The following is a 71,795-nucleotide window of genomic DNA, read 5'->3' as shown; positions in this document are numbered from 1 at the left end:
TTTTTTTTATCACAACGCCTAAATGTGAAACAAAACAAACTGTAATTACTTTTTTGCATCAGTGCATTAGACTTATTTTTTTTTATAGCAAGTTTTATTTTATTTTATGTTATTAATTATTTTTAAAAATGATGGACCGTAAATGATCTTCATGCTCAGTCAAGCATGTGCGACAACTGATTAGAAAGTTATTCATTGCCTGAATCATTGCCTGATTTGCGGTGATGTCGGTATTACCTCAATTATCGATTTAGGGGGCGCCTCAATTCTGTCAGATTTCCGGATTTTACCTTACACACCTCTTGCTTGACAAAATCCTATAAAAAGCCTGGTGTAATCAGGTCAGGTGATCTTGTCGGCCAGCGAAAAACGGTGTTGCTTGATTATATGTAATTTTTTTTAAATTTTCGTTAGAACTCCGCAAAAACCATCTTACTGGAATCAAACGCTATTAAATGGATACGTCTTTGGGCCAGTTTGACATCTTTAGATAAAACTAACTAACTCCAAGTTGCTCTAATAAGTTTCTTATCGAAACTCTTGGTACTCTCGATGTTAAGGTCTTTTTGTGATACTTCCAGTTTCAGCCAAAATGTTTACCAAAACCATAAAGTTCCATCTACTCGGGGGCGTGCCGCCAAAATCCCTCTGATTTTCCTCTGGACGGAAATGATAGAGTACAATTAATGGTACCGCTGCACTATCCACCAAGCATTCATTTTTTAAAAATTTAAATAATAACCTGCATAATAAAAAAGTATGTCGATTACGCAAACAGATACAATTTACGGTTTCTTTTTCCAGTATGACTCGTGCGCCACCCTGTAACCGGGAAGAATAAATTGAAATTTAGTACAGAGTGTCACAGTGTGAGAGCCCTCTGTGATTCAAAAATTTTATAAAAGTGTGCGTGACCGATCCCCTAAAAGTTTTATATACAGTTCTCACATGCTAAAAATTTTCTGGTAACATTTTCCTCTAACTCCTCCTCATACAGTGCAAAATAGGTGAAATATAAATATAAAGGCCATGTTGAAAAATACTAACAGCTAGTCTAATTACGATACAATTTCCATCTAGTTTCTTAACTTTAGAGGAAATGAATTAAACACAAGTAAAGGTATGAAAATAAAGCCCCCACAAATAATTCCCTAAAGGCCATGAGGTGAAGTCCTCTCAATATAGCGATTTTCGGTTTTTCAGTTCACTTTATGACGTATGTATACATACATATTTTTCAGTATATATAATATTTTAATGAAATAAATATTATATAATATTTTGTAACCACAACATGGTGTAGCTTTAATATGAATAAAAAGGGGTTATACCCTGGTAAGCCAATAGTAAAGTTTTAGGTTTAGGTAATTAGGTTTTTCAATAGCAGAAAATTATTCAGATATTTAACACTATTAACCAGGCAAGATTTCTATTAGAAAAAAAATTCATAAATTTGCTCTGACGGAATCCTCAAACCACTCAAAATAAGTGATGCACCAAATTCGCTTGAGTACATGAAGAATATATAGTATGTATGTATGTATGTAGGTGTAAAGTTAGTATTTTGTACTATCAGAAGCTATGCACAAATATACGAGCAATTTCAATTATATTGGGAGATAGCTTAAAGCTAAGCGCAACTCAACCGATTTAAAATCCATGGTTACGTATTATTACGTACAGCCATTGCTGCATACTATATACTATATAACTGCAGGAAGCATACAAAGCAAAACATACTCAATTCCAGAATGCATAATTGTAATCGCCTCACTCATACCTATCTACGCTCGTACTCGTACTTCAGTACTTCAATTCGTACTCAGTAACGCATACAAGTATATAGGTATTAATATATTTATACCCTGAACAGGGTGTAGTATATTAAGTTTGTCACGAAGTTTGTAGGCGACCCTATAAAATGTATATAAAATGAGCAGTGTGACGAATTGGTCAAAATCGACGATATCCAAACGCTATAGCTGACATAAAAACTGATCGATCAAAATGGAATCTTTGTATTGACAACTCATTTATTTGACAAAATCTGGCACAGATTACTTTCGAAGGCAGAGCCACAGTCTCCGTAAAAACTTTTCTGAACAGACCACTTTGACATATAGCTATCATACAATCTGACCGATCAAAATCGAGAAAAGATCCTTTTATGTTACGTTGGTGAAGGGTATTACAGCTTCGCCGTAAACGAAGTTAACAAATTTTTCCTGTTTTCTTATTGCTTAGCAACAACTGCACTTAAAATAAAGTATTGTACTCGTAAGCTATGCATTTTTTATGTAAGATACGCTCTTGATTGTTGAAAAATATCATATCTGTTCTTCTATTTTCACATTTGCAGTGATGAAACACTTGAAGCGCTTAGCGATGCACAAATTGTGGCACCCGCTGCTCAAACCGTCGACCTACACTCGGCGGATCATCGCAATTCGTACTTGTACGTCTTTGACTATCAGACGAGATATGGGGATTATCCTCAGGTAAGTTTGATGCTCCAATCATGGTCACGGCTCTTAAGCATAGCACACATATCTATATATAATGAAATGTGTGCAAGTATTTAGGTAAAATTCGCTCATTATTTTGAACGGCTCGTGAAGTTCTCTCAAAGGTTTAATTTTGGACCCATAAAAATATTTCCTATATTTAAAAGCGTGTGTAAATAATTTCGGTATTAACTAGCTATATATATGTAGACTGCAACTACATTCAAATAAGGAACTCAGTTGATACACTAGTTTTGAGATAATTAGATTGGATTGCCGTGCCAATTAGAAGCCCTTATGTACGATAGATTGGTTTGTTGCTTCAATTACATCTTTTGCAAAATTTTAAGATTTCCGATATATATTTTTGCATATATCTGAAATTATGAAAATGAAAACAAATGAAAATTATAACTTTATTTGCATAACGGTCATTTGTAGACTATGTGAAGTATAGCATTCTTCACCTCTCCAAGTAAGTTTAAGAAAAAAAATTACTAGCACACTATTACAGACTGCTAGCAAAAAATATGATTTAAGCAGCAAGTTCTTCCGGCAGCAATAATATTCAATCACCAGACCATCAAAAGAGAATTGTGTATTTGAACAACTTGAAAAGCAAATTTGAGAACAACGTGCGATGTGTGCCTCTCGAGTGAACTTTTAGTGACTACATGCGTACAAGCATGTAACTATTAATAACTATTCAATACCGTTGCAAATAAATAAAGTCGAATATGAAGCTTTTTCTCGATCGAAATTTTTGTGTTAAGCCTTGCATTCATGAAAACATTTTAAAATTCTCAGTTTCAACCGCAAATCTGTCCGCATTTTGTCACTTTGCTGATTGAAAAGCAATTTTAGTTACGATAACATAACAGTATACGAAGGATGACATAACCAGCTAATTCTGGGAATTACAATCGTTCCTTTCGTTAGGTATCTGCTACAGAAATTCATAACTGCCGCATTGCTAAGATTTGTTTACATTCAACTGATTGCAGATTGCAGTTTATATATGTTCCTTTAACCCATATACCAATGTACATATGAATTTATATGGATTTATGCTATGCAAGCATTTGAACTGCGACGCTACTTCAATGCACACATGCGCATATGCGCATATGCAAGTAGTGCGAGCATGCAGACCAGTCAATGCAGCAAACGTTCAAACAACTTATGTAGGCAATTATCTGCAATACTAAGTGCTTCGGAAGCGGCTCAAGGCAAGCCAAGTGCACTACGCCTTATGCCCATACACAACTGCTGCTCTACAACGCCCAACATAAGTTAGAGTTGAAGTGAGGTAATGCGAGCTTTTCCTACGCCAAACCCACTAAGAGACATCAAGTGATCTAAAGCGAGAGCATTTGCCTACAACACATACATATATGTATATGTACACACTCCTACTTACTTTCCAAAGCAATCGAATGCGCTGAAGAGTGCTAAGCGTTGATGAAAACTCTTTGAAAGCTTTCAATACCTGTGCTACTGTTCTAGGAAAATATTTCGGCATAAGTGCATAGTGTATGATTTCAAGGGCGATACATGAAATAGTTCTTATTATGTAATGTGTTTTACAGAATTTCACTCGCGTAATAAATTTAAGATAGAATAGCAAGCCTTAATAAGGCTTCGCTGAGTTTTGTGGGAAAGATGAGTTTTGGATTTTAACTGAATTGCTTTATTGTCGTTTTTAAATAATAATCACTCAACGATTAGCCTCCTATCGCTCAACTGGCGTGTGGGCGCATTTCAGATACGTACGAAATTAGCCGAGTCATGAAAGGCACGAGAGTTGTTAAGGATCGAGATCCAAAACTTCTCAGCTACAGAACAAACTTTAACAATAACCCAACTTCAGCAGTCTCGGTAAGGCGCTCACTCAATAGGTAGCTTATAACCACCGCTTCAATAAACAAATAAAACATTTAAGAAGATAAATTTGAAAAAGATATATTTACATATATAACGAAAGCACATTTTGTTAAATGTACCTATTATTTCTAGAAACTTCGATGTATGTCTATCGATTGTCTTTATTCTTCTTTTGTTTTCAGCGCCAAGGCTGCATTCATGGCGAGGACTTACCCTACCTCTTCGGCGCACCTTTAGTGGGTGGTTTCAGTCATTTCACACGAAATTACACCAAAACTGAAATCAATCTGTCGGAAGTTGTAATGCTGTACTGGTCGAACTTCGTGCGTACTGGGTGAGTAATAAAACCATAAAATGAAGAGGTTATTAAACCCCAACGCATGACCTTGACCTTATCAACACATACATTGATAGGAAAAGATAACCTAGAAAACTTTCTATTGCAATTCACCTAATTTTCATCCTTGGGTCATCCAGAAATCGTATGTATAAACAAAATGTTTTAATTTCCTTTCTTCGCAGAAATCCGAATGAACAAATGGAAGGCGAACATCCCGGTAGTCGACAGGAGCGAAGTCGATACAAAACGATTGAATGGACCGCTTACGAGAGTGTGCATAAAAAGTATCTCAATTTCGGTAAGTGGTTCCAGCCAAGCTATACATATATACAAATAGTAAGATCATTTATTAACGCCATTTATAATATTACTCAATATTTATATAAGCACTTTTACTTAGCTCAAACCATATCAATCTACATCTTTCCAGACACAAAACCAAAACTCAAGAATCACTATCGCGCTCATCGCTTATCCTTCTGGTTGAATCTCATTCCCGATCTCCACAAGCCAGGCGGTGACAATGTGCCCGCCGCACATCACCAACTGCTGGATGATACCGATGATGATGTCGACAATAATATCGCCAGTGACGGTTCCGTTAAGCCACTCAACCCACCCTATTCGCCGCATGCCGGCAGCGCGGCGCTTGGCAATTTCACATTATTTACTAATCAAGTATTCTCACTGCTGAATCTGTCGTCACCCTCATCGGCGCGTAATGGCTCACGTTATGGCGGCAAAATGTATGGCGCTGACGACAATGGGGAAGCGCATGCCGCCGGTAGTGGTTCGCCACCGGATGGCCAAGACGGTTTTGCTGCCTACTCCACCGCACTGAGCGTCACAATTGCAATTGGCTGCTCACTGCTCATCCTGAACGTGCTTATCTTTGCTGGCGTTTACTATCAACGTGACAAGACGCGCCTGAGTGAGCCGCGCGCGCAAACGAAACTGAAGCGACAAGAAAACGGTCAAATGCCGAATAACATATGCGGCGATCTCGAAACCTTAACGATACACACGAAAAACGACCCGGCGACGATACTTTCGCATCACCACGCATTGCAACACCAGCACCAGCTGCCACCTCCCGAATTCGCAGACATACCACATCGTGCGCCGCCGCCACCAAAACATTTAAAAACGCTCCAAGATGCGAGCGGCAACATAAATATGGGTGGCGCGCTCAGTGCGCCGGGCAGCGCGGCAAGCGGTGGTGGCATGGTAGGCGGTGCCATGGGCAGCAGCGGCAGCGGCGGCAATGCTGCTGGTGTTGGGGGTCTGGGTAGCGCCGGCGGGCAAGGTAGTAGTGCACCCAGTGGCAGCGGAGGCGGTGGCAGCATGATGGGTCTAATGCCACCACCGCACGCATTGCAAGTCATGGGCAATCAATGTGGCACGCTTACTAAAAAGAGTTGCATGAAACAAACACAACAGCAGCAACAACAGCAACAGCTAGTTGTTACACATCAGCAGCATTTGCAGAATCATCATAATCAAAGCATGACGACGGCTTTAATGGGTGGCGGCGGTGGCGCTGTTGGTCCTCCGCCACCTTCGGTGTCCAGCGCACAAGCGCACACGCACGCAAATGTGCAACAACAGCAACAGCAGCAGCAACAACATCATCAGCAAGCACAACTACAACAAATCCAACAGCATCCACTAATGGATGAGTTGCGAGTGTGACATTAATTAACAGTGCGTTTCAAATGTGATCTCTAGCGGTGATTAAATGATTGTGATGTGAAATGAAGTGGAAACGGGCGCCACACAATGCCACATAGCTCGATTAAAGTGTGTGTGTGCCGCTTTGTGTATTTATGAGTGTGTGGATGTGTGATTTTGAGCGTGTAGTGGATATGCGTGAGTTTAATCGTGTGCGGCGTCCTTGGTGATAACGCCCATTACCTATTCTCTCTGTGGGCGTCTGTACGCCATTGCATTTAGTAGCAAACCAAAACGGGATTACATGACGTAGGCGCATTTTGTTAATTATATATTTAGTAGTATTAGTATTAGATATAGAACCATTCTTGAAGGTATACATATATACTAAGCACGAGGAAACAGTTATATTAAGTCGTGGTGCTAGGCACAAAACCCAAATATTATTTCAAAACATGTTCTAACTGTAGCCATAATTAGTAGGCAATTTTAAAACTGAAATTTCGATTGTCATAAAAAATTGAAGTTCAACAATCAAATATTTTGTACATAGTGAAACTAAAGTTATAAAACTCGAAAGGGTGTAAACTGATGCATTATTAGCCAGAATTATAGTTATGAAGCTGGTTTTCCAACCTTTTTAGAATCGTATATGATTTTGTTACATTTAATAATAATATTTCGTTTTGATATGAATTCTGTTGTACATAAATTTTAAAATTTTCCAAATTACTGAAGTAATGACTTTGAAGCTAAAAGTAAGCAAATAACCCACAGTGCTGAGCTGCCAACGTATCCAGATGTCACTAAAGAGCCACTTAAAAAACATCTATTCTCATGTACTCGTATACTATATCTCTAGAAGCTATCAAGTTAATATTTTGGCCCCTAGTTTGAAAACTTTCTGGTCTTAAACTTTATAGTCCCAAACACTTTATAGTCATTGAGAAAAATGCAAGCTATTTCATATTTAGGATTTTATTTCTGCCTTGAACGATGGTTTCGTAAAATTCTTCTGTGTTTAGGTGCTGTTTAAATACAACTTGTCACTCGAGCATCCATCTAATTGTTCATCGTATGGTTATAGACTCCACGCACTCGTTGCATTTTCGTTATCACCGGAAGTCTTCAATAGTTTATAGATATTTTTAGTTTTTGTGAGGTTCAAGGCATTAATATCTATGAAAAATGATGCAGAAGAAACATTTGAGAGAAGAAAAATTTTCTCGGGCTCATCAAACTCTGCGATTTGGAAACTGTAATCGGCGGCACACTTATTACCAGCTAAACGATAGAAAAGTAATTCCTACAGGACCTCCTTATTGGCTGCAATATAAGTTGCTTACTGTTATAAATCGGTAAATATATTCACTTTGCAGCATGGAATATGTGAGTACCCCTACTTTTTATAAATTTTTCCTTAAATCTTTCAATTTGATATAAGATTCTTACTGAAGAAGTCTACCTACTCATATCAGCACTTTTCCAAAGTATCTCTAAGTTCGGGAAATACAACATTGCTGGGGTTTTGTATTCAAAGTAAAAATTGCAATCACCTTATATTCTAACTTTATCCAACTTGATAAAATGAAACATTTAAAGTTCCAACATATTTAACAAAAAGGCTCTGCTACAATTGGCAATAGCTTTATACTGCAAAAATATCTGATATACCGTAGTATCTTCAGTTGAGTCCTGCCTGTACAAATAACAAACTGATTGCTATCTTCCACAAAAGCGGGGAAAACCTTATAAAAATATGTGTGGAAACTTCCTTCTTCCATCTTCTCTTAATATGTACTCCTAATTGCTTAGGCAAAGCATGTCCGATGTTCATTTATATTGGATGTCAAATGTCACCCTTTAAGTATCGGAACACCATCTGACCTGAAATTCTATGTACATAACGAGAATTCAGCAATTTTAGACATTAATACAACCGTGATTACTTCCAGTAATGAGTGATATTATCCTTAGCAATGTAGCCGCAAGGAATGAGACAGCAATTCATATGAACACACAAGCTTTGGCTACCAAAGTCTTTAAATCTTCTAAACACTAAACAAATTATATTTATTGTGGATATTTTGTCTGAAGATTAATTAATATTACCCTTTTTATTCAAATTTCATTTTTCTGTGTAGTCACAGTCGTGAGCACACCTGCGAAGGAGTGGCGTTAATAAATAAAGATATTTTGTATGAAAAAAGTATCCATTATTGATTTTTGAAAATCAGTTCTTGCTTTAACAATATCGAGGGATCTGAAAGTGTGAATATGACAGCATTTAATGCCCTCAACTTAGGCGCCCTTGCATTCCTGGTTTACTCTACCAGCCTGCTGCTAACACGAATTATGTTAAGCATTTATTTATTTATTATAAATTCTTTAAGTCTTATAAGTAAATAACACTTTGGTTCCCTACTAGACACTGATATAACAAATTTAAAGTAGCTTTCCGTATTTGTGTAAATTATTCTTCCAAAGACTGATTAAGTGTGTATATAATAATTACCGTTAGTGTGCATCTAATACAAAATTAGTGTGTATATGTGCGCATAAGTAGGTTTGTATGAACTAATAAGTGTGAAGTAGATATTTTAAATGCATGTAAATAAGCAAAGGTAGCCGTAGTACTAAAACAAAATGAACGTTGTTAGAAAATTTTCACACAAACCAAATGTAGACTAATGAACTGAATGCAGAATTTTTCTTATTGCAATGCGGAGACGATCGGAGATAGATTTTGTTTTGAAACCTAAGTTCCAGTAGTTTAATAGTTTACTATCTTCGTGAACCTAAAAAAGGTGAATAAAATTAGTTATTCGCTTTTGTTTCTTTTGTAAGAGATATAAACTCTAAAAAATTACTAAAATTTTCGACAACCAATAATGAAAATATATTTTCATTAAACTCTATTTTTTTTTTACTTTTTAGAGTTTCTATTTCTTACAATCAACCAAAATCACTTATGACTAATCTTATTCACCTTTTTAGATTCAAGAAGATATTAAACTATGAAACTATTAGAACTTAAGTTTCCGCTTATTATTTAGAAAACATAAAGATTCTTTAAACCTTCTGATATGTTAAGTATGTTTGTGTGCGTGTGCAGGATATGTAAAGTTATTAACTTACAGGAATAGTTAGTTCAGTTTTGAGTAAGTTTGGCGTAAGTAAGCAAATGTGTAATCTACAAAAACTTTGTAAGCAGCTTACTGAAAATCGAAGATTAAAAAGAAATATATAGACACTATATATATAGTATAAACAACCATAGCAAATAACTACCTAGGGTAACTAAATCATAACGTGTATAAAAATTAAAAATATATATATAAATATATATAATTTAGTTGTAAGAAGTAAACAAGCAAGCAACAACAAGACTACATTGTAAGTGAAGCGATAAGTAGGAAATAAATAATTTGAATATTTACTAACTATTTTTAAGTATTAGTGCGTATAAGAATGTGTAGCATAAAAGTACGCAATAAGTACTTAACCTATAAAAATCTGTGACACAATTGTATTTTTAGTGCTGCAGTTAAAGCAGTAATTACTTGTCAACACCAGCAACAACGCTGGCAACCGTGTTTAAAAGCTATAAAATGACAACCTGTGCAATATATATAGAAAACTAGTTAAGCATGGAAAAATTGTGGTAATATAAGTATGTTATAATTGTATGATGGTGAGCGTACGAAATTTAAAATGCGTAAAAAGTAAGGGATTAATAATGGATAATAAAAGGCAGAATTAATATTATAAACGAATGGTCTACTTTATTCTCGAAAGTGCAACATGGTGAGTTTTCAAGCGTTTTTTAATAGTTATTCATTCCACATGCTGAATATTGAGTGTTTTTTTTTCACGCTAAGCGCAGATCATATTGTAATGCGAACATTCTTTGGCCACAAATGAGTTTGTTTGGTGTGTCAACTTTTTGTCGTGGGTATTCGACTTAAATGACAGAGAAAAATCCAACTGTAAATATATTACATTACTGTAAACACTGATAATAAAAAAACTAGGTTCTATTATAAGCTTCAAATAAAGTCTCAGTTCTACAGAACTAAGACCGATTGAGTTCATTTTTCTTCAGTTGCTCTTCCCAACATTATTTGTGGAATTTCGATTTACACCAATATCCGTAATGCTTTTAAATTTATAATATTATAACGGGTTCAGAACACTAGAAAGAACTGATGTTTTTACGCACTTTTCACAAATGTTAATGAAAGTTATTCGGAAAACAATTAAATGCCTGCAATCAGCAATAATTGATGAGTTTATGATAGGAAATCTCTGTTCTACCACATGTTTTTTTAACCAATAGAGTTTGACCCTGTTTTTAACAAATTGTCCAGCTCAGAAAGTTTCTTCTTCAGCAAGATACCAAAACAATCTGTTCATTTGCGACGGAACAACCTTGACTATGTTATTAGTTCATTATTATTGTGCCGAAATTAAGCAATATTTTCACAACACACAATTTTGAAAATTTCGCCCTTAATTTCACCATTAATTTCTCGCTTTTACAAGCACACTGAGAGTAAATTATTAATTTCAATAATTTATTAACAACACAACTTTCAAAACCTGGCTTTAACAATAACCATCACACACTAAAATATAGTCAACACAAGAACACTTAAATATTCTTGTGCGAAATGACGAAGATTAATAATAATTAATTAAGTTATAAATGATTTTGTTTGCTTCACTTATTAGCGGCCGTAGCAAATATTAATCACGAGCTCAACATCTTTTTGACTGAAAACTGTAAACTAATTCCAATAGGAGTTTCTCCTAAGGATAATACTGCCTCTGAAACAGCTTCGCAGGGCTAATTAAGTGTTTCCAACGCTAACTCCCATTTATGTATTAGAGAAATATTGTGGCGTAGAAGCTACGCTTCACATTTCAAAATGGAAATTAGCTTCTGCAAACTAATTAAAGTGCTCATAAATATTTTATTAATCGATGCTCTTTTTGGGCGGGCTGTGACAACAGCTGCATGTTGGCATAATTAAACTAATGTTTTTCTCCTGCATTTTAATCGAAATTCTGAATTAATTTAACGAAGTTGCTATACGTGGATGTGGTGGTGGCGTATGAGCAACTTTTTGCTTTCAGTCGAGCTACCTAAAATTGATTACCTGTTTTTATTAGCAGTGAATAAATGCAGGTTGCTGTGCAGACTTCGTGACTAATCACATAAAATAGAAAAATTAAAATTTTAACGAAATACGCTACTTCTAAGTCATTGTGTGACAGCATGTGTCATTGGCCAAGTCGTACTGTGATCATTATTGGGGTATTAGTGTTTTGGAAACAGAAGATAGTCACATAGTCACAAGCAAATAATATTTAACTATATTTTTTTTCTATCTTAATATTTATGTTATTCTTTATGTTTGTCCATATCATTATCTTTATTATATCTAACAGAATATATGGTTGTATATCTCTCTATTCCTATCTTTATTTTTATCCACGAGTATACTTCTATCTCTACATGAACAACTTATTTACATTTATTATTATTCACAATTTCTCATAACTAAAATGTTTAATTGTGAATTATTACAGTCTAGGGTTGGATATACCTGCGATTTCCGTATACATCTGTTAAGACACTACTGTAATCTAAAAATGATAGCGCTTGTATATATGTAAGTATGTAGGTAAAATAATATGCATATATTTGTATCTGAGTAATTTCTTGCTCATTTTGGAAGTAAAACTCATAAAACTTTTTCAATTCCACTTAAAAATCTTCTCCTCTGCGCCTCATTCATGTATGCCTCAGCGCTTACTTAACAGACAGAAGTTTCCAAACAAGCAACGCACACTTGCAAAGTTTACAATAAAAATTCAATTATACGCCATTTCAACATAAAAATGACAAAGGCAATTTCATACGTATAATTTTATACATATGTATGTACATATATAGGGTGTTCCTACAAGTATAGAGGTAAACCCAGAGCAGATATTGCAATAAAAGGGTAAATGTTGGGTTACTCCTATTAGAAAAAAGCGTTTGAATGCAGAAATATTTAGTATGAAAATGGAAATGCGTCTGTCAAGTCAGATTTATATACGTATTTGCTCGGCTTGAAGTACTTCTTCTACAACTTAATTTTTTATTATTATATGTCAAGACTCCAGTGGCACTATTCGGTGAAAAGAGAGTAAAAACTTACTCTAACACCTGCCTTTTTAATTACAAACCAGTTTGAATTGGCCTACTTGAAGGTATTATCATATACTTGTATATAACGCCGAAAGCTATACCTTGCAGAGAAATAGAGAACGGAAGAAAAATTGTTGCCAAAAATTGCTAGAAAAGTTTTCTGGGCCGAGCGTCGTTTTTCGTTACAAAAATTAGAATTGGTTTTTGACAAAAAAAAAAAATGTAATAAACCACTACAACAGTTGCTGGGTTAAAAAGACTAAATGTAAGTATTTTTTTCACTTGCCTCTTGTTTGTATACATCGTGGATGATTAGCCACACTGTTGGCTCTTCAGTCGCACGGTAATGAAATTAACTCAAAACTTTTTCCATTATTGTAGTGAACACAGTGAGAATATTCATAACAACATACATATACTCATTATAAAGCAGAAAATAATTGAATGCAAATGAAAATACCTATTTAGCTTAGGAGCTGAAAGAAGAAGAAACAAGAAAAAATGTTAAAAACCGATTGTACGCTTCACAAATACCTAAGATTCCTTACAAGAACTTGATCTTGATTGTTCAGTTTGTATGGCAGCTATATGCCATAGTGGTTCGATGGTAGCTTCTTGAGGTGAAAAGAAGGTTTTCAGAAACTCAGATCGATGTCTGAAAAACTCAAGGACTAGTTACTGTCATAAAATTGAAAGCTGAATTTTGACCATTTCATCTGCTTCAAAGTAAACCCCTCTAGCGGCAAGAAACTTATGCCAACGAATTTTCCAGGCACCATAGCACATGGAAAAATTCTCCTTCCTGATGGCCATCAGAATCTTCTTCGATTCAGCTTTTAGACCCTCAATAGAGTCGGAGTGGTCATGTGAATTTGTTGAATAGCCAGAAGTGACACGAGGGTAAATCTGGCGAATGTGGTGGTTGCGGCACGATATTAAATGAAAATGTGGCGAAATGATCACGAATAACCAATGCAGTATGAGATGGTTCATTATCGCAATTCTTTGTTCAATAAATTCAGATGTAGTAAAAATCGAAGAACTCACTTTTAGAGCCTTAAAAACGACCCGTATCTCAAATACAAACAGACGACGTTTTTTTTTTAGGTATTATAAACATCGTGGCAAACTTAGTATAACAACTAATAGCTTAATTTAACATATATTTATTGAACTATCGCTTAGATGTACATATATATATACATATATTTTACATAGTGTCCAGATAGAAGATAAAGCCTCAAGGCAGGCTTAGAAAGCTATGTTATTATTACTCTTCTAACGGCAATGCAGATATCAATTGTTTGAGACACCAAGAGATCTGCCACGGTTTTACGAGAAGCTTTCCTAACATTTCAACCCTTTGTATCGATAGTTCATTATCGCTCTCTAAGGAGTATTTTCTCTTGTTATTGTTTGTCGTTATACTATCGACTTTCCTGGAAAAATGTTTCTCTAAAAAATTGCTTAAAAAAATTTGTTTAGTGCTGTCGACCGAGCAATAGACCCCAATTGCTATGTGAGTTAACTTTTAACTCCGAAAATTTGGTTGATGAGTATAAAAATCGTCTTAGTGGTGGTAATGGCCCAGATAAACTTTTCATTTTAAAAACCATCAGCTTATATGCTAACATTCTCTTTGAGATGTAAGTTCGCACATCGATTCGTACATTACCGCACCAACTTAAATTAGAGCCGCCCGCAAAAATGAAATCAGCCGAAAGTGTTAAAAAGTTAAGCAATTTGCATTAAAATTACGTGATAAAACAAAAAAGTCAAATGAAAAAGTTGTTCTGGTAAATCGAACATTCCTTCCCAATACCAAGCATGTGCGTTTGTATGTGTGTATATCCAGTACAGAGATAACGTGTAAAAAAAGAGGAGAAATGATTTGCGGTCTTCAAATATCTCCCTTACCGCAAATGTGGACTTCCGTTATACACATGTGTGTGTAAAGGGATATACTTCGTATGGAAGTGAGAATAACTGCGAATGTGCATGTCTCCATCGACGTGTGTGTTGTAATTTTATTGCTTTTAAATTTTGGAAGCAGCAATACATATAGAAATTCACACCAAACAATCACCGACGCGCACATACATATATGTGTTCATATTTATACATACACATATATGCGTGTTTGTACTCTTGTATTTAGCATAGCGGAAGCAGAGCTAGTAATGGCTGCGGCAATGACAAAAACAACACAATTTTCGAAAAAACACATTTCTTTCACCAAACTAGTCAAGTGCATGTACACATATGTGTGAGTGTGTATTTGTGATATACAAAATTCGAAAAGCATTAGCAGCGCTGCTAGTAGCGTATGTGTGAGTGTCTGCTTTGTGTGTCGTCAGTGTGGGGAGCGAAATAAAAATCCATTGAAAATAGATTTATTATGCAAATATCGAAAGCATAAGTGAATTGCAATCCGCCCTCCCACCAAACTGCTTATTCAAATGTTTTTTTTGTTTAAGTCGCTATGCTATTATGGCCAACCAGCGCAGAATATGTAGAACAGCATATACGTTTGGAAAACTGTGTAAGTAAAAAGGATTTAAAAACACACAATGTGTATATATACCACATATATAGGTGGCATGTGTGTAGCAAATGGTGTTAGTATGTGCATATGTGCAGAAAGACAAATAGTGACAGAGTTTAGTTTGCAGATTCCCTTTAAGTCTTGAAATCCTTTAAAATCGTAAACATTCTTAGATTCAAACGCAAAACGATATGCCACTTGGAATAAGCATATTTCGGCTATTTTAAATTTCTACCAGAAAACGGTGTAACTTGTACACCATAATTGAAAATTTCTGATACAATATAAACGAAATTAAAAATTTATATCAGAGTCTGATGAAAAACATGTTAAATGGTATAACAGACCTAGTTCATTTACCTATAGTAATTATACTGTAATTAAAATTTTCTATAAATTCGTACTTCAAATCAAATTAATTCTTATTTAACATGTTTTCTGTACATTCTCCTTGTAATGGAATCTATAAAACTTCTATCTGTAAGTTTCTTTTATTCATTATATAAAAACTAATCACTTAGGTTATTTTAAGTTAAACTGTTATTAAACTTTGCGATACCAAATGGAGTTCTGATCCTAGGTCCAAGAGAAGTCATTCTTTATAATGCCAGCGCTTGACCCGAATTTTAATATACTCTTAAATAATTAATAAGAAATATAAATCACGTTTTTTAAAGTTTTCCTTAATAATTATTTGAGAAAAGTCGGCAAATAGAAATATGTGCCCATATCAGCACTTATCATAGCTTAATTATTATATTACTCATACGCCACTGCGAACTTTCGACTTATATGCTAAGTAGCTCAGTTCTGCCGATCAAGCTATAAAAGCTAGCTGCACTATAATTTATGTTTAAATTGACGAAAACAAATGGAGTTGCCATATTTCCGATATTCTTGGTCTAGATAAATTGTATGAATACCAAATATTCGATACACATAATCTATGCGCTACCTCACTAAGTAATACTTCCAAGCTCCATTGATACTAGCATTTATGTTAAACTAATAACGATAACGAAGTAAATACATATATGATGATTCAATTAGTTGTCAAGATGTGTATATGGAATTTGATTTGCACATAAATGATAAAACAAAAATAAGTTAAGAGGAATTTTTTCCACAGACACACAAAGTGTTTCAACAACTTTTAAATTGACAGAAAATTGCTGGCGGACACCAACACATATATGCAGCTTTGTTTAACTCACGTTCTTTAGAATGCACTGTATACATGGTGTATGGTCACATAACATATGTGGTCAACTTTGCTCGAGAAATTCATCATTTACAACTTAGCTGCTGCTGTTAAAACTAATGAATTGTGGTAGAGAGCAGCCACAATCATTTTCGAACGATGTAAGATTTTTTTTACATATCACAGAAAGAAAGAACTAAAATTGAAAACAAACCCATACAAATTTGTTTCTCTACATTTGGTGTAGCTTAGAAGCGACAAAATAGTGACAATTTTCTGGAGATTCGATAGTGAAGGAGGCAAACTTTTTTCGATTTAGAGAAATCGAATGACATGCCAATGCAACTCTAGTTCGTAACGGAGCCAATGAGTTGAGTTGAAACTTTGAAATAAAACGGAAACCGAATAATAGATTAAACAATTTGCCATCAAATGCTTCTCATCGCAAATGAAAGAAGGAATAATTGAAAAAATGCTAAGCCGCGTATTAAAGTACGAATAAATAAATAAGTAAAAAACAGATGAGAAAAAAACAACAAAAAACACAAAACTAAAGGTTTCGAAAAGTTCGTCAACTGCAACGTCGAAAAGTTTAGTGCTCTGCTCAATTAAAAACCGCAAACCAACTCTAATTATTTGGCATTATCTGAGCGCATGTGGTCTGCTATGAAAAAATGGGATTATCGCTACTTGTTCATTGGCAGAAACTGCACGTCGCAGCATAGAAAAGCACAGCTTAAAAGTTTTGCGGCTAACAAACATACACTTGATGTGTTTGCGTTGCTTTCATTGCAGTGAAACTTTATCTAATGGAAAAATGTTCAGGTTTAGGCCAGCTGAAATCTGCTGTTGACAATTGCTGATGACACATATCACAGCCAAATTCCGACAACACGTTAATATTATCTGCAGAGTTTAAGCCTTTACCTTTTAAATGTAGGGCAACATAGAAATGTTGTTAAAATTTTAGTTGTGCTTATACATAATATATCAACTCTAAATATTTCTGTAACAAAAAAACTATAAGCTTTTTACGAGCATTTGCTAGTATATTAACTTTCACTGGCAAAGTAGTGTTTTTGGTATATATAAAATTAGGAAAGTAGGTAGGTATAGTATGCATAAAAAAAGCTTTACTAATTACTTACTTACTTACTTTACTATTTCAGTATGGTAAAATGTTGTATAATGCACATGAGGGTTGTTAGTAAAGGCTGAAGCTAATGCAATCAGAGAGAGGAAGGAACATTTATGCACTAAAATTATGAAACAAATTTATAGTCAACGCGTGCTGTATGACGACTTTAATTGGTTAATGCAGCAAACTACATAGTTATTTTATATAAATGCAAAATAACAAGCAATAAAATTTATATTGCAGGAGACATGCAATCTGTTAACGTAACTGCCTTTTTCAAGTATTGCTCTAAATTGCAATGATGGCACTTTTTCCGAATTCTCGAATTCACATGCACATCAGTTTGTCACCTGACTCCGTTTGAATCTATTTAAATTGGCAAAAGATTTCAACTGTCTACAAATTGAAGCATCCACATGCCAAACTATTGTGAGAGTGCTGATTTGTGAAAGCAAGAATAGTGATGATGTGAAGTGTGTGAAAAGGCGTAAATGCCAAAGTTGTTGCAAAAGTGAAATCTCGTTCAGGTTGCACATGTCGACACTGACGTTTTCTTCGCTTTTACCCAAACTGAGATGACACAGAAGCAAGCATGTCTGAAATTTCCCGAAAACGAAATGTTGCTGAAGTTTTGCTGCACTGCAAACCAGACATCGTGCAATATCACGTACGCAGGCCTTGGTGCCGGCAAGCAAACATGTATAACTGGTATATTCGTATATGCGTACGGACAATGCTCAAGCTTGTCAATTAAATGTTAATACCATATTCGTGGTATACACACGTGCATATGAGAAGCTTCAGGAGCACACAAAATTTGCAAGTCAACAGACACACTGGTGTGTATATATTTTCTACCGAAAGTTAAGCTGTCTGAAGGCCGCAAATAAACGGTAACTATTGTCGGCTGGTGTCAAATTACCTTACTAGCATTGGAAAGAAAAATGGTTATTACTCCTTATGACACTTGCAGGAACCAGAGTTTTGCTATAACTGATATCACAACCCTCTTTGGGTTCTTTCGACGTTTTCTAAATAATGTGCGAAAATGATCATGGTTCAACTGTGATGAAGCTCAGCAAATGGTCGCAAAGCCAGGATCGAAAGCTTATGCTGAGTGTTGGAAAGGAATCATCCACTATGAGCTGCTCCAGTCTGGTCGAACGATTGATTATACTTTTTACTGTCAACAAATGATGAGTGTGAAGCAATCAATCGAAAAAAAACCAGAATTGATCAACAGAAAGGGCTTCGTCTTCCACCAGGACAACGCTAGACCACACACATCTTGGATGACTCGGTAAACACTGGGAGATATTGGCTGGGAAGTTTTGATGCATCCGAGGTATTGCCCTGACCTTGCACCATCGGACTTTCATTTGTTTCGGTCAATGCAGAACTCCCATAGTGGAGTGAAGTTGGTTTCAAGAGAAACCTGTGAGAATTACTTGTTGCAGTTTTTCGCCGGTCGACCAAAATGGTATATATTTGGTTCGTTAAAGTTCATTATAAATATAAAAAATAAGTAGAAGTTTGATTAGAAATACGAAACGACTTGTTCGACAACCCTATATCTACCAGAAAACATCAAACTTAAATAACTACTAACCGAAACACTCTTTCAATTTGTAATTGGTGTTTTCTAAAATAACAATTTAGATTATAGGCTTAATTAGTTTCAAAAATATATTTTGCACACATACATACAACAATTTCAACTCATCTAACATAGTATAACCCTATATCTACCTCGATTAGTTCTAGATGCTCAAAAGTATTATACTCTGTAGCAACATGTTGCAAGAATATACACACTGTCATTAATTGCTTTAATAAATTGTTATAACTCGATTACGAAAATTTGCTAATCAAGTTACTACAATTGATATTTTTTCCATGTCATGCTAAATTTTCAGCGTTAAATAATTGTATTGCCATACAATTCGCAATATGGCATCTGTTGCATAGTCTACAAAGTTGTGTTAAAACAAGTTGCAAGAAAGTTGAAAAACTTTTCAGTTTATCGAGAATTGGTCACTTTGAACTCCGACTATTGCCAGTTCGTGCGACGCCGAAGTGAACAACTGTAACTTTCCATTGCGAAACTGGGTAACTTTGCATGCGTTCACCCAAACTGGACATACACACGTACATGATTCGATGATGCGCAAGCATGCAAATTTGCAATACATATGAGTATGTATGATATAACTTTACTCTTTGATTTGATTTTCGTGAAAAATGTGTGTCTCTTTCTAACTCTTTGGGGTTTTCTAAGGCTTTGAAGTGCAAGAGCGTTCTTAAGCTTTGCGAAACTTTCTGCTTTGAGAATATTGTTGCCAGGTTGGACAGTATAAACAAATATAGCTACGAGAAACGGAATTTAAGACTCCAAATTATCCTTAATAGAACACATAATTTCCAGCTAACAAAATTTAAAACATCATGACTATAACGTTCCCATACTGATTGCTTTAGCAAATCCACGTGTGAAAATTGCACAAAAATATCTCATTGCAAATATGGGTGCGCAATGCATGGCAGTTGGTCTAACAAAACACACTAATTGCTTCAACTTATCAAAGCAATTTAATCTCTACAATTTGCACAGTTGCACACGCATGCAAACAAGGCAGTGCGGAGAAAGGCGGAAATTTAAAGAGAGGTTTGGAAAATGTGGACAACCACCTTGTGTAGGCGTTCAAGATGGTAAAGGCAAGCTAACAATATGAATATAATTTAAAATTTTGTTAGGCAAACTCATTTGTGTATAAAAAATATATGCAAATAAAAATTCGTTGTATTGAAATGGATTTATGTATGCACATATATATATGCTTATATAAGTATTTAATATATATGCATGATAGCATTTGCCAAACCAAAATGTATGTGTTGCTGCACTTTTAAATACGTAGGAGTCAACTTAGAGATTGTCGTCTCTATTTTGTTTTGTATACAAGTTGTTCAATAAGAATAAGGCGAGTGAGGCCTAGGCGCACGAATTTACGCTAGGAAACTCTGTAGATAACAAATACTTACTGGGTATCTAGATTTGTATATTGTATTCTCTCTCTTGGGAGAGATATTGACGAGGGTCGATTTTAAGGCGACGCTTTCTAGCTTATCACAAGCAAAAGCTAAACCAAAAATTCGATCGTTGACGACTTCTAGATCTCAAAACCCAAATCTGTGCGCAAATTTTTATGGAATATTGGATACCATTTTGGTCTGCTGTTTTTATACCTAAGCTTACTTCCAAGTTCATAATATAATGAATATGTCACTGAAACCAAAATATATTCTTCACATTATATAACCAAGCGAAAAAAATAAAGATATATCCGAAACAAATCCAATACGTTGCAAAATTTTTCAAAGCGTGCATACATTTATCAGTTCCCTAATAGACAACCAATTAAAGGAGCTTCATTTCAAAAAAGTACACAAAAATATATTTACCGCAAAGTGAAAGTAAACAATAATATGAATCGATTAACAAATATTTTATTTAATTACGTTGAGTAGATGGCATAATTGTTAGTGCAAACACCAAATGTAATTAAATTATATTTTTAAATGTTGGTTAATAAATTAAATGAAAGCTCTCAGTAAAATCATAAGTATGTAGTAAACAAACAAGGAAGACCCAGTTGAGACAGTCGAATGTTATGTGCGTATAAGAAATGGCTTGTGAATTTCTAAAAATTTGGATAACATAATTCTATTCTTTTGTCGAAACTGAACATTATACAAATCCAAAAAGCATGGATTCAGTGGTTTCAGATTTATATATATATATATATATGTATATATATTTCATTAAAAAAACAAATAACAAAATAAAACAAAACTTAATTAATAAAATAAAATAAATAAAGCAAACAAAATTAATAAAATAAAGAAGGAAAATATATACACTTTATTGGTACATGGATAGATGATGGTGATGGTAACATAGCATAACACAGTACAATATTTTTCACACTAACACTGTGGTGTTCAGTTCCAATGGTTATACTATGAACATCCTCTTCTTCTTTCATTTTCTGAGCTGTAATACAGTAACTGCACATAAACGCATATATGTATAAATTCATATATTATCGTTCATTTACTTATATCCAGCTTCCTCGTGCACACTTTATAGTAAATACCGAGAAATTGCCAGCTGCGAACAATTAAGTTGATTAAAGTCATTGAAACGAATGAGCAACAAAATTCATATTCGGTTCGAAAGATGTGCGTTGGTATTATCGATTAATATACAATTTGCATATTATAATATTTGTATTTCATCCGAACATGTTTGCATAAATATTTATGTATAAACACGTGTGCATATTCCATTTAATCCGCCATAGCAGGTTGCGACATCCTCATTTCTTTGCCTTTTCACAAAGCCCGCTGACAACAATGATGACAGCTGTCACGCTCCTTAGCCGTGCGCCAATGACAAAATACCCGCCGCACCTACACCGCGACAGTATAAAGGACGACCAGTGCGCCTCGCAAGTCCATATATACATACACAGTCATGCCCAAATTCACATATACATACATATAGACTTTTATTATATACAGATATATGTGCACTAACTTACCGCAACCACAATTTTCTTTTCATTTTTTCATTGGGTAGTGAGCATGAAAAATTGCAACACACGAACGCCTGAACAAATGATTCGCAGTTATTTTTTGCTTATTTTTTTTTTTTTTGGTGTTGTAGACCGCTTAGGTGTATGTTCAAACAACCGCATTGTTAGCTAAGAATAACTAACTGAAAATATTTGGACAGTATGCTTGGCACACAAATCTTGAGTTATCCTGGGAATTTCTCTTGGAAAATTTCGAGCATTCCATTTTAGTTAAGCCTTTTGTTTTCTGTGCGCTATTTGCGTCATAAATGAGTTGCAACAAATTTTTAATAATAAACAATTAGATATTGAGGATACGTATTAAACAGCTGCAGAAGTTCACTTACAGCGTATTTAAAGTCGTTCGTTCGCTTAACATAACACTGCAATGTTTTATTCTCAACGAGGGTGTGAACACATTTCTTGTCCTATTTTCCATACATGCGCATGCTGTGCCTTTAACAGTAAGTGCATGATGCACTCGTTGTGCATTAGCTACCCAATAAAGACAATGTTTAACATTGCATTGCCTTTCAAGCAACAAAACGAATGAAACGAACAATATAAGTTTTGTTAGATCTTTTGCCTTCCCTGCCATTCAAGTTCACTGCTTACGTTGCTGTAAACAATATCATATACTGTTAATGCAATATCTCATTGATTCGATGATATCAACTGCATTTGTACAGCAGTAAAACACTTATGCAAGGTAAAAATATATAATTAAAGTGAAATATAAAACTGGTGATTGGCGTAAAAAAATTAATACAATAAATTGTTGCAAAAATATACCCAGGGATGAGGCATCATTCACGTACTCGTATTCATTGAAACTTTGAGATAGAAAACAAAAAAACATTTTTTAACGAATGCTACTTACCCAGCGTGATATTCTATTATTATTAGTTTTTTTAAATTTTTTTCTTAAAAAGCACTCTCATAAATAGCCCACAATATTAGCTCTACCGATTTGTAATATTTTTTAAATGGGTTTTAGCTGAATCTTCTATCTGAAATCCTAGAAAGTGGGGCAATTAAATGTAATGAGCTATTTCCAACTGGTGCCTAATTGAGTGAAATCCTACTTTATTGGCCACTAGTGACGACATAATATTTCACCCAAATGTCATAAAAGCCAACTTATATGTTTCTACATAGAGGTGCGTGAAACTTTGACTATTCATATGCTTATAAAGGTCAAATTTGCACTGAAACGGAATTTCTTAGAATTCGACGTGCTCATTAAAATTGTAGTTTGCATTCTAGAACGGCCGTATGTCAAAGGATATTGAGCTCTGCTTACTGCCTGCCTATTATCCATCCTCCAGAAATTCTAATGTCGACGGCAGCAGAAATCATTGTATCTTCATCTGATGAAGCTTGTACCCTCATATATCATCATTTGGCCGGGCTCGACGACATACTACACAACTAATTAGTTGAGGCTCTTACGCCACAATACTACACACAAACATATGCGTAAATATGTATAGCGATGTGTTTCATCAACAACAGCGGCAATGCAGCCTGTGCACGTGTGTGCGCTTGTGTGCGCTTGTGTGCGCTGGTAATAAATAGTTCAAGATGAGACACAACAAAAGGTAGTGGCTGCTGTGTAGTATCTTGCATTCGTAGCCTAACTACCGCCTTAACGGTCTTTTGTTAGCTTCTGCATCAAGTGTTTATTACTCCCTGCCATTATGTGTACGACTTTGCCTTTTGTTATTGTATGACGATCGTTGTTGGCCATAAACAAAATATATGTGATGTATTTGAAGTAGTTTTGTTGTTGTACACCATTGAATAGTTGTTGCAATAATGATGAAGCTTACCCACACAAAAGCGGTTTCGTTGACTAGCAGCAGCCAGTGGAGGAAAGGCGTTCGTCTACTATACATATGTACATATATATCTATGAAAATAAGACCAGGCAGAATCTAATGTAGAGACAGTTCAAAATTTAAGGCCGTGTGGCATACTTTGTAAATCCTAAAAATATATTATTAACTTAAGATCTTATATATGTATATATAAAGTATGTTCCTTTTATTCCAGCAAGAAACACAAAGTAAATAGTAATTTCAGATAGTAACGCAACCCAAAAAATACTTACTAGAGGATGCTAGCTTCTAATCCTACGATAGTGGTGAGAATATCACAACCAAACTTTTTCGAAAGAACACTTTCATCTGCGCTCGCACTGAAACCACAGACTCTAGTTAAGAAAGCTTTAATTAAGAACCTTAAAACATCGTTTTTTCTAGAAAACGTAAATATCCAGATTTTCCATGTCCTTCCACTTTTTAATTCAATAGGCGAAACAATAGAGAGAGAATAAATAAGGAAGAAAATACCATTGAAAAGGCACCTAGCAACCCAAAATTTCGCTGAAAATAAGAGCATTAAGAAGGTACAAAGTTCAATAAGTTCAGTGACTTTGTTCTCTCTTTATGTTTCAGACAAAAACATGCGTTGAACAGTTCCAAGTTATATATCCAATCAACTGCGGGGAATAAGTTTGCTCATCTATCGTCTCCGTTATAAAGCTAATTGCTCCATTGAATATAATTTGTGACATAGCTGGATTAGAACTCCCTAAAGAACTTATACCGTGAATAATAATTACATATTGTAGGAATATTGAAAACAAATTATGGTTCCAATATTGGGTTGGGTTGGAAACATTGCTGGAACCTCGCTTAATAATAATATCAGAGAAAAATACCAGCAATTTTCAAGACTTTCAAAATCCGCTAAAAGTTTAAAACAATGGACTATGGGTAACGTACTTTCGGTTATATCAGAAACATCTACATGGTTTGATGCATGGTAAACCACATATTAAAGTTTTAAACAGTTCCGTTTAAGATTTCTCTGCAGGTTTTAAAGTCCAGCACAGCACACATTTGGATGATAAGCTAACTTTATTTCTTGCTGGGTGTGCAAAAGACAATACATTCACATATATGTATGTGTATCAACGTTTAAATAGTGTGTGTTTGTGGCTTTCCGTCCTTTTGTGGCGCTAATTTAAATTTATTGACGCCAAATACTTTACCAAACTATGCCTGTTTCGTTGTCATTTTGCTGCTCTGCCGCAACTTCGCCAGCTCGCGTCGAGGGAAAGCGAGGCAAACGCGTGATGTCGCTGCAACAAAGTGGGTTAAATGTGACAACAACAGCAGTGCCGTAGTACAGGCTAAAGGTTAAAGACTGCATGCAAACACACATGCCGCTCAAGCTGCTGCGCCCGAGATGAAAACCAAAAAAGCAGCGAAATATATTGCATTTGCCTGACTGCAACGAAAATGTTGCGCTGCAGCAGCAGCAGCAGTAAATGGTGCAGCTATTAAGGCAGAAAAATGAATTGCTGCCCATGCCTGCTAGTTAAGGTTAGCTACTGTAAGTGCTAGGTGGGCGTACCGGCAACCGACTGTGGTAGCGTTAGTGGTAATGCACGTAAACAAATTTGGCGGGACGAAAGGAAACTGCGAAGAATTTCCATATAGCCACAGCTAGAGCACTAACGGGTGCGGAATGCCAGAGTGGCAAATGGGTGCTATGTAGCGCCTGAAAGTAGGCTGAAAGGAGTGTAATGAAACAGATATGGCAAGATAGTGTGCTATTTTGCATTGGAGTAGAATTTCGGTAGACATGCGTGGTAAGCGTACTGCTCAGAAGTTAAACGTTGCGGAAAGCGTGGCACCACGCAGAGCGTGCGTATAATGTGTTTCTCCATGCTGATGTGCTGCTGATTTGCAATATGTATGGAAGCTGTTTTGTTTTTTGGGCTGCAGCCAACACTGCTGGCATGTGACCCCCTGCATCGCTACGGATTTTATTGCTTGGAAACTATGGTCTAAATTCATTCAGTGCTACACAAGTTTTTTACCCAATCTTATTGCGCAATGCTTTGCAGATTGTTGCCATAATAGTAAAAGGGAATGCACATTTTATTTAGTGCATTGCTTGAATACTGGCTTTAGTGATACTTAGCACGAGTTATTGAAACCCAAATAAATGAACTTTTTGGAATTCTGTGTGATTTCGAAAGTGAGAATCTTCTGGTCTTGACAAAATATTTCAAGAATCATCAAACAAACATAAAAAAAAAAAATTAATATTGCTTCGGAAGCAAATCAGTGGCATGTTGTTATAGCAAGCGATCTAAATTTGGTGTGCGTTAGAATTCACAAAAACTCCAGAAAAGAGATACAGCAGTACCGCATTTCTTGACAAGGATAAGGCACCATCGTATCTAGAATATCTTTTCTGGAGTTTTGAACTTGGAACAACTGCAGCAGTCAAGGGAAAAGGAAGCAATATTTTGAATCCTTTGCTTGCGACTAGCAAATCGTAAATGCTCTATGAACTGAATGTAGATGAAGAAGACGTCCCTTTGTAAAATCAGAATTTAGGAATCAATAGGTTTGTTATGATTGGCTTGATCAACCGATTCAATCTGCTTGAAATCGGGGATCGCGTTTATATGTACATGAAACAAGCAATATGACAGCGTTGTACTATGAACAGGGAAAATATAGAAAATAATATTGAAATAATATTTATTTATTTTATTACAGTTAGAATCAAAAATATTTCAATGTATGTATAGTCAATAGACAATAAACATTTGTTCAATATAAAGTTAAGCAACAACAAATTTTTGAGCAATTCGTAAGCAAAATTCGTTTAACAAGAAAAGCATGGACTTCACCCCAGAGTCAATAGAAGTGTTGAAATTTGAAATTCTAATTTTGTGCGCTATCCCAACACAGTTTGCTTAGCGAAACTTCAACTCTCAACAGCTTTCATTATGAGCTACATTCACTTGCGAAGAAAGTGAAAAGGCACGACCCGCTCACAGCTGAGACACAATGTCGCAAGCAAACTCAGTGGAAATGTTAAATTTAGTCAAGTATAAGTAACAGCAAGCATATACGTTTCAAACAGTAAACTGCTGAATATGTATACATACAGACACATGTCAACGTTGCAATGTATTAATTTGGAATACAGACGCAAGTGACAGCGAACACAGCTTGCTTCGCCATGGAAGCAGCGTCTCTGCAGATAAGGAAATGTCTTTATCAATAAGAAAATTTAAGCTGCTTGTTGCATGCATAATCATTTGATATTCTATTCTGATTATGACTGCAGCTAGCTGATATCTGAACCCTACGTGTCACTAAGACTACGCTTATCAATGCGATCCATTTGTGCTCACGAGGGTTGTTCCGCAAGTCTCCAAAAATACACCGCGTTTTATTTAGCATTCGTGAGAATATTAAGCGATGCATTTTGATAGTCTGAATAAATGTGGTATGAAGACTTATTATATTAAGAAAGATTGAGAGATTCCAAAGAATAAGAAACTATTTCCATTAAATTTAATATTATTATTGATAATATTAAACTGAATTATGGACGCTGAATTCCATGGGGGCCGAATTGAAAAGACAGAAAAATCTAGGCAGTTTCTTAATAATTGACATCTAACGGGAATGATAAACTCATCTCTTTGTGATTGAGGGTGGATGGCGTTAACAAAGACTGTGTTTTCCAACGGGCTGAATTTCTGGCACGCAATCAGTTCAAAATATATCTGTATCAAGTTACAGAATTAGGTGTCAATAAAAGACTGAAGTCAGCACTTGGCCCTTTTTAAATCCTCATTGGATTGTGCAGATTAAATATTTCTTATTAATGTTATATTTGAGTTCTAAATCCGGGTAGCTCACACCACAATTCACTTGGCTTCGTTTAGCTTCGAAACACATCTTATGCAACAAACAGATAATTTTTAAGAACAACATTGCGGATAATCGCCATTTATTCACTGCTGCCAGCTATTTCTACTTTCACCTTCTCTTTGCTTTGTCAAACATTGCTTTGTTGTTAATTTAGTAGAAATATAGTTACGAAGTGTTAAATATGTTAGCCACCTCCATTGTAAAGTGTAGAAAGTAAAGTGTAGAAAAAACTGTAGTATTTCTTCAGAAAGTTAGGGACCTCCAGTATTTATTTATCGTATAATATGATGACGTATCGATAGGAGTCGGAAAAGCTTCTGCCAACGAGTGAATCAAATGTCTAACTGAGCGCCGATTTACTCCTCGCCACAATATTGTATATCTCTGTAATTTTATTGCGCCTTTCCTTGTTAAGTTCATAACATTCTCATAAGATCTGAATACTGTATACCTGATTATAATTTAAACTCTATTTGATTTTGCCGATTATAAAGTGTACTGAGCTATGTTCATAGAATGCATTCAAGCAAGATGTCACATATAAGTTAAGCCACACTCGTAAAGTTTCATCCATTTCAGCTCAATGTCATAGCATATAACTTTGTTGCTATATCCGCGCTGCTGCAGTGAACTACTCCAAACACATCTCAACGTAAAGTAGGTTGAAAGCTCTGGGGGACCCGAGTTTAGCGGTACTATAAAGCTTACGTTTCATTGTTACATAATAACTAGCAAATATTCTAAGTTATTTCCGCTGATTTATAAATTAAGCAGTTGAATCATTATTTGTATTCGAAATCACTTTAACACTTAAACATTTATAGAAGTGAGAGCATTTTCAAGCAACAAAGTGTGCACTTACAGTTAGATCAAAATATATGCGAATCCAAGCAGTCTATTAATCTACTTATACGAAACCCAAATACTCAGAACAACTCAGTCCAAAGTGATAAGCCGTGGCGTAATGGCTTCTTGCACCACCTTTGCGGTAGTAACTGCTTGAAGTATCTTACTTTTTACACTTTTCTCCCGAAATTATTGGCAGTTTTCAGTGGTGCTTAAAAACTCTACTTTGCGTGCAGCCAAAGTTTTCGGCCGAGACGCAACCATTACGCTATAACCAGCTAATTAAAGGAACAACTGAAGTTACTCATACGCCTACGCGAACGCGAGGTAGTAATGAAATCGCTTAACAACAGCAAAGCTGCACAATGAAGCCAAACCCATTACAGCGTCTGCGAAAAAGTGAAAAGCGATTATAACAAAGGAAACTTTAAAATTTCATTTAGCGTGCAAGTTGCTCTTACAACATCGCAGCGAGCATACATAAATTTTTATAGGCGCAAAGTGAAAGGCCCGCAACAAAGGCATCCTCAGTCGAAATGATGCTTGCAACAAAGTTATATGTAATTATATTTTTTTTTGTTGGAAGCTTTATATACTTGTCTGGCATTTCGCTATGCGCCACATTCTTTTTGTGGAAGCCTTAAGAGACGCTAGAATGTAAGCCTAAGTAAAATGTTAAATAAGCATGCAAAACAGACACCGAGACACACAAAATTTTATGGCAACTAAATAGGCTGATATGCTTAGGCAGCTACTTAAGGCCAGTAGCATTAAAAATGTCATTATATGCGCATTAGAATAGCTGAAAATATTGAAACAGTCATGTTATGTTAAGAAATATGCCAAAAAAAAAAATTCAAATGAAATATAATGAAATAACGCCTTATATGTGTGTATGTATGTACAAACTTAACTTTATATGTACAATGAAAACCCAGTAGGTATTTAAATAAGACTTATTCTTTTAGAAATATCAAAAATTTGTTAATGTGACCAAAATTTTTGCTTTATTGGTCAACAATTTTACCGCAGTTAGATTTTGAATAGTACTGCGATCATATGGGCACAGCAGCTGGGTCTAATGAAGACTGACCTATATCAAATTTACACAAGTGCCAGCAGCCTTTTCAGATTTTGATCCTTAGTAGTTTTTCAGCATAGAATATTTTGATCTGTCCTAGGAAAACTATTGTGGGAGGCTAACGGCGTCAAATAGTTAATTTACGAGCAAATTTTTTCGACTGAAGCATAAAAGTAAAATGATTTATGTCATAATGGGCATCACAATTTACCAAGAATACCATCGATATGCAAAAGTCGTTTCTAGTGTTCATTGATGCATTTTATGCCTATCTTTAATAAAGAATCAACCCGTCATAACTCAAACTGAAACGCCACCTCTAGATATTACCTCCTGGGGTTTCTAATGTGCTGTATATAGCGTGTGATACAAATCGGTTATCATAGAATATACGCACCTTACTTTTCGGAGAAATTCTATCAATTACGCACACAATATAGGGAACGCATTATTACATGTAAACCATCAACATACACACAGTTATTTATGAATAGCCAGTCTGTCACAGGGTCATGCGTTTAAGCATAAAGGGCAGCCAAAATATAGGCACAACAACAATAAATACTTAAGGTATTTACTCAACTTTTTACTGCTTGGGCAACAACTCACACCAAAAATCCAAATAAGCCACTTTATTTTTGCCGGCCTTTTGCCGTTTGCAACACAGTCTCGTCTGTTTAGTAACATTTTTTTGTTCGTTGCATGCCACTTTCGATTCTTTGCTGTCCTTTACAAATTGACTTACTTTTCAACTAAAGCACTTTACCGTAAAAAGCAATAAAGCAGCACGAAAGGGAAGAAGAAATCAACATCGCACAGAAGAAATGTTTACATGATTTTATAGCCTGTGAAAAAGGAATCGACAATGCTCAAAAGAAAGTTCTGCACCAATAAAAGAGTAACTGATTATAATAAAGTCTTAAATTTTGTGCGTGCCCTTTTAAATTATCGCACTTATTTACTGCTACGCACTTGTAGCGATGTGCATGTTTACATATGTATGTGTAACGGGAGTACATAAATTAACATACTCCGGCGTTTGTAGTGCATTAGACTCTCTTGGCCGAGGGATTTATACTCTGCTTTCGGTAATTACTAAAGCGTATTAGTTCTAGAAAATATATTTGTAGTTTTAAGTTAATTTAGTAAGATTTGCTATTATTATTATTATAGTAAGAATTTTAATTACAGTGAAATTAATTTGACTTCCATGAGTAATAAGTCATTTCTAGGAAACAGATTACAATTTAGATTTCTTTCGAAAACGTAGACTTTCGTTTGATATTTTATTACAGGTTAAATAGCAAAGCTGGTTAGAACACGAGGACGTCACTAATGATGAGTAGAGACGAAAATTTTTTGAGGTTAAAACCTTTTGAATTTCATCATCGATTTTCATAATATAATATAAGAGCGGGTTTTTTAAGTACATATGAAAAACAATTAGGGATGAGGAGTTGGCTTTGTTGGAAACTGTAGCTTACAATATACATATACGGAACTTTACAATCACACTGCTAATCCTGCCTGAGAATTAGGAAAAAAGAAAATTAGAAAACCACGCAGATCTTTTTGTCTAGACTTAGTCAATTTAATTTTGTATATTCGGCTTAAGGTTTCACGAAGGTCTACCGTTACCAGCCTAGTTTTATTGAATGACCAGCGGTCAACAGGAGGCAAATTTGAAAATTGAGTTGTAGAAGCCATAACATAAATATAAAGAAAACTAAAATGAAAAATACTGAAGTTTGCGAAAAAACAGATTTTCTAAATAAAATTAAGAGGAATAAACTCACTCAAGCTTCAGAATAGAAAGACTTTGTGTCAGATGGGCGATTTTCTAAAAGATTAGACACAGTCATGGTTGAGATTTGCAGCCGGAAAGAAGCCTCTGCAACTCTATCATACTTTTACATAAATTTATGGAACAACTGTTCATGTAAAACCAAGTCTTAAATGTGTGAATTCTAAAACCCACTATTTGGTCGTAGCAAAATGAATAGAAACCAACAAACACCAGTTGCCCTGTATTTTTGTATTTTCAGGAATACTGCTGCTACTAAAAACTTATTTAAATTGTTTAAGCTTTCCCACAGGATTAAAACGACGTGCATGCACATTTGTATGCATATATACCAGAAAGAATGTATATTTATATGCATATTCGTATGCACAAAATTCATATTGCTCAAATTCCTGATTACATGTCGGTGCCAAATTGTGCGAAATTCTCCAACTTTTATTAACTTTTCAGTTACTTTTGTTGTAATTCCATATTTATGTTTGCTATTTCATATGGGAAAACAACTTTTCAATTTAATGGCACTGCAATCGATTGTCGATTTCGGCAATTATTGTGCCAACAGTTGGCAGGAATTTTGCTGAAGCAAAGCTGCCGAAATTAAATTATTCCCCAATTATGAGAAAGTAAAAATTCACTTTTGAACAGATCAAAGTATGTTACGGTCTTATTCAATCGGCGAAAGTTCGCATTGTATAAGCAAAATGCAACTTCGTACTTTAAATTTCAACATAAAAGTAATGAGAATGAGTGCAAAAGTAAATTAAATTTCGCCGCTGGAATAAACCGAAAGCACTCACGGGGCAAGCGCCAAGCGACGCTAAGCAAAAAGTAATCTAAAAGTGTGATTTAAGCGTTTGCAAAAGTCAAATAAGCCGAGCATTAATTACACTTGTTGACCATTTTATTTCAAGCGTATTTGCCCAACATAAAAAATGAATGGGACCAAATCAAAGTAAAATGCTACAAAAATTCAAGCAAATGAGAAATTAAACAAGCGTTTATTTTATCACGCCAATGCTAGATATTTGAGTCAGCATGTGGCGCATTTCCTCAGCCCGCGCAAATACTTAGCTTATCCCTAATATAAATATATCTGTGTATCAGGCAGTTCAACCCCTAAAGACGGCGCTGGCATTGGCGAACTTATATTCTCGGCGACATCGTAGACAAGCGGAGCGCACTTCCCGCTGGTGTAATTCAACACTTTCGTGAGTTGAGTGGTGGACCGCAAACGGCCGAAAGCTCCAATATGAAAACCAAAATCTCCAACATCTCATTCCCAACGGCAACTGCATGGCAAACAAAATCTTTCGCCACCAGGGAGCTTATTAAATTATAATGAAGAACAAACGCGTTCAAACGCTGTAAATGCGCGGCCAGCCGCCGCTGTCTGCTGGACGAATAACACCATTTTTGGTGCCACTTATTTCAAGACTAAATATTGATGCCAGAAAAAGCTAAAAATTCCTGCATTTTTCAAATAAAAAATATACTTTGTGGTTTCAATGAAAGTAATAAAACCAATTTTATAACGAAAAATATTTTTGAAAAATTAAATATACAATTAATCAATACAAAATAAAAAACTCTCCGATAATCGCTTTATCATAAATTGTGCTATGCAAATATGGGTGAAATGCTGGAATATTGATTAAAATCAATTCCAAATGGCAGCGACTCCAGCTACTAGCTTTAACCGTTTTTCACACACTGGAAACTGGCGTGAAATGTGGTGAGCGTTAGAAAATTGGCACGCTGAATAGTAAAAGCTGGCACTTTGGAAAATAGAAAATTTCGGCAACAGCAATTACGAAGAAAATATGGCAATACCAAAGGGAAAGCGCGGAAGTTGGAAGCAAAGGCGTCTGTTAACCTTTTGGGTTATGCTTTAAAGCGCCCATACACGAGCACACAAGTGCGTTCGATCGGTATGTGTGCGTTTGCGGTTTATCGTGTATGGGCTTGTTCACGTACCGATCCATGTTCGCGAAAATGTTTGATTTTTTACGATCGGTGCGCGAACATGTTTATCGTGTATGGCGTTGTCGGCGCACAAAATCTCATTTCTCTCGTGTCGCCGAACAGTGAAGATCGCGGACAATGGCAAGTGTTAAGAGCCTGCTTTCGAGGCTTCAAAAAATCGATTTTTTTGAGAATTTTTTTGGGAGGGAAAGAAATAATTGATTCAATCGAAATTTCTAGGCTTTATAGTTATATATTTGAACATCTTTCACAAATTTTTTGGATACGAAATCTTTGATATTCTGCCTTTGGGAAGCAATTGCCCGATGCATCTCGCATGTGCATTTTTCGGACGGCGGGCAGGATGCAGGTCGCAATTTCTATCGGAAACAAAAAATTCAAAGAGATTCATATTTTTTATTAATTTATCTTCTAGTTAAACTAAGAAAATTCCAAAAAAAAGTGTAAAATTTAAAATTTTATTAAAAATTGAATAATTAGTGGCTTTTGATCAAAAAAATTTTACTTTATGCTGTTTAAAAATATGTTAAAATTTGACTTTTCTTAATATTTTTTTTAGTTTAAATATAAGATAATTTAATGCCAAAGTTAATAAACTTTGCCCTAATTCCATCTTCCTACGACGTTTAGTTTTTTTCTATCCTGCCCGCCAATTAAGAATAATCGTAAAAATGAAAAACCGAGAAATCATGCTTCAAAGTTTTCGCTTTTTGCCCAACCGCTTATACATATGTATATCTGCTAGACGCTCGGTCACTTCCCTTCTAGCTTCGATAATATTTCGAATTCCTATCTATAACTTTGGGACATATTCTATGATAATTTTTAAGGAAATTTAAGCAAAAAAAAAAACCAATTGTTTGAAGCTTCTAAAGCAGGCTCCCCCCTTAATAAAGATTTCATATCAGAATTTATTGATCTTATAAAAAATGAATTTTCAATTTGGCAAATGAAAAGTGATAAATATAAAAATAAAATTGAGAAAAATAAAAGTTGGAATAACTTATTCACGAAATACAAAGAAATAGATAAAAGTGCTACATTAGAAATAAATTCCAAGAAATGTTCCGCTTGCCTGTCGCACATGTTAACTCTGTGAAGAACGAACGCCAAATGGATTTGTGTGTCGTGTATGGGCAAACGAATTCATGCCGATCGAACGCACTTGTGTGCTCGTGTATGGGCACTATTAGCCTGCACTTTGGCTTCACTACTCTTTACAGAACCCTGTTCTTCGCCATAATATTTGTGCTGCAACTGAAATCTTTTCGATAAACTCGTATATACATATGTATGTGTGTGCGTGTAAAAGTGGTAAAAACAGTTGCGGTATACGTGTCAAATGCATCGATGAGCAGTAAAGTAAACGATTTATAACAAAACAGTTCAAAAATATTATGCATGCTTTCAGTAATACTTTAGCATTTCTTTTGTGTTCACATGGGCTTGGGTGGCATCTCACCACACACTGTGCACCCTGTGGTTAACTCAGACGTGCAATTTGGCAACGTTTCAGCGTTTTGATGCATTTTTTTTTTTTTTTTTGAATATCCTGTTCCATGTTATATAGGAGCATTTAATGGCAAATTAAATAATGATATTGCGGTCCTGGGTCGGTCAGGGCCGACAATACGAAAATTTGCCAGTTTCCTCTATCCTTTGTGAGTTCGCGCCTGTTGTGTATACCAATTGAAGACAAGTCGCTATGCATTTGGTCTTTCCATTGGAGTCGTGGGTGCCCTTGCTTCCGTTGTCCATCAACGGGTCTCGAGTCGAAGAAGTTTTGAGAATGACATAGTCTAAGCAACGCATTTTTCGAATTTTTATCTGCTTAACTAGTTCGCAGTCTAGTTCATACAGTTCGTGGTTTCATCTACCTCGATACTCATTCCTCACGCGGACGGCTCCTAAGATCTTGCCAAGAACAGTTCTCCGGAATGCTCTTAATAGTTTCTTGTCAAGGGTCGCCACCGTCCATGTTTGTGTGCCGTATAATGAAACAAGAATAATGAGAGATCTTTAGAGCATATTTTTTGTTCGAGTTTTGTTTTCGCCGAAAGTACCACCAGTTGGCAAGAGTTATTCTTCACTTGATCACCAGGCTTAGGTTATTGGTGGAATTTATGCTTACAGGGTCCGTCACTCGAAGTGTAACCAACTTCAGACCGTTCGCGCAGCTGTCGCTCTGGAATCAGCTGTTACAAAAGCGTTTTGCCAAAAGTGAACGCAAAAAAAAGTGAAGAGCTGGAAAATCACAGCCAGCAATTGTTCGTGAGCTCAAACACCTTAATGTGAATAGAGTTTTTGTTTATCGCACTTTCACTCGTTACAATGATACTGGTGGCATCGCAAAACGGCATGGAGGTGTTCATCAAAAGACCGCAACGTCACGTGAGATGGTTCGGAAAGTGAAGAAGCTTGAAGAGCCTTACAAGTTCCAAAAGGCTCATGATCTCACACCGAAACAGCAACAAGTACGATTTGAGAGAGCGAAGCAGTTGCTTAGCTTGGCCGAAAGCGATCAAATTCCGAACATTGTGTTTTCTAAAAAAAAAAAAAATTTTCCAATTGAGCAACTCATAAACTCTCAAAACGATGGGGTGTACTTGATCGACCGTTCACACGAGAATCCAAGTCATCGGTTGGCCACCATGAGGCAGCACCCGCCACAAATATTGGTTTGGGCCGCTGTCACCGCAGATGGGCGCTCTCCAATTGCTTTCACCGAGCCTGTCGTCAAAGTAAATGCGACATATTATCGGAAAAGTGTTCTTGAGGCTGCTTTGAAGACGTGGGCAAACAAACATTTCGGTCGCAAACCATGGACGTGTCAAGAAGACTCAGCACCGTCTCACAAAGCGCGTGTGAACCAAGAATGGCTGAAAAACAACGTTCCGAACTTCATTACGACCAAACAATGGCTCTCGAATTCACCAAATGCGAATCCAATGGATTATTCTCTCTGGGTTATTTTGGAGAGCAAGGTCCGAGGTAAAAAATACACCAGTCTTGAGATGCTGAAGAAAGCCATTGTCCGTGAGTGGGCCAAAATACCGGCAAAGTCACATTCGGGCAGCTTTCGATTCGTTTTTTGACCGTCTCAAGGCCATAGTTAAAACAAAGGTGGTCATATCGAGCACAAGCAAAAATTGGTCCTGAATTTATGATTATTTCACACATTTTGTACTTTGAAATAAATAAAAATAGTTGTAAAATAGCTTTTTTAATAGGCTTCAAGTGCCGGACCCTGTATAACTTCTGTTCCGTAAGATGAGATTTTAACACCTTTACGCCGCAAATAACAGTACGAGTAATTCGCAACGAAGAAGCTGACAATTTTCAAATACCACAAAAGCTATTGATAAAAAAATTAGTGGGTAGAAAGACGAAAGCTCTCTCAGCGTTGCATCACTGCGAAATTGCATTAAAACTATTTGTTCTCTCGCTGCCTTCAATTAAAAAGCAAACTTGTTACGGTTAATAAAAAATAACAAGAAAAAACGTTAACTTCGGCTGCACTGCAGCTAATATACCCTTCACAGGTGCATTTCTTTTAGTAACTATGTGTTCAGTTTGTATGGAAGCTATACGCTATAGTAATCCGATCTGACCAATTTTTTCGGAGATTATATTATTGCATTAAGCAGTAATCCATGCCAAATTTCGTGAAGATACCATGTCAAATTCGGAAGTTTTCCCTACAAGCCCTTGATTCCGATCGTTCGATTTTTTGGCAGCTATATGATTTAGTGAGCTGATCTGAACAATTTCTTCCGATATTACATTACTTCTATGAACCATAAATCATACCAAATTTCGTGAAGATATATTATCCAATGAGGAAGTTTCCCATGCAAGCATTCGATTGCGATCATTCAGTTTGTATCGCAGCTATATGTTATAGTAGTCCGATATCGGCAGTTCCGACAAATGCGCAGCTTCTTGACAAGAAAATGACGTTGGCAAAATTTCAAAATGATATCTTAAAAACTGAGGGACTAGTTCGTATATATACAGGCAGACAGACGGACAAACGAACAGACAGACAGATAGACGGACATGGCTAAATCGACTCACCTCAACATACTGATCATTTATATATATACTTTATAGGGTCTTCGACGCCTTCTTCTGGGTGTTACAAACTTCATGACAAACTTAATATACCCTGTTCAGGGTATCATAATTAATAACGCATATATTAATAAACCTGTTGTGTCGATCAATACTTGTTTCAATTTTTCATTGAAACGTTTTTAAATTGCTTTACAATTGAAAGTCTTACTTTCGTATATAAATAGTTTTCTTTTTCTTCTTTATTGGCGTAGACACCGCTTAAGCGATTATAGCCGAGTTAACAACAGCGCCAGTCGTTTCTTCTTTTCGCTACGTGGCGCCAATTGGATATTCCAAGCGAAGCCAGGTCCTTCTCCACTTGGTCCTTCCAACGGAGTGGAGGTCTTCCTCTGCTTCCCCCGGCGGGTACTGCGTCGAATACTTTCAGAGCTGGAGTGTTTCCATCCATCCGGATAACATGACCTAGCCAGCGTAGCCGCTGTCTTTTAATTCGCTGAACTATGTCTAGGAGAAAAAAAATAATCGGGCGTTGGTGATCTCCTAAAGCTAGCGTACAGCAATTGCAATTGCTGTTAACTGTCGATACTTCCCAGACAAAAAGTTTATTGTTCTGAGAGCCGCAATACAGCTTTTCTTACCCAGCATTTTGATTATACCTAGTAATATCTCTTGAACCTTTCTAAAAAACCGGCTATATAAATAAGCAATTGTTGATTTAAAAAAGCCTTAAAGTATAAGTTAATATTAGTCGCAGCAAAATATACAGACTTTGAATAAAAGCTTCACTGCAAACTTAATTAATTTCACTTTTAGTGTCATATACTTATTTGCATTATGTATATTTGAGTAAGATAGACAATAGCGAATTCATATATAGGGTATAAAATAAACAAGCTGATAGAAGAATTCAGTGAGTTAAAATGCACACATTAATATGCACACGCACACATCTAAGTTCATAGAGCAATTACACTTGATAAACAAAGCTACTGCCCGTTAATCCAAGTGCCCATAAACACATACATATGTATGTATATAATACAATAATTTTCACAAATATACTTATGTATGTATTTATATGCCGATAAGAACGCAGCTAAGCGACAACTTTCATATACTAGAATACTAAGTCAGTTCGCGCTCGACGTTTCACTAATCATGAACAATTTTTCTCTATAATACTTTGCGTCGAACTAAATATAAAGTAAAGTTCGATTTTCTTCCATTTGACACGTGCGTTTTGATAACTGATCTATATTTATCTTTACCGTGAAAATGGTCGATATCAACGTGCCTCTTATCAATTTGTTGCAGATGGCCGTGAAGTATGTGATAAGTAAATATTATTCTAAACAAACTTGTATAATTTATGATTCAGTAAAGAGCCAAAAGAGAATTCTAGAATAACTTACAAAATCAAATATATTATAAAGTGACAAATAAAGCACAAAAATGTAAAAAGAATTTTTTGAAATAGCAACTTGTTGCTGAAATATATAAACAAAATACAAAATTTCCAAAGAATTGCAAAACTATTTGTTCTACTCAATTAACGTACTTGAAAACATTCTCCCATTTCTGTAGCATTTCCTACAGCAGTTAGGTGAACGACTTAGTTCAACATATTAAGCTCGTATAAAGAAGCAAACTGCTCATAAAAATGTATAATCTGCAGCGCGTAATCAAAATATAAATATTGACGTAAATTACAATGTCCAATCGATTTCACTTTCAACGAAAACAACTTGTTGCTTTCGCTTTCTGACTAGACGTATTTGTTTGTATTGTTCTTTTTCGAAAAAATATGGAAAACATACATATACCGTACTGAAAGCTGGTAGTTTATATATAAACTGTAATTTCGAAATTATTCAACAATTTCAGTGGCGAAATGAAAATGCAACTGGTATAAATCAAATGGAATGACGCAATTTAGTAAAGATACACATACATTCCCTTGTGCAGGAGAACTTAGTTGTTGCTTCCACATAATAGGGTTCAGTCAAAAGTCCCCTGACACATATATGCGTTACCAGACTTAAATCCATATGACTTTTAGTTAGCCCTAAACTTCAAAAGGCGCGTGTACAAAATTTGATAGCTGTCGGATCAGTAATTTGTGAATTATAGTTTATAATATATTGATTGAAGCAATTTTTGTAACACAACAATCGGCTGGCAGCGCCTATTACCATACATAGCGTTATTGATCTTGAACCTTACTACAGAAATGGTATCGAAAAGATGGAGGGTCGCAACAATCCGTATTTTACCGCTAAAGGGAACTACTGTTTGTTGAATCAAACATTTTTTTTACTATTGCAGACCTTTTTTACCAGAAATTCCAGAGCAAACTAATGATGAAACGGGAAAAACTGTAGTCAGCAAATGCTGAGATTAACAACGTATTGATAGATTAATAAAATTGTTTACTACCCCGAAGAGACTTACATGTACTGAGTATTAAGTACTAAGTGAGCTTCGAAGTAACTTAGAGCCGTGCAATTTCGTTATTCTGTCCCTCTTCGCAGCATTTTTGAAAACAATGTTTCATTCCAAAAGTATTTGAGAGGATTATACAAGTAGTTAGTCTTTATTCAATATGTGCAGCAAATCTAAGCTAACTATCAAGAGCAGTACAATTTCTTTGCTTTAAAAGTATGAACGAAGCTTTTCTTATACATTGTGATGAAAAAGTACCCAGAAATTGCAAATAAAACACAATATGTTTAATTATTCATCAATATTGATTTGGTCGCCTTCAAAGTAATCTCCATCATATGTAATATACTCATCCCAAATCATCATCAGCAAATTTTGTTTTGTCTCTACGATCGCCTGAAAACGGGTTCCCTGGAGCGGGAATTTCAGTTTCGTGAACAAGAAAAAATCACAAGAAGCCAAATATGGTGAATACGGTGGTTGATCGATGGTATTCATTGGATTCTGGCTCTATACGATGGTGCATTATAATCGTGTAAATTCCATGAGTTGTTCTTATACAATTCCCGCCGTTCTCGACGGATGTTCTCAGGCAAATGCCGCAGTACGGTCAAATATAACTTCTTAAAAACGATCAACGTCTTTCCCAACGGAACAAATTCATGATGCACCAAACCTCTAATATGGAAAAAAACGATGAGCATCACCTGGATTTTTGAGCGGCTTTGGCGAGTTTTTTTTTTTTTTTTGGTTCGCCTCGTTTTTTTTCCTTCCATTTCAACGATTCTTGACTTGCTTGCACGTCAAACTCATAAATCCATGTCTAATCGGCAGTTATAATGCTTTCCATGAATGTTGAAAGAGACTCGTTTACGATGAAAAAAATTCAGCCTTATCGGGCAAGTCGAACAAGAACGCGTTTCCAAAATCATTCGAGCGGACTCGCGCGAGATGTCGAGCTCTCTTGCCATCTCTTTAACACTTATCTCACGGTGTTCGAGCACCATATCCTTCACTTTTTTTAATTTTATCAATTGAAAGAGGCCTCGCTCGATCGTCTTTGAAGACTTTGTATCTCTCTCATTGAATTACCGTAAGCTTTTTCTAACATTTGAAACGATTCCGCACTCGAAATTTAGTTATAAATACAAAATTTGAAACAAATTCTTTGTTTGATATTTTTATCCATTGTAAAAATTGTAAATAAACTGGTTGACATATCGCTCTAATAGGTGGTAGCTAAGGACAGTCCTACCAACTTAGCAAAATAATTTTTTTTTATACTCTCGCAACAATGTTGCTAACGAGAGTATTATAGTTTTGTTCACATAACGGTTGTTTGTAAGTCCTAAAACTAAAAGAGTCAGATATAGGGTTATATATACCAAAGTGATCAGGGCGACGAGTAGAGTCGAAATCCGGATGTCTGTCTGTCCGTCCGTCCGTCTGTCCGTCCGTCTGTCCGTCCGTCCGTGCAAGCTGTAACTTGAGTAAAAATTGAGATATCATGATGAAACTTGGTACACGTATTCCTTGGCTCCATAAGAAGGTTAAGTTCGAAGATGGCCAAAATCGGCCAACTGCCACGCCCACAAAATGGCGGAAACCGAAAACCTATAAAGTGTCATAACTAAGCCATAAATAAAGATATTAAAGTGAAATTTGGCACAAAGGATCGCATTAGGGAGGGGCATATTTGGACGCAATTGTTTTTGGAAAAGTGGGCGTGGCCCCGCCCCCTACTAAGTTTTTCTACATATCTCGAAACTACTATAGCTATGTCAACCAAAGTCTACAAAGTCGTTTTCTTCAGGCATTTCCATATACAGTTCAAAAGTGGAAGAAATCGGATAATAACCACGCCCACCTCCCATAGAAAGGTTATGTTCAAAATCACTAAAAGTGCGTTAACCGACTAACAAAAAACGTCTGAAACACTAAATTTTACGGAAGAAGTGGCAGAAGGAAGCTGCACCCAGGCCTTTTTTTAAAATTGAAAATGGGCGTGGCCTCGCCCACTTATGGACCAAAAACCATATCTCGGGAACTACTATACCGATTTCAATGAAATTCGGTATATAATATTTTCTTAACACCGTGATGACATGTACAAAATATGGGTGAAATCGGTTTACAACCACGCCTTCTTCCAATATAACGCTATTTTGAATTCCATCTGATGCCTTCTCTGTATAACATATACATTAGGAACCAATGATGATAGCGGAATAAAACTTTACAAAAATACGGTATTTGAAAAATATGTAAATGACGTATTATGAAATCTTGATTATAACTTTACCATGCGAGAGTATAAAATGTTCGGTGACACCCGAACTTAGCCCTTCCTTACTTGTTTTAAATATCATTTATCCGGGAACCTAATGACAATTTGCCCTTTTGTCGCAATGTACCTATTCTGTTCTTCTTTTGGTAAACAACAACAAGTCAAATTTGAAATATTTCCTCAAATTAAATATGATCAAAATAAAACTTAACTAAATTTCATAATATTTATTGATAATAAATTTCCCAGACTGATGGCCCATCGCATACAACAATATCAGGCAACAACCAGTGAAACGACTATCATACCCACTAAGTACGGACAAGTTAAAGGTGTTAAACGTAAAAGCGTCTACAACCACCACTTTTATGCCTTTGAAGGCATACCATACGCTAAACCGCCACTTGGTGAATTACGCTTTCGGACGCCGCAACCACCAGAACCTTGGACGGGAGTGCGTAATTGCACCAAGTTGGGAAATGTACCATTGCAAAAACACTTCGTCCTGGGCATCACTCAAGGCTCTGAGGACTGTTTATATTTAAATGTATACGCTAAGAAGGTGAGAGAGCCATCGATCATTATAAAACATTTGAGCATATACGTATATTTATTAAGTTCGATCAATGTCATTTATATGTATATTGCGCTATTAAATCGTTGCAGCTAAAATCTACTAAGCCACTACCTGTAATGGTTTGGATCTATGGCGGTGGCTTTCGTTTTGGTGAAGCTACACGTGATGTTTATGCACCCGATTATTTCATGGAGAGAGAAATCGTCTTAGTGACTTTTAACTATAGGCTGGGTGCTTTAGGTTAGTATGTATTTGCCTCCCTATCATTTTCAACAAATTTATAAATCAACTTATTTTAGGTTTCCTCTCGCTACCGGATCCTGATGTACAAGTGCCTGGTAATGCAGGCCTGAAGGATCAATTATTCGTTTTACGTTGGATTCATGAGAACATCGCCAGCTTCAATGGTGATCCCAACAATGTGACAATATTCGGCGAAAGTGCTGGTGCCGCTGCTACACATCTGCTTATGCTTACGCCGAAAACGCAGGGCCTCTTCCATAAGGCGATATTGCAATCAGGTACAGCACTTTGCCCATGGACAGAACAGGAACCCAAAAATCGCGCCTATTGGCTGGCCGTAGAATTAGGCTACTGTGGTGAAAATATAGATAAAGATGTATTCTCTTATCTCTCAAATGTTAGCGGTTCAAAACTAATACAATTTTATAAAGAGTTCAGGCAGCCACATGAGAATGATGAACGTGCATTTTTCTCTTTCACACCAGTGGTGGAACCGTACGAAAGCGAGAACGGTTTGTTGACAAAACCATTTAAAGATCTACTCATAACGTCTTGGAGCAATGAAATCCCAATACTGTTGGGTTTCACAGCCGACGAAGGCATGTTGCATTATAATGAGACTGTAAAAAATCCGCATTTAATTAATGAGCTCGGAGATTGTGTGGCAGTTTTACCGAAAATTGTGAAAAAAGAGTGTGATATGCAGAACTGCAAAGAATTGGGTCTACGCCTGAGGGAAGCGCATTTTGGTAAAGCGGAGCCGCATTGTAGTAAACATCTGTATCAATACTTGGAGGTACTATATGAAACAGCAATTTATTTAACATTTCAATTATATAGTATTATGTTTCTATTGCTTACAGCTCTTGACTTACAGACACTTTCTCGTTGACATACAACGTACTCTCTCAGCACGTGCTGCCTACGCGTCTAATGTGCCTACTTATCTTTATCGTTTTGCATTCGATTCACCGCATTACAATCACTCTCGCACTCTGCACTGCGGACGCTCCGCTCGCGGAGTATGTCATGCCGATGAGCTCTCTTATATGTTCTACAATGCGAGCGCCGACAAATTACCACCCACAAGCGGTGAATTCAAAACAATTCAACGCATGATTGGTATGTGGACGGCATTCGCGGCAACAGGCAATCCGAATTGTACCGAAATCGAGCCGATTCAATGGCAACCAGTCGAAGCGAAAGATGTGGAAAATGCGCAGCCGAAATGCCTTAATATAGACGAAGAGCTTGAAATCAAATATTTACCGCACAAACATCTGAAAACCTGGATTAGTCTTTTCACAAACGAGAATTTGTTTTAGTTGTAGATGTTGTATAACATTAAAGATATTAAGCTTTTGATTCTTGAACATTTTAATTTTTTATGAATAGTTATTGTTTCAACGTTAATCGTGTTTTTGTGGTTAAGACCTTTATGGTCTGACAGTTTTTTTATAGTTTCTGTTTACATTTAACATTAGTTGGTTTTGAAATATTATACTTTGAGACATAAAATAAAATCGAATTCCGATACCTGCTTAAGCAGACCTTTACAATATTTAGACAAGGTAACAACAAAATGTTAAAACCTTTTAGGAACTAGATTAGATAGTGTAATATTATGGTAGAAATAATAACGAAATTCAATGTTTCGAAATAAAGAACACCAATTCATTTCAATCAGCAAATTTTTATAAATCAAAATTCTCAACTAAATGGTTTTGGGGAGAAAACTGGTATACAATTTCTTAAACAACAACACATCATATTTTAATTATAGATATTTAATAACACTAATTTTCTACATCGTTGGAACGTTCTTAAAATAATTGTAATATTTTTATTTGAATCAATACTAAACAAACACTTTTCTACTATAAACTATAAAGCCTTTACCCCAAATGAATCTCAAACTGGCTTTGGTAAAGATATTTGCTATCAAATTTGGTTGTGATATTGGATGTGGCAATGCGGCATTATTTGAGGCAGATCCCGAATAAACATTTCTTTCTCACAACGTGGCAAGATCAATTGACAAAGCGAAGTTCATTGACCTGCTAAAGATAAATTTTGTGCATCTCGAAGAACAAGTAAGTAAACGCTGAGCACACCTTACGAACCGCTATTGAGAGCACGTTTCAAAGTGAGTGCAACGAAGGAGTAAATAAAAGCAAATATTGAAAAGTGTAACAGGTTAAGTGAACTCTTCAGAATACCTGTTTGCATGCATTCACCTGACTCTCTCTCTCACTCACTCGCCTATCTTACAAAAATGCAACGAAAGAGTAAACTAAAGAAAAATGCTCATAATCTCAACTCACCTTCCATCCTATGCTATTTTACTCTCTAACACGTTTTCGCTCTCTCGTCATCTTATCTCTCACCTACTGATCGTGCGTTTGTTTACGTTAACAAAGTGGCTATTGCTTTGATGATTTTAAATATCTAAGCATTTAATATAGAAGTTTGCGGTATGATTTAGAGGAATGAAAATAAAATATTGAAAAATTATAAAAAAATGTCCTAATGCCTTTTTCAAATATATACATACATACATATATTCAAGAGCACGCAACTCTCCTAACATCAGTGCAACAGTTTCTATAGCTGAAAGAGAGAGCAAAACAAAAATAAAATTCTAATAAACATGCTCAAATATTTCAGCTGTGTGTATGCACATATGCACTTGCTTACCCGACTACACTCAAAATCTAGTAGCAATGGGTGTTTGAATTCTACAGACCGACAGTTGCTACTTGTGCCCGATAGCGTGCGGTTTCACATTAGTCAAGTCAATTGGTCGCCTGCAACAACACTGTAATTAGATAACAATAATAAAAGTGATAAACAAAACAAAACGTTGTAGAGCGTTTGAATAGTATTATATACTATATATATATATATACTATATATATATATATATATACATATGTATATATAAGCGTAGTAGATAATAATTACGTGTAGTACTAAATATATCAAAACGTAATCAATTAAAAAAGTTTACTTCGACAAAGGGGAATTTTCGTTTATTCTCGGTGCAGCTATGACGGGCAAGTATGTGAAGTGGCAAAGCGTTTTATTTTTGTTGGAGAAATGTAATATCATAATATTTGTATATACATATGTATGTTTCGTATATCAAATTTAGCTCAGCAAATGCAGAAGTGCTGGCGGAAACAACGCTTGGCACCGTCAAAGGTAAACGCAATACGTCCGTTTACGATGACAACTACTACAGCTTTGAGCGCATACCCTTTGCGCAGCCCCCACTGGGTGCATTACGCTTTAAGGCGCCTCTAGCCGCGACACCGTGGCAAGGTGTGTTGGATTGTACGCAAAAAGCCGAAAAACCGTTGCAGAAAAATGCTCGCACAAACGAAATCGAAGGTGACGAGGACTGTTTGTATCTGAATATATATGCGAAGCAGGTAAGTGGTTGATAAGGTAGTTGGTTGGAGTGTTATTGAAGCTTAAGATTGTGCAATTTCAAACTAACAAACTTGTGACTCCACTTAATTTCAAACAAAAAACAATAATAACAATATAACGATCTTTAAATTATTATATGCGATGATTTTCATCAACAAAACAACATAATAAAAAAGAAGGACATATACAGGCTTTAAATAATGCCCCGTTATATATCTTCTACTTATGGTTTAGGGTTACGAAACGTTGAAGCATTATCCGCAAAACAACGACTATCCACCAAAATATTTCATATGTCGACTAGCTGTTTCACTATGGTTGTCAAGAGACTGACACAACTGGACTGATATTACTGGACTTGTGTGATAAAGCTCGATTGTGGTGCAGAGTTTGCTTCATGATTTATTTTAAGACACAAGCCAGATTTAATTTACCTTTCAAAATTATTTTCAAATGCTTGGATTTACGATATACGCATCGGCTTCAGAACCCTAGCGATTCTCCTACTTTCTAGTACCGTATTTGCAGTAAGATCGATTATCCGCTTTAAAATGCGCTTCAGTCTCTTGGACTACCCTTTCATTCTCGCCTAATTTCTTTCCCGTAACCATTTCTTAAGCTTATGAACTAGTACTTCGAAAATAACTTTTGCAATTTTACAATTTGTATGCTTAGAAAAAGCTCAAGAACAATACTAGCCATCCAAGAGCTTTTCTGAAAACGCAATATTTTTTTATATTTAAACAGCTAAAATCAGAAAATTCGCTGCCTGTCATGGTCTTTCTTTACGGTGGTGGCTTTGAAATAGGCGATCCGACACGTGATCTGCATGGCCCCGATTATTTGATGATGAAGGATGTCATTCTAGTCACAATTGCCTACCGGCTGGGCCCATTAGGTAAGTTGTAATTAAAAAGGCGTGTGCACATATAAAGATACATATGTACTATACTTAATTCAGTGAGCTTTTGTTTGAAATATCTAGTTACAGCGGAAAAAGCAATTGAACATGTCAATTAATTTTATTGCTTCTTCAGTTTTTTCTGATTGTTCGCATAAATGATATCCATACACATTTGAAATTTTGTGATCTCGTCTTCTGTTTTATCAAATAGTTATTTATCCTCCTTAAACCTTATAATGGAGTTTTGAAACACTTTATTGTCATATTTACAGGTTTTCTTAGCTTGCACGATCCCATAGTTGGCACCCCGGGCAATGCGGGTCTGAAAGACCAACTTCTTGGCTTACAGTGGGTTAAAGCAAACATCAAAAATTTCAATGGCGATTCGAATAACATAACTCTTTTCGGTGAGAGCGCCGGCTCTGCGTCCACACACTTTATGATGCTGTCACCGCTGGCGAAAGGACTCTTTCAAAAAGCTATACTTATGTCTGGCACCGTACTCTGCCCATGGGCGCTGTCGCCGCTGAAGGCCTTACCAAAACGTTTAGCACAAGCTAATGGCTACACTGGCGATGACAATGATCACGATGTACTCGAATACCTGCAACAATTACCCGCTGCCGATCTGTTACGTCACAACTTGCTTACCAAAGAGGAGAAGTTGGATGATTGCTTTTTCGCATTTGGCCCAGTAATTGAACCGTATTTAACAGAGACATGTATTATACCGAAGCAACCGATTGCTCTGTTTGCCGATGCTTGGGGCAATGATATACCCGTTATAATTAGTGGTACATCTTTTGAGGGTCTTCTCATGTTTGCGCGCGTCCATATGGCACCGTTCCTTTTGCACGAGTTAAACGAAAACCAACAACATATGTTGCCATTGGAGTTGAAACAAAAGCATGACATACAAACGCAAAGAGAATTGGCAGCGAAATTGCGCGAAACACATTTTGCCGAGAGGGAATTGCAGATGGAACATATACTCAACTACTGCGAGGTGACTACTCTGAGTAGCGGTATATAATTACTATTTTAGCTCGAAACTCTCTCCATTTATTTATAGTACGCCTCGTATAAAGTATTCTGGCATCCCATATTGCGCACCGTCAAGGCGCGGTTGCGACATGCACGCGCTCCCACCTACCTTTACCGCTTCGATTTCGACTCTCCCGACTTTAATCACCAGCGCATCCGCTATTGTGGTAAAGAAGTACGCGGCGTTTCACATGTCGATGATCACTCGTACTTGTTCTTTGGCGATTTTGCTTGGAAGCTGGACAAAGACACGGCTGAATTTCGTACAATCCAACGGAAAATAGATATTTGGACTTCGTTTGCCGCAAACTCTGATCCGAATTGTGATAATCTCGGCGGTAACAAATGGATGCCGCTGCAAGCTGATGGCAAGCTGCATTGCCTAAATGTAAGTGAGGATTTAGAAGTGATCGAGTTGCCGGAAATACATAAACTACAAGTGTGGGATAGTCTGTATGAAGTGGCGGAAGAGTAAAGACGGTGCTGACAAAGTATTTTTTAAATTGCACATCAAAAGTATTTAAATTTTAACATGTAGAATTTGCAAATATAAAACACGTAGATATGTAAATGGTTGAGAATATTTTTTCAACTAAACATAACCGCAAAAAGGTTTGGCTTTAGGTTTGTTTTCAAAGTGTTAAATCACACCTTGATCTCGAGTCATAATTGGTTATACTAAGTCCTCATCACGATAACTTAGCTCTGTCCACTTCAGAAATAGCTTTTGTTGTACCACAGATAACATTTGTATTACGTCTACAAATTTATGGTGATAAATGTTTTTATTAAATTGAGAAAGCAAGTACTTTAGTCAACAGTTTATTATTATCTTTATAAACCACGTGGAGATCTTATTGTGCTCAAACAAGGGCATGTTATGTAAATAAAATATACTTAAATTGCCATATCACAAAACATATACAAAAATCAAGTACCGTTTCTACGGAATGGCACAGGTGCAGCTGCAGTTGTTACACCGCAGAAGACAGTTGCCCAAATTATGGATTCGCAGTAAGTCGCACGACAGCCGGGAGTAAATTCTTACAGATCACATATCGGCAATTAATTAAATTAACTTTTTAGAATTCTGGAGCCAATAGTGTCCACCGCAAGTGGCAAGTTAAGAGGTCAACTGCGTGAAGGCATCTACGGTGACACCTATTACAGTTTCGATGGCATACCTTATGCGAAGCCACCACTTGGTAAATTACGCTTCAAATCACCACAGCCTGTCGAGCCTTGGCTTGGCGTACGGGACTGTACCATATGTTCGCCCAAATGTATGCAAAGCAATCGTTCCAATGGCGCGATTGAGGGCAGTGAGGATTGCTTGTATTTAAATATATTTACGAAGAAGGTGATCTTGGCAATATTTCAAATATAATAAAATAATATTCATTTGAATGTCACTTAAATCTAGCTACGTTCTACAAAGCCCTTACCGGTCTTAGTTTATTTGATTGGTGGAGCTTTCACAACCGGAGATGCCTCGCGAAATAGCTGGGGTCCCGATTACTTTATGATGAAAGATGTAATACTTATAAGTATTGGATATCGCTTAGGTGCCTTAGGTAAGTGACGAAATATATGAAAATTCAAAAAAGTCTGGATTAAAGAAAAGCCTTGAAGGAAAAAGTACTTAATAACAAATTCAGAAGAACAGAATAAGATAACGAGTTTTCCACCTCAAACCACTTAGGCTTCCTCAGTTTCCCGGAACCCGAACTTCAAGTGCCCGGTAATGCCGGCCTCAAAGACATCGTCATGGCATTGCAGTGGATAAAGAAAAATTGTCAGTACTTCAACGGCGATCCCGATAATATAACACTGATCGGACATAGCTCGGGCAGCTATGCAGCACAAAAGCTCATGTATGTGCCGCAATGTGAAAATCTCTTCCACAAAGTCATACTAATGTCCGGCATGCAAATGCACTTACGCCGCATTCCCCAACTAGAATATCGCTTCGCCAAACACTTGGGATATAAGGGCAAAGAGAATAACCACGATATACTTGCCTATCTCAGCGCATTGCCAGCAGAGCGCCTTTGCAATCTTCAAATTTGGACACCAGAAGAACTGAAGCAATGCCCTCCTTTCGTATTCTCTCATACGCTCGAAAATGAGTCCGCGTCAGATGCTATACTGACCAAGGACCTACTTGATATGTATGCCAATAAGCAATCTTGGTGTCACAGTATGCCGCTGGTGTTAGGTGGCAACTCATTTGAGGGTCTTTTGCATTACAACTATTTCACCAAGAAACCTGAACTATATGAAACTCTCAGAAAGCATCCTGAGTACTTGCTCCCATATGAAGCCAGAGAGAAATGTGATGGGCACACACAACAACAACTCGCTAAGAAGCTTATACACATGCATTTAGGTGCGAAGGAATTGGATATTGAGCACTCGTTTGATCTTATGCATGTAAGTAAATTAATTTCTAAATTGGAAATTTCTCATATTATCGCTTTGTAAGGGTTGAAAATGTTTTTTGGGCAAAATTAAGAAATATTTGTTGCAATTTGGCAATCGCACTACTTTAATTTCGCTTATAATTCTTTGTAAACTCCATCTTATGTATAAACAAATTATATTTATTATACCCTTGCAACCAGTTGCTACAGAGTAATATAGTTTTGTTCACATAACGGTTATGCGTATCACTAAAACTAAGCGATATAGGTATAGGACTAGGTATATATAAATGATCAGTATGACGATCAAAGTTGAAATCCGGTTGACTGTTCGTCTGTCCGTCCGTTCGTCCGTCCGTGTTGAGTAAAAATTGAGATATATTGATGAAACTTGGTACGTAGATTCCTTGGTAAAGAAAAGTTAAGGTTCGTAGATGGGCGTAATCGGATCACTGCCACGCCTACAAATCGCCATTAACCGAAAACATAAACACTTAAGCCACAATAACTAAATTTGCTCAATATTAATTGTACAAGAACTTCTATCTACATTGTGAAAACAGATGAAATCAGAAGATAACCCCACACACTCCACATATAACGGTACTGTCAAAAACTACAAAAGCGCAATTAATCAATAGCTAAATATGCCAGAGGCATTAAATTTCACCACCGAGATGATATGAGAAAGTTTTATGGGAAGTGGTGTGAAAATTTGGACGCTGGGCGTGGCACCGCCCACTTTTTGGTAAAATCCCATATCTCGGGACCCGACCAAACGATTTCGACAAAATTTAGGACATGGCATTCTCTTTACATTTTGATACCACAGTGTGAACCGAATATTTAGACCCCAGTACCTATAGTTGACTTTTGACCGAAAATTTCGGTCAATCCATGATTTATATCACTGAAATTAAGGGATAATCCTTCCTTTATAATGGTATGTCTGGATGTCAAAAATTGGTTAAATCGGACCCATACTTCGCTTAGCCACCATATACCTAATAAAAAAATTGTCTAACTTCCGAGTGGCTTTGTACTGCATATATCGACCAATATGTGAGTTAGCGCAATGAAAATAAAAGAGCGTGATTTATTCATAACAGTACTATATATCTTTGAAAACAGATCAATTTGAGCGAAAACTTGGCCTAGCCCCTTGTAACTAATATCTGGATTTTCGAAATTCCAGCTGACTTTTCTCTATATAATTGGTTTCACGCCTTAAAGTATTTCTCTTCTCCTTCTTTACTTGTTTAATATATATTTTTATATTTTCCGTTACAGTTATCGTCTTATGATTTGATGTACCATCCAATGCATCGCTATCTCAAAACACGAATACCTAATGCTAAAGCACCTACCTATCTTTATCGCTTCGACTTTGACTCACCTCAGTTCAACTTGTATCGGATAAAGCATTGCGGTCGTGAAGTGCGTGGCGTAGGCCATGTAGATGAGCTTTCCTATATTTTCTTTATGCCAGACTCATTCAAGCTGCAGCGTGATACGAAGGAGTTTAAGATGATTGAATGCATGATAGATTGGATTACAGCCTTTGCTCTCTATTCGGATCCGAATTGTGAAAAGCTAAGGAGTTTAGTTTGGGAACCACTGACAGCAGATACTCGTTATTGTCTTAATATTAGCGATAAAATGAGCTTTATCAAATGGCCAGAAGAAGAGAAGTGCGTTTTGAGGGATCAATATTATAAGGAGGCGGGTATAAAAATTTTTTAGTTGACACCAAGTTTTACTGTGTGTGCACATGTTTGGCAGCAATTTATCAGTTTTTTTGTTTTTTTTTTTTACATAAATAAATATTTTAAGAAACTTTTGGTTATTATGAACCTGACATGTTAAAAATTTGTTCTAATTAAACTTTGAAATATAAATGTGTGAACTTGAAAATATAATAAATAAATATTTCTTTTTATCCATTTAATATTAATTAATAATTGTAAGTTGAGTATTAAGTTACAGCAAGTGCTATGAGGTTTCGGTTTATAGCTAGTAACAAACGTGGAAACCAATATTTGATGTTTGATTTGGGAAAGAGCTAGCAAAAGCACAGACAACGAAAAATTTGATCTTTCAATCTTTCATAGAGATGAACATTTCCGGGTGAGCCACAATCGACTGAATTTTTTAAGGTCAATGTATACCTAGTTGACATCTTGATGGTGCTATATGGTAAATACGTGGCGTATACAATAGTTGGGGTTCGTGTTTCAATAACGTTACCCAAATGAAGACTGTTCTGATAACGGATTTTATTGCGAGAAAAAGTATTACACCGCTCCCCGTCTTAACCGCTTCGCTTAGCTCATATATGTAGTACACTTCAGATAACCACTGACTTAATTTGTGAATAAGTAATCAAAAAGCTCTGATAAGCATCTTGTCACGGCCCCTTTAACCTTGTAAGTTGGTAGACAAAGTAAACCATTTAAATTATCTGAAATGTATTTGGCAACTTGCATAAGTTAATCGTAATTTGCCTCCTGCAGCGACCAGTTGAAAATACACAGCATGGCTGCACAGTAAGTTGCCTCTTTGCTCTCATCAAAGTTACTATTTCAACATATTTGATCTATCGACAGTTTTGACGAAAATACGAAACAACCGATAATTTCCACAACACATGGACAAGTGCGTGGGCAATTGCGTGATACCGTTTATGGCGATCAGTATTATTGTTTCGATGGTATACCCTACGCCAAGCCGCCGTTGGGAGAACTCCGTTTCAAGTCACCACAGTCAGTTGATCATTGGGAGTGTGTGCGCGATTGCACTGAAATCGCACTTAATGCATACAATATAATCGTTATACCGATACCATTGAGGGTTCCGAAGATTGTCTATATCTGAATATTTATGCCAAGAAGGTAAGCAGAAGATCGGAATGTAGGAGGCGTAGAGCTCGTTGATGATCTTTCCTATATATTCTACGTGCCAGAAGTATAAGTTTGTAATATGCAATCGTGTTTATTCACATTTGCAAAATTTTAGCTTAAGTCGGAAAAACCACTGCCTGTTATGGTTTATATACATGGTGGTGGTTTCACAACTGGCAGTGCGTCTCGTCTTAACTGGGGACCAGACTACTTCATGATGAGAGATGTGATATTCGTAACAATTGGACATCGTGTGGGAGCGCTGGGTATGTTGAGCAAAATTTTTGAATACCAACGAACAAATTCCCGAATGTCTAAGAATTTACTTTTTCAGTTCATATATCAGTTTGTGTATAAAAACTATGTTCGCTTTTACTTTTGCTCAGGTTTCCTCAGTTTCCCAGAACTTGAACTGCAGGTTTCCGGAAATGCCGGACTCAAAGATATTGTAGCAGCATTAAAATGGCTTAAAATAAATTATCACAATTTCAATGGCGATCCAGACAATATTACGCTCTTTGGACACAGCGCGGGTGGTGCCGCCACTCATATACTTATGATGGCACCGCAATGCGAGAGGCTATTTCACAAAGCCATACTCATGTCCGGCACAGTTATACACATTCGCGAAATACCCAATTTACAGCTCCGTTTCGCCAAACATGTTGGTTATGAAGGTTCCGAAGACAACGAAAGCATATTAAAGTATCTGCATGGACTTGAAGCGAAGAAATTAACCAACGTTGATTTCCTAACTAAAGAAGAAAAAGATCGAAATTTAACCTATCTATTCTTTCCGACAATAGAAAATGCCAACACAGTGGATGCAATAATTACTAAAGATCCATTCGAGGCGTTTGCTGAAATAACGGCTTGGTCCCATAGAATGCCGTTAATGTTGGGTGGCACCTCTTTGGAATCACTCTTGAGTTACAAGTTCTACACAACTACTCCGGAGCTCTACGATATGCTTAATTTGCATCCAGAATACGTGCTCTCCAGCGAAATAATTCGAAAATGCGATTTGCTAACGCAAAAAGCGCTAGCAAAGAAGTTAATCAAATTGCATATAGGCAATGAAGTAATGAATAAAGAGAATGCGCTAAGCCTGATAAAAGTAAGTACCAACATATTTGCGCATTGTTCGAGATAAGTCCATTTATCATATATTTCATCACGCAGTTAGCATCGTATGGCTCTTATTACCATCCCATGCACCGCTATATGTGTGCCCGTCTTCAGCGTGCGATAGCACCAACGTATCTCTATCGCTTCGACTTTGACTCGCCGGATTTCAATTTGTATCGCATTAAAAAGTGTGGTCGAAATGTGCGAGGCGTAGCGCACGTCGATGATCTCTCCTATATATTTTACATGCCAGAATCGTTTAAGTTGGCACGTGACTCTGCTGAGTTCCGTACCATAGAATATATGTTGGATTTATTTACAACATTCGCCGGCACTTCCGACCCTAATGTAGGCTCCATTAAGCCAACTGTTTGGGAACCGCTGGCGGCATTTGGCGAACACAAATGTTTGAATATCTCCAACGAAATTAGTTTTGTGGATTGGCCCGAATCGGAAATATGTAAGATTTATGATGAATACTACAAAGAGGCGGGTGTGAAGCTATTTTGAATGTTAATGTTGGGTCCAAAAGAGATCAAGTAGATACAATTTAATTAGCCATTATTACAATAAAGAAAATTATATAACTGTAATAAAATCTGAAAATTATTATATATAATTAAAGTTAAGCGAATGTTGTTTTCTTCCGTAATGACATTTTTGATAATTTTTGTGGCTGGTGTAGATCCAGAGTATCGTCTTACCATTTAATCAGTTGTGTTTAGAAAGCCTGCTTAAATTTGGAATCCAGCGCTTTTTGACTTCTCTGAATCTATCGGAGCTTAAACCAACTTTGCTTGTTCAAGAGTTTAAAGTCATATAATCCCGAAATTTTCGAGATATCTCGAGATCGACGGAAATGAGTAGTCTTATTACTTACATATGTACATACTTGTATGTATTCATTCAGCTTGGTTGTGTTTCTTGCTTATTGTCGGAGAGCCATTTTTACACTTGCTTCATTCGCCCACCTTTGGGCCTCTGAGTCTCTTGCGCAGTGTGAGTAATTACACTCACTGTGAGCACATAGCACATTATAAAGTATCTATGCTCTCAATGAAATGAACAAGTATAGTAGTGCACAGATAGCTGAGGGTCAACGTGCTCACGATCAATGAAAAGCTTAGATAGTGATTTTCTCACTAGCGCTAAGCAGTCTCTATATCTATTAAGCATATGGATATGTGCGTGTATGTTATTTTGTTTCCCCACTGTTTTCTTTTCTCATTTCTCGCACAGCAGCTAGTCTTTTTTAAGTCATTCAGTACTTTGGGTGACAGTTGCCATTACAACAAAGAAATTTTTTGGTTTTGTTTGCATACATTTTGTTTTGACAGACACTATTTAAGATAATTTTAGAAATTGCAAATAAAGGCATAATATTAATGATTTTCTATAATAGAATGTGTATAGATTAATAAATTTTGAGTTATACAAGTAATTTACTGAGCAATAAAAATCAGTTGTGCCGTGACGGAACTCTAATGCCAGAGAGGAAACGAGACAAATTTGGTGATAAGCTAAAAAACATAGAACGAATATAAGCCGAAAGCGTAATGAGTCAAAAGTAAGTAAACAACAAAGACAATGTCAACAATGGAAAATATTTTAATACAGCTGGAACTTATTTGCAGTGCACAGAAGGATGGAGAATGCATTATCTCCTTACCATTGGGCGGAATTAAGGGGCGAGAATCCAAAACTATCTACGATCAGAAATTTTTTAGTTTCGAGGGTATACCTTATGCGCAACCACCATTAGGCGAGTTGCGTTTCCGTGCGCCAGCGCAGGTCGAACCATGGAAAGGCGTTAAGGACTGTACGAAATGCGCTAGCAAGCCGTTACAGTTAAATCCAGTCAATGAGAGCATAGAAGGGTCCGAAGATTGTCTTTACCTAAATGTCTATGCAAAACGCGTAAGTTAATTAATGCTTGAGCTTAAAGCAAATAATTTTTAAATATTTTGAAACAGCTAAATTCGGAAAAACCACTGCCTGTTCTGGTATTTATACCCGGCGGGTCTTTTCGTGCAGGCGGCGCCAGAAGAGAAACTTTGGGTCCCGACTACTTTATGAATGAAGATGTGGTGCTTGTTACCTTTAATTATCGACTATGTGCTTTAGGTACGTGCTTATATTTTTTCTGCAATCATTCTCCTTTAGTCTAATTAATTAACAGGCTTTCTCAGTCTCGCCGATCCCTCACTGAGTATACCTGGAAATGCTGGTCTCAAGGACCAAGTATTGGCACTCAAGTGGGTTAAGCAGTACATATCGCATTTCAATGGCGATCCTAAGAATGTTACGGTTTTTGGCTCAAGCGCCGGTGCTGCTTCAACCCACTTGCTGATGCTCTCTGAGCAAGCCCGTGATCTCTTCAAACGTGCTATTGCCATGTCTGGTTGTGCTCTAAATTATTGGGTTAATATGCCGCAAACAAATATGGCCTACCGTTTGGCGAAATTCCATGGATATAATGGCGACAATATCGATGCCAGCGTTTTGCAATTTCTAAATAAGCTAGACCCTGCAAAACTGGTTGTGCACTCTTTATTGAACAAAGACGAACAGCGTAAATCCTACATGTTTCCATTCGGTCCGATTGTTGAACCATATATAGAAGAGGGTTGCATTATACCGGAGCGCCCATTTAATATGCTGAAGAATGCATGGAGCAATAAAATCTCAATGATGATCGGTGGCACCTCATTTGAAGGTCTCTTTATGTACAGTACACTCAAGAGGAATCCTGATATTATGAAACTTCTATACAACGAACCGGCATTAATACTGCCAGAAGACGTTTACAACTCAAATACTACAAAAGAAAATAAGCGAATGGGCGAACAACTATTGAAATTGCATTTCGGCGAGAAAGAGCCGAATGATCACTCGCTACTTCATTATTTAGATGTAAGTGCAGGCTGATTTCATAGCTCACGTCTATGAATTATTAATTTATAATTGTTTCAGATTTATAGCTATAAAATCTTTTGGCACGACTTCCATCGTACTATTTTGGCGCGCTTAAGCTTTGCGCTGGCCCCCACTTTTCTGTATCGTTTTGGCTTCGACTCACCAGATTTCAATCCAAATCGCAGGCGATACTCAGATGAAAAGGTTCGCGGTGCATCCCATGGCGATGACCTGTGCTATTTATTCCATGCACGCGATGCACGAAAGTTGTATCCAAACTCGGCCGAATATAAAACCATAAAGCGTATGATAAGTATGTGGACGACATATGCCACTACTGGTGATCCCGATTCGCAAACAACGGATCCGATTATTTGGGACGCCGTAACGAAGTATTACAATCTGCGGGGAGTTAATATTGGTCAACACTTGGAATTCAAAACGATTCCAGAAGTAGACAAGTTGGAAGCGTGGGCGAAGTTATATAAGAGCCCAGAGCAATTGTGTGGCGCCCACAAAGTAGAAGATTATAATTGGGGCGATCCATTACCTACAATCTAGTGAAAATGTTATACATACATACACATACTGGAGGACAGGTTGATAGCTCTATCCTGAGCCAGTAGTAAATGCTTTCATTTTTATGGATCTTCATATCTGCCCGAAAATGTCTTAGAATATTAAAACTTATTTTATATCTCAGTGAAATATTATTTAAAAATGTTAATTGAAGGTAGCGTATCATAAATTACTTACATACCGATACAATTGCTTAACAAACTGTCAAAAAAGCACAGGTACTTTTTAGGATGGACAATTAAGACAATTAATTATATATTTTCTGAACTATTATTGAACATAACATTAATCAACCGAATTAGCTGTCTGTATTTTGCTCATTACATGACACGCCACTAAAGAAAGTCAGTAAGAATATAAGTGAGAATATCTGGAGATTTGGGTGGATTGATCACCATGTCACCTCTTTCCAACATCGCAAATCTACGAAATTTTTGTAATATTGTCGCAAATATGGACTCCTTCGATTACTTTTTACTTATACAGTTGTGTTTCATGGATCTGAAATATATCTATTTCCTGTTCCTCAAACTCTGCTTAGAGACGCCGCCTGAGAGTATTTCCTGTTTCAACGACTGTTCGCAAGGCATTTTGGCACTTTGTATCAGAAAACAATGGATGTGAGGCGTTACCCGTTGCAACATTTCTTTAACCAAATCCGTCCGCATACGCATTATATGCGGCAAATTTCTCTAAATACGAGTAAGCCCGAATTTTTCATACCATAGACTGATAAAGATAATTTTAACTATTCCATCGCAATAATGCTCACATTTCTTTATCACACGCCATTATTATAACAATTCAGTAATTTAGGAAAGTGATTTGTGAAATTCCACTCAAGGTCGCTTTCACCATTGGTAGAACTTAGGTGTGTATCTCATGTAAATATTTAACTTTATATGTGTGATATGAAAGTGCTGCAATTGTAGAAGGCATCTACTGTATTTTGGAACACTGACCGATAAGATAACGACTTCATTAGGGAAATTAAAACGTGAACCAACACAAAATAATTTTATGTCAAATTCTTAATCGAAAAGTATTTAAACAATTTCCAAACGAAATGCAAATTCCTTTTTAAAATACAGCTTAAAATTCATTTTACTATGCACATGTTGTTGTGCTCGCAAACTTCTACTCACCTTCGGGTCATTATTTGTATACAGACGAAAATAGCCAAATATATTGTATAAAAGAGAAATTTTAAAATTCCATGACTTTAAATACGATTGCTGTACTCATTACTGTAATGCAATGTTTCATTATTTTAGACTACGTTTGCAGTTGCAATGGGCCAATAGTTTGAATATTTTACCCTTAACTAATGCAACACTCATACTCAAAAGGATATATAATTATAAAAGTCCCAAAAGTCGTTAACTTTCATAAATAGTATCTGAAGCCGAGTGATTTTCAATTAGTTTTTATATTCCTCACTGAAAAACTTGACAAAACTGATACCGAATCGAGTTTGAGTTTTTCGACGATGTATACCTTTTTACATGCGTTAAAACTAAAACTTTTGTCAAAGGTAAATTGTCAAAGTTGTATGGAGTAAGACGAGGTAGAAACATCTCGGCAGTCATATTTTGGCGAACCAGTAGAAATAGCCGAAACAGATATTAGCCGCCTCAACAAATTTGTGACAAGCTCAAAGCGCTATATGGACTTACACAAGAGCGTCTCTATGATCAATGTTTAGGAGCTTTAGGTGTCACAGTGGACCGTCGTTCAAGGCGGTTCAATTTAGGCCTTATTTGTCTCTTCAGTTCATTTAAATTACATAACAGTATAGTTGGACACAAAACGTCCCCAAACCACTTCTATTTGGTTCATAGTACATATGTACCTATATACCATTTTAGTGGTTGGGAGAGGTAATGTACAAAATATTTTCTTTTTTACCCGACTTTAAATATATTTCTCAAATTACATGTAAACCGGGTGTTCCTCTTGATATGCATATGACTAAACATTTCCTCCTTGTATGCATTTATAAATGCACAACGAAGTAATTTTTTTTGTAGTAATGTGCACTTCAAATAAAAACATTTTCTCACCTCTTTTAGTGACTTACAAAGTCAATTAGCAGCTAATTATTTTTTTCCTGAATATTAAAAGTGATGACCTTTGCATTACTAATTAATTACTTTGAAATAACTGTAAACTCTCAACACTTAGTACAAAGGTTATCAATAATGTTCAATTGTGAGCACTCAAGGCGGTCAATGGAATGCTCCATGATGAATGCTAGTATATATTTCGAATAAGGCACGTACAACGGCCGATAAGAAAACCATTATACATATACAAAATACCTAAGGTGTTGAAAATCGTTTGGATGGGTCTGCACCGAAAACAATATTGTCTAATACTCTTTTAAAACTAAAATTGACGGTGTTAAAAGAAATCAATGTTTTATTGCACCAAGAACTGAAACAGTACAGCTTCGCAACTTCAACACACCCAGTCCACTGTGGTCTAACCGTACAAACTTACTAGGTTTATTCCTTACCAAAATATACTGCTTTATGTCGGAGAAATAACCTCCACATTTCACATTGAAATTACTTCCGATTCTGATTAAATAAAGTCGGACAAGGGCTTATGAATAAATAGTCTATATATGTGTTTATGCATAGACTGGACAATGTTTCCTGCAGCTGTCAGTTTTAAATATTTAGTATAAACCTTCATATAAATTGCTGCATTCTTTACTTATGAATAATTTGTCTAAAATTAAATCCGTTTGGGTAACCATTTTGATCGCATCTGCCTTATGTAAAGAAAGTTTGAGGTCGTAGACTGTGAGGCTTTAACAAAATAGAGTCAAGCACCGCATAAATTTCTCTTCGACCGAAACCGACGATATTCGTCATTTTCCCGTCACTACGAACTATTTGCTATTTATTTAAAATTATGCAACAACCTACGCAATCTAATCGCACAACTGACTTAATATCGGAATATATTTTCAGTTGTTTTTGAGCAAGCGGCGAAGTCAGTCGGTTCTACATGTTGGGAGGGCAGTGATCCGCCAAGTAACTGAATACGTACTAATAAATATAATTGTTTACATAGCCCCAGACTAAAAGCAAAAGCTGATGAGTTCAACGTAAGTTTACAAACGCGTGTGACAGATTAAGAAGAATATATGTATGCACAAGGCTAAATAATTTTCATTAAATGAAGAGGAAAATTAATTGCACACAAAATTTTTTATTAGCGAAATTCCACAAATCGCACTGCCACTGGGTGTGATCCAAGGAAAACACTGCCAGACCGTTTACGCGCATGATTACTACAGTTTTGAGGGTATACCCTATGCGAAGCCGCCCTTAGGAGAGTTGCGCTTCAAGGCGCCGCAGCCGATCGAGCCTTGGAGCGGAGTCAAGGATTGTACGCAATGCGCTAGCAAGCCGTTGCAAAAGAATTCGCGCACAGGCGGTGTGGAGGGCTCGGAGGATTGCCTATATTTAAATGTTTATACAAAAGAGGTGGGTTCGCCAATTAGCGCATACTTACAGTTTAAATGGTGCAATAAAAATGTGCATTATTTAATTTCTAATGCATTCTGCAATATGTAGCTGCAATCAGAACAACCTCTGCCGGTGTTGGTATTTATTTACGGCGGCGCATTCTATACAGGGGAAGCCACAACGAATGTTTACAGTCCGGACTATTTTATGAGTGAGCAAGTGGTATTGGTTACGTTCAATTATCGACTCTGTTCTTTGGGTGAGTTGCCGCAAACTTGCCATCCAATAAATAAGAAGAAGAAATTTAATGTTTTGGCAAAGGTTTTCTTAGTCTCGCCGATCCAGCGCTACAAGTGCCGGGAAATGCTGCGCTGAAAGACCAACTGCTTGCACTCAAATGGGTGAAACAGTACATTTGTCACTTCAATGGTGATCCCGATAATATAACGCTTTTTGGTGAAAGTGCCGGCGCTGCCAGCGCTCATGCGATTACGCTTAGTGCACAGTCAAAAGATATCTTTCAACGCGTCATACTTATGTCGGGAAGTGCGCTATGTTACTGGGTAAATATGCCACAAACTGATATGGCCTACAGATTGGCGAAATTTCACGGCTTTAATGGTGACAATAATGATGCAGAAGTTTTGAGCTTTCTGCAGCAATTAGAGCCGGACAAATTGGTGAAACATTCTTTGCTCCACGAAGAGGAACGCAGAAAATTATACATGTTTGCTTTTGGACCAGTTATTGAACCGTATGTTAGTGAGAATTGTATATTGTCGCAACGGCCATTTGAGCTGCTGAAAAATACATGGAGTAATCGTATACCGATGATTATTGGTGCAAATTCCTTCGAAGGACTCTATATGTATCAGCGTCTCAAAATGTTTCCGCATATAATGCGTACACTTATTAATGATCCAGAGCGTATTTTGCCGGAGGATGCTAAGGCTGCGCATACACCGGAAGAGCTGCAAGCAATGGGTGAAAAATTATTAAAATTGTTTTTTGGCGCCAAAACGCCAAGTGATCGTTCAGTATTCAAATTTCTGGATGTAAGTTTAGCAAAACGACCTTTACCCACAAATTTATCGCATTTCTAATACTTTCTTGTTTGTCAACAACTTTTCAGATTTATGGCTACAAAATATTCTTACACGATATCCATCGTACTGTTTTGGCACGCTCGGCATATGCTAGCCAACCCACGTATGTTTATCGTTTCGATTTTGACTCGCCCGATTTTAATCTATATCGCGCTAAATATTGTGGCAATGATCCGGTGCGTGGTGTGTCTCATGCTGATGATTTATCGTACACATTTTTCTCCAATGACTCTTGGAAAGTTGGCTTGGATTCGGCAGAATATAAGACTATTCGAAGACTAATTGCTATGCTAACTGCTTTTGCCGCTAACTCTGATCCTAATTGCGATGAAATCAAACCAGTTTGTTGGACACCACTAAAAGATTCTGAGCCGAATATGGCTTTGAATATTAGCTATGATTTGAAAATGATGGAGCTACCGGAGACTGTTAAATTACACGCACTAGATGAGTTATTCACTTACAGAGAGCAACTATATTGAATACTCAGTTCGAAAATGAATTTATACTATAATACGTATGGCCCCCTGTGTTATCATTATTACTAATTAATCTTAATTAAATCTGAAAAGTTCAATAAATTCGTTTTTCACCGTGTTTTAAGGTTTGGCATATAATTTTAGTTATAGTAACTTATTTTTAGTAATTTTGCTACATACACAATTATTAATCTCTTCAGTATCATGCACAGCTTCATAAAGCCGATATACAAGTATTCTTTGTTTTTCAAAACCAAAATTTTCCTCTATGTGAGGTAAGGTTCGATTAATAACGAATAGTAAGGTGGACATACTGACACTTTTAAATAATACACTCATTCAGATACGATTTGAAAACGGAAAATCTTGACCGATGAGATGTGGTTTTGAGTGTAGTTATGAAAACACTGGAGTGCTGCTAACGAATGAGGTATATTTTTTTTGTCAAACGATATGTCTAAATCGTTACAATTTCCTCAAAATTTCTGTAGTTTGGTATGTAACTAATTCAATTCCGACAGTTTTGCATGTGGTTTCATTATCTGACTTCTGACATAGTTGCTATCGGTGATGCAAATGTTTGTCTACCAAGGTATATTTAAGATTTACACGTTAAATTCGTCCATGGAATTATTGAGCAAAGCATAACGCTTAAAAAATGATAAATATATTAGAGTGTTCGCAAAACCACAGTGAAAATTTTACCCGAATATCCTATATGTTAAACAATTTATGTCCAGCTGTATGAAATCGCCCCATCTTGGAGGCCACGCCCCAAGACTTCGACGCTCACCAAAAATTTCCATCATTAAATTGATTTTTTCGTTGGCTGTATGGCATTAACACATCGTCCTTGATGGTCGTTCTGTTTCAATTTTTGCACAAACTGGGTTATGTAAGGGTTATGGGAATCCTTCTGACAAATCTTACATAAAGTGAACGAGCACAACTACAATTGTTAAACAGGTTACATCAAATGACGGCATGCAGTTGTGCACCATATCGCATGATCCACCAGTACGTGACCAAAACCGCAGACTCGGCATATTTTGAGTTTGTTGGAATGTGCCATACACACACACATTGGAGCAGACTTGAGTTGCTGATCTGATAGCAGAGTCAGTCTGATTCTTGATTCCAAAGCAATTACTTGTGCCTATTTGCCTCAGTGAATATTCCTACATACATATGTACATATACATATGTATGTGTTTGTGTATATATGTTCGAACGAATTAGCGAATCGTATGGATCGGTGATTGCCATTTGAATCTATATGGGAACATTGAACTAGAAATCCGGATCAGAGTATAAACTGTAACTGGCGCAGCCGAAGGTAAAAAAAGACAACAACAGGTACTGCTCACATACGCTGACATCTCGGTTGAGTCCCCTTTTCAGTGTTTATTAATTATATTTATTAATTTAAAACTCTTACATAAAATAATCTTACTTCAGTTCAATTTGTAATGTTCAATCATCTATGTACATATATAAAAAAGTATTTAAATATAATTAAATTTGTTTAACTTGTCAAGTCTCTACAACTCTACTCTGCTGTTCGAATATTGTTCGAATTAAATACATATATGTGACCTGGTCTACGGAAAGGGGGCTTAGGTGTCAAAAAAAGGAGAACAATTAATGAGATAACGAGAAACTGACGATTATTTTTAAAAGCTTTTCCCAGAAAACTAGTTTTCGCACGTTACCTTCCTTTTCGTAGACCAGGTCACATATACATATCTACATATATGTAGTTTTTGTCACCATGCCCACTAGAATATAAATACCCTCACAACCCTAGGATGAGATGGTTTAAAAAAGACTTTGAAAAACCGTACGATCTTCTACTATAAAACGATGTTATATTCAATAATTTCAAGACGAAAAATAATTTCGGTTAGTACTCGATTGTCGTAGACTAAATCAAATAACTATCGATGATAAATATCCATTGCCAAACATTGATGGAATCTTGACAAGTTGGGGAAAGCGAAGTACTTTAGCACTCTTGATCTAGCCAAAGGTTGCCATCAAATTTTATTGAAAAAAAGGATATTGCAAAAGTCCAATTATGAAATTGAATATGAGAAAGGGCAAAATAATTTAAACTTGCCAAAAATCTACGAAAGCAGTGATAAAGAATTTCATTTAGAAATGTCAGGCACAATACATTCCGCAGAAGAGGAACTGTTAAAACATTTCTTCATAAAAGGAGAAATTGTCAACAAATGTAAGACCCAAATCATATGTCCTCAAACTGAAGTCCAAAGAATACATGGTAGGAAAGTAATCGAGATTAACCCTATCTACACGGAGAACATATTTAAAAATACTTTCCAAAGACTTATTGACAGAGGCAAAGTGGGTATTTTTTCTGAAGTGGAAAAGGCCGATTATCACAAAATTTAACTATTACTTCTAAGCAGTTACAATTCATAAAATGTACAAAAAGAGCAACAGAAATTCTACAAGAAGAAGACCAGTATAAACAAATTTCACTTTACCATAGTAATGAGCCAATGCATAGCGGAATGAACGAGACTTACAATATACTTAAGGATAAAATATGTTATCCAAAATTAAGCGAAAATCTATAGCTGATTATAGGTAATTGCGAAAAATGTAAGCAAATTAAATATGACGGGAAACCGATAAAGCAGCAGTTTAGACTAGCAAAGACACCTGCAGATAAAAATAAAATAACACATGTGGACATTTTTCGTTTTCAAAAGCAGTAATTTGTCACAGTAATTGATAAACTAACAAAATTTGCAGTAGCATACAATATAACTGACAGAAATTGGAGAGGAAAGAAGGTCATCATAATTGAACATTTCACAAAATTTGGGAAACAAAAAACATCATCATGGAAAACGAATTCAGGGCCGAACAGTTGAGTCAGTTCTTAAAGGAGTCGAAATACACTTAACAAAGCCAAATTTCCATACAGGTAATGCAGCCATTGAGAGACTGCACTCAACATTGTTGGAAAAACTAACAGGAATTGAAGATATAGGTAACTATTGCACACCCAATAATGCAAACAATTGTATAAATCCAACCATTTTCAAAAACACAATAGACCGGAAGAAACAACTCATAATACACGAAAGAAATAGCTACAGAGACAACTACGAAGAACTGAGAAGACTGAGTCAATAAAAAATATGAAATTATTATAAAAGATTAAGACACATCATTATGTAGCAAACATAAAAAGGACACTTAAATTAGATAGAGTAGGTATGGAAGAGGAAGATGATAGGTTAATCACAATAGTACATAATGGCGATGTATGTGAAAGTGTTACTCCATGAGTCAAAACATTTTCAGACCATGTGGATTTTAGCGTTTCTGATGATCGCCATGAGAATGCCTATAGCATTCCAACAAGTATCACCAATAGTTGAAGAAGCAGGATACACCATGATCCAACTCGACGAAGTAGAGATCGTTAACGAAGTGAATACAATTTTACATATTATACATCCGAAAGAGCTAACCAGTTAGGTGAAGGAAATGGAAGAAAACATAAGACAAGCAGACCTAAGAAACAAGGCACTTTATTATAATGAGCAGATTATCATAATTAATTAATTTAACCATTCAATTAATTTAATGAAAAAAATAGTAAGAAATGGCAGGATTAAAATTTTAAAAGAAATAAATCAGATCCAAAAGGATGGAGTAAGTCCATTCATTATAAAATGGTAAAAATCTAGTAACAGCCGTCATAAATATCAACAGCGTCCTTTAAATATTTTAATATATTTTTTCGCTATACTTATTCACTTGCCACCACTGTAACATATAGAGATGATATATTGCATTAAAGAAAATAAGAATATGCTGTTTGCCCTCTTTTAAGTTAGTTATTGATTTATTTGTGATTTTCACAAATTGAATGGGCAGCTTTTGTGAGCACATTTTACTGGTAAACATTCAACAAGAGCTTTTGCAAGCTTTTGAGTATATGTATATGCATGCATATGTATATAGAAATTGTTTGTTGTAAACTTTGGAACTAGTGAGTTTTCAATAACATTTGAATTTAGTCATTTGCAGACACTTAACAATTTTTGGGTTATCATATGCGGCTCCCTTTTCTTAAACTGCAAACGGTAATAAATACATAATACATTACACACATATTGAGCACATTTTTTCGCATGTTTAGCTGAGGTACGCGAATGTTACAAGTGATTTGCTAAGCCATTTTCGGTGTTAGTCTCAAATTCAGCGTGTGGTATATTTTTTAAGTGCTAGTTTTTAAGTTTAAGAAGGCTATCAAATATATAATTCTAGATCACTAAGATCTAGTTTATGGGATTTGTTATACTTACTTATTCTAAGAGAAAAATCAGGGCGTTCTGAAAACTGTAAAAATTTCCAATGAAAAAGAGCAAAGGTAAATATGAATTTGACTCATCATAATTCTTCTCAGCTAAAATAAAACAATTCACTGCAGAAGCAGTTGTGTGTGACACTCTGTATAAATGATAACAGTGCAAGACAGACTAGCATAGCATTTGTTAATATGTACATACATATATCATACGAACAACAGTGCGTGCAAACATATTTATTTACATTTCGAACTGCTCTCTATCAGCTGGTTGATAATGCAAAAACAAGAAGTATTGATTAGATATTCTTATGCGATGCGTACGCTTGAGTGTTTAGTATTTAAGATACACTGCAGTTGCTATAACGACACTATATTCTCGCTCGGCGTACACTTGACATGTAACTGCACACTTAGATTTGTTATATTTTTTAATATTCAAAAACAATTCGAAATTATTTACACAAATAAACCGAATAAATTCAAAAAAAATTTAAATATTACTAATAAGAAATATGTTATCTCGATTTCAGCGGGGCACCCAAAGAATTTCGGTTACAATTCTTCGAACATACATTCGGAAAATGGCAACTAAGTAAGTTTCAAAAAAGATAGGCACAAAATTAGATTGAAAAAAAAAATATATATATTTTTTTATTTCCCTTTATGCACCGCAAAGCTCTGGCATTTTAGAAACTGTGGAACTGCAGTTACCGCAAGGACGCATACGCGGCGCCAAGCGCCAGGCAGTCTACGGTGAAACCTACTATAGCTTTGAGGGTATACCGTATGCCAAGCCGCCGGTCGGCGAATTACGTTTTCGTGCACCGCAACCATTTGGAAATTGGTCCGATATATTAGACGCCACGCAGAGTCCACCCAAACCGGTACAAAAGAACCAGAAAACCGGCGAAATAGAAGGCAGCGAAGATTGCCTTTATCTGAATGTCTTCACCAAGCATGTGAGTATTGACAATAGTTGCGCTTTGGAACGAAATTGACAATGTACACTTTTGAAACTGCAGATAGATGCTACCAAGCAGATGCCGGTCATGGTTTGGTTATATGGTGGTGGCTTTCAGACCGGTCGTGCAGCGCGCGAGCATCACGGACCCGATTATCTGATGCGTGAAGATGTTTTATTTGTTTCATTAAATTATCGTCTCTGTTCGCTGGGTAAGTTTTGTTTATTGAATATATTGTTAGCTTGACAATTCAGTAATTGTATGGTTCACAAGCTCTCAGCAAAAACTTTAGATGCAATAGGGGCTAAAAGTTTAGCTTCGCCTTAGTTTCCTGGACTTTGGCATCAAATCGCACCTAAAAAGTTTCAGAGAGATCAAAGAGTAATAGATTACCCTGCTTTTTTGCTGGTGTTCTGTTACAAACATCAATTTCAGTTACAACAATATTGTCTTAAATAACAACGATAGTAACGGTCACGTGTGACGATTTGAAGTATGTGACTTCTGCAAAGATGATTACTCACCGTATGTGGAAATAGCTCCTTTGTGCAAGATTTCTGTGATGAAACCTTTTGCAATATTGATGAAAAGTCTTTTTCTTTCTTGTATCACAGAGAAATAATTTTCAAACATTTCTTCATTTCTTCTAGGTTTCCTTAGCTTGAATGACCGCAGTCTTGATGTTCCTGGCAATGCTGCTATCAAGGATCAACTGCTGGCGCTCAAGTGGATAAAGAAAAACATTTACTATTTTAATGGTAATTGTAATAATATTACCGTTTTTGGCGAGAGCGCCGGCGCCACATGTGCACACATTTTGTCCTTGAGTGATCAGGCGCGTGGCCTATTTCAACAAGCGGTCATAATGTCCGGTTCAGCACTGAGCTACTGGGCTAGCATGCCACAAAATATGGGCTATCGACTAGCTGCGTATCATGGTTATAAAGGCGAGGCCAAAGACAAGCCAGTATTGGAGTTTTTGCAAAATTTGGATGCAGGCAAATTGGTCGATCATTCGCTGCATAGCGAGGAGGAAAATCGATCGTTCCACTGGCTAACATTTACACCGACAGTTGAACCCTATGAGTCAGAACATTGCGTATTGCCAACCGAGCCAATTAATCTGCTGAAGTCGGCTTGGGGAAATGGCATACCATTCCTCATGGGGGGCACATCATTTGAAGGTTTAATAATGTATCAGCATGTGAAAAAGTTTCCAAAAATTGTAGATCTAGTGAAAAAAGAGCCGGAATTATTGGTATTAGCAGAGTTAAAAGATATTTACGAGAGCAGTCGGATTCAAGAATTGAGCACACGCATTCTAAATCTCTACTTTGGTAAGGAAAAAGACGAAGTAGTTTCCAAACAGGATAAACCAGATCCCACCTTTGATTTTTTACATGTGAGTAATGCTGCAAAGTCAAATAATACAAAATTAAACATTCACATTTTGCTTTCAGCTTTGTTCGCATAAAATGTTCTGGCACGGTGTGCATCGCATCGCGCTTGCGCGTACGAAGTATGCTACAGCCAATACTTACCTCTACCGATTCGACTTCGATTCGCCTACATTTAATCATCATCGCTTACGTTTCTGCGGCGATGAATGTGTGAAGGGCGCTGCGCATGGCGATGATCTCTCCTATCTATTCTATTTGAAGGAATCCAAAAAACTGGAGGAGAATACGCCTGAATATGCTACCATACAACGCATGATCGGCATATGGACCAGCTTCGCTAAATGGGGAAATCCGAATTGCCCCGAGATTGCGCCAAATGTATGGCTACCAATTGAAAAAACAAATCCTGACTTTGGGCTGAATATTAGTCAGACGCTGCAAGTTATCCAAATACCCGAAGCGCCGAAAATGAAAGCTTGGGATTCTTTATATGACAAACCTTTGCTTTATGGGTCTGCCTCCGATACTGAGGCAGGGTCTGGAAAAGGTACCACAGTACTTACTTAGACGAAGTATGAACGGCTGTGGATACTGACAAATTTCAATAGTTAATAAGTGATTTTTTACTGTAACGAAAAAATGTATTTAGAAAAAGATTTTGCTAAAATTATAAACAAAAATATAGCAAATCATTGTAACATATTGCTCATATTTAAACCTTAATTTAGAGAGCTTTCTTATAATTTATTTTATAATTCTATAAATGATATAACCTTAAAAGTTGATTAGTTCAGGGTTGGATTTGTGCATTGCAAAACTAATTTAAACTAATTGTTGACATATTTTTCATCTACATCTCCCCTCTTGCCACATTAAATATGTACTACATGTAAGACTCGCTCGATATTAGAATATTTTTCGGATGACTAAGGGGATGTCATGTGCTTCCTTAAATAATAGAAGATTATATCTATGCGCTTGTACGCACATGAGCGCTTTAAAAATGTATTAGATGACGGAATTTATAAGAGGCTGATTCAGCAATTCTTTTATTGTATAATTAAAAACTCGCATTGAGAGTAAGTTCCATTTACAAAAAAAATTTTTGCTAACGCAAATTGTACGATGGAAATTAAAAATGAAATTCACATGTGATCGGCCGACACGAAAAATGCACTTGTATATAAGTATATACTTAGTTATAATATACATATGTATATAATTAATATATAATAAGCAAAACACGGTTAATTGCTTTGTTGTTTCCATTATTCCTTATATTGAATATCAAATGTTGCCTTTTTATCGACATATTTCATTTCAGCCAATGCCAATGCCAATGCCTACATTAATTACGTACGCCGTATCGAACAGCTGTGGTCAAAATAATAGCACCTTGCCGGTAATAAATGTTTGACAAACATGTTTTATAACCTTTTGGTATATCTCGGACTATATTTTGAATTAA

General features: G+C 36.2%; 7 protein-coding genes and 1 long non-coding RNA gene across 15 annotated transcripts in view; 7 read left to right on the top strand and 1 right to left on the bottom strand.

Moving 5' to 3' along the window:
- The window catches only part of LOC120777742 (neuroligin-4, Y-linked), a 124,968-nt gene extending 115,227 nt beyond the window's left edge, over nt 1–9,741 (top strand). For both annotated transcript variants that reach the window (XM_040109244.1, XM_040109236.1), the window contains 4 exons: nt 2,360–2,498; nt 4,571–4,722; nt 4,911–5,026; nt 5,159–9,741. In XM_040109244.1, the coding sequence (XP_039965178.1) occupies nt 2,360–2,498; nt 4,571–4,722; nt 4,911–5,026; nt 5,159–6,420 (1,669 nt within the window). In that variant the 3' untranslated portion in view covers nt 6,421–9,741. The remainder of the gene's footprint in view (nt 1–2,359; nt 2,499–4,570; nt 4,723–4,910; nt 5,027–5,158) is intronic.
- A 29,073-nt stretch (nt 9,742–38,814) lies between these two features.
- LOC120782575 (esterase B1-like) lies at nt 38,815–44,898 on the top strand. The gene is made up of 5 exons (XM_040114917.1): nt 38,815–38,991; nt 42,645–42,957; nt 43,062–43,212; nt 43,272–44,011; nt 44,079–44,898. Exons 1-5 carry the CDS (start codon nt 38,942–38,944, stop codon nt 44,538–44,540), a joined length of 1,716 nt encoding a protein of 571 aa, XP_039970851.1. The 5' UTR covers nt 38,815–38,941; the 3' UTR covers nt 44,541–44,898.
- A 647-nt stretch (nt 44,899–45,545) lies between these two features.
- LOC120770321 lies at nt 45,546–46,024 on the bottom strand. Its single transcript, XR_005704926.1, has 3 exons — nt 45,913–46,024; nt 45,770–45,825; nt 45,546–45,663 (listed from the first exon to the last, which is right to left on the bottom strand). It is a non-coding gene; the product is annotated as an uncharacterized LOC120770321 (long non-coding RNA).
- A 143-nt stretch (nt 46,025–46,167) lies between these two features.
- LOC120770307 (esterase B1-like) lies at nt 46,168–49,411 on the top strand. Its single transcript, XM_040097681.1, has 5 exons — nt 46,168–46,275; nt 46,370–46,649; nt 47,398–47,548; nt 47,827–48,560; nt 48,627–49,411. The coding sequence occupies exons 1-5, from the start codon at nt 46,265–46,267 to the stop codon at nt 49,071–49,073; spliced, it is 1,623 nt and encodes a 540-aa protein (XP_039953615.1). The 5' UTR covers nt 46,168–46,264; the 3' UTR covers nt 49,074–49,411.
- An 85-nt stretch (nt 49,412–49,496) lies between these two features.
- On the top strand, nt 49,497–52,935 carry LOC120770315 (esterase B1-like). Its single transcript, XM_040097695.1, has 5 exons — nt 49,497–49,612; nt 49,685–49,958; nt 50,022–50,172; nt 50,301–51,031; nt 52,312–52,935. Exons 1-5 carry the CDS (start codon nt 49,602–49,604, stop codon nt 52,762–52,764), a joined length of 1,620 nt encoding a protein of 539 aa, XP_039953629.1. The 5' UTR covers nt 49,497–49,601; the 3' UTR covers nt 52,765–52,935.
- A 433-nt stretch (nt 52,936–53,368) lies between these two features.
- Nucleotides 53,369–63,732, top strand: LOC120782408. Its single transcript, XM_040114655.1, is given in 14 exon segments — nt 53,369–53,567; nt 53,628–53,830; nt 53,833–53,912; nt 54,037–54,187; nt 54,308–55,038; nt 55,104–55,555; nt 56,684–56,966; nt 57,023–57,173; nt 57,229–57,962; nt 58,023–58,435; nt 61,774–62,044; nt 62,135–62,285; nt 62,348–63,081; nt 63,159–63,732. Coding segments are annotated over 14 exon segments (4,821 nt in total). The 5' UTR covers nt 53,369–53,556; the 3' UTR covers nt 63,615–63,732.
- Nucleotides 56,328–58,842, top strand: LOC120770300 (esterase B1-like). Its single transcript, XM_040097669.1, has 5 exons — nt 56,328–56,616; nt 56,684–56,966; nt 57,023–57,173; nt 57,229–57,962; nt 58,023–58,842. Exons 1-5 carry the CDS (start codon nt 56,606–56,608, stop codon nt 58,524–58,526), a joined length of 1,683 nt encoding a protein of 560 aa, XP_039953603.1. The 5' UTR covers nt 56,328–56,605; the 3' UTR covers nt 58,527–58,842.
- Nucleotides 63,733–64,780: 1,048 nt separating the features above from the next.
- LOC120770270 (esterase B1-like) lies at nt 64,781–71,578 on the top strand. 7 transcript variants are annotated; one of them, XM_040097605.1, is made up of 6 exons: nt 64,781–64,947; nt 68,496–68,557; nt 68,642–68,924; nt 68,988–69,138; nt 69,578–70,329; nt 70,388–71,578. In XM_040097605.1, the coding sequence occupies exons 2-6, from the start codon at nt 68,547–68,549 to the stop codon at nt 70,892–70,894; spliced, it is 1,704 nt and encodes a 567-aa protein (XP_039953539.1). In that variant the 5' UTR covers nt 64,781–64,947; nt 68,496–68,546; the 3' UTR covers nt 70,895–71,578. The 7 variants fall into 7 exon arrangements, with proteins under 7 accessions (XP_039953539.1, XP_039953558.1, XP_039953564.1 ...); XM_040097624.1 differs by having other exon boundaries at nt 64,781–64,967; XM_040097630.1 differs by lacking the exon at nt 64,781–64,947 and adding an exon at nt 66,393–66,633.
- The last annotated feature ends 217 nt before the right edge of the window (nt 71,579–71,795 follow it).

Source organism: Bactrocera tryoni, chromosome 1 (genome assembly GCF_016617805.1).
Source record: "Bactrocera tryoni isolate S06 chromosome 1, CSIRO_BtryS06_freeze2, whole genome shotgun sequence".
NCBI lineage: Eukaryota > Metazoa > Arthropoda > Insecta > Diptera > Tephritidae > Bactrocera > Bactrocera tryoni.
This window is presented reverse-complemented; position numbering and strand designations above follow the sequence as displayed.

Bases quoted from the DNA above. Each gene is read 5' to 3' on its own strand.
- LOC120782575 (XM_040114917.1), top strand. From the start codon at position 38,942: ATGGTCGATATCAACGTGCCTCTTATCAATTTGTTGCAGATGGCCGTG. The intron at 42,958-43,061 runs GTGAGAGAGCCA...AAATCGTTGCAG, and splicing joins TAAATGTATACGCTAAGAAG to CTAAAATCTACTAAGCCACT. The intron at 43,213-43,271 runs GTTAGTATGTAT...AACTTATTTTAG, and splicing joins CTATAGGCTGGGTGCTTTAG to GTTTCCTCTCGCTACCGGAT.
- LOC120770307 (XM_040097681.1), top strand. The intron at 47,549-47,826 runs GTAAGTTGTAAT...TCATATTTACAG, and splicing joins CTACCGGCTGGGCCCATTAG to GTTTTCTTAGCTTGCACGAT. The intron at 48,561-48,626 runs GTGACTACTCTG...ATTTATTTATAG, and splicing joins ATATACTCAACTACTGCGAG to TACGCCTCGTATAAAGTATT.
- LOC120770315 (XM_040097695.1), top strand. The intron at 49,959-50,021 runs GTGATCTTGGCA...ACTTAAATCTAG, and splicing joins TAAATATATTTACGAAGAAG to CTACGTTCTACAAAGCCCTT. The intron at 50,173-50,300 runs GTAAGTGACGAA...CAAACCACTTAG, and splicing joins ATATCGCTTAGGTGCCTTAG to GCTTCCTCAGTTTCCCGGAA.
- LOC120770300 (XM_040097669.1), top strand. The intron at 56,967-57,022 runs GTAAGTTAATTA...ATTTTGAAACAG, and splicing joins TAAATGTCTATGCAAAACGC to CTAAATTCGGAAAAACCACT. The intron at 57,174-57,228 runs GTACGTGCTTAT...ATTAATTAACAG, and splicing joins TTATCGACTATGTGCTTTAG to GCTTTCTCAGTCTCGCCGAT.
- LOC120770270 (XM_040097587.1), top strand. From the start codon at position 67,709: ATGCGGCTCCCTTTTCTTAAACTGCAAACG. The intron at 68,925-68,987 runs GTGAGTATTGAC...TTGAAACTGCAG, and splicing joins TGAATGTCTTCACCAAGCAT to ATAGATGCTACCAAGCAGAT. The intron at 70,330-70,387 runs GTGAGTAATGCT...TTTTGCTTTCAG, and splicing joins CCACCTTTGATTTTTTACAT to CTTTGTTCGCATAAAATGTT.